We start from the raw sequence: 72,089 nt of genomic DNA, 5'->3' as shown, positions 1-72,089 counted from the left end.
AACTTGAAAATGACCTTTTAAACTTCAACGCTGACTAAAATCAATCTTCAGCCTTAACTTTTATTGCATTTTGACAAATGGCTCAAAGCTAAACCAAAAGCCTTGGGACCCAAACCAATAGTATATCTAGACCAAAAACCACATTTCGAAGCTAATGGAATTGTTGGAATTCCATTTTTGAGCTTGCTATCAACAAATGTTGACTTTGGCAACTATCTTATGCTATCAACTTTCAAAACACAAAAACTCTTCCAAAACTCATCTAAATGCCTCAAGACCTGAGCCAATAGTCCTACTAACCCTGAAGTCAAGTTTCAGAGTTTATAGAACTGATGAAATTCCATTCTGAGACTTGTAGCTCTGGTTGTTATCAAAAACCACTTTTAACAACTCTAAATCTTCCAAAAATCACAAATTTACCATCAAATTTCAAAACCAACTTCGTGAACTGATCAAACAAGACGCAGGGCAACTATCAGGAGGGGTAAAATGATAATTTTTCAAAAATTTCCAAAAATGACCTTTAAGTTTATTACATTATCTACCACTAAAAACCATGTTCAACCTCGAATATAAAGAAAAAGAAAGAAGAATACTCAACGATATCAAAAGGTTGAGGCATGATTTCCAAAATCGGTATTTGCTTCTACAAGTGAACTCATTCTTAGGACCATACCATTAGGATCAACAACCAAGAACTGAACATCTAAACTAAAATTGAAAATCTACAAACCAGGAGGGATTACCTTGTCACGGACTAACCTATGAACCAAAACTAAACTGAAACTCTCTAAACCACAGCCCAACCATCGGGACAAATCTTTTTCCCAATTAACCACGAGATATTCTGAACTAATACCTCCTGAATCCAAGAGCGAAGACAGATCCAACCAACAAACACTCATAATGCACAAAACCATCAACAATCTTAGTAAAATTTTATGCTTTTAACATAAAAGAAGGAGAACCCAACTAATCTGATCCAAAGAAGGAGACGACAAAGTAACCACCCAGTTAACCATATACCCAAGCATACATAATCTTTAATTACACTGTCAAGATGCTGGAAAAATAGCTATGGTTGTAGACAACCCCTGAAAACGGAAACTCTGGGCCCAGTGGCCCTCCAAATCAAACACATATAGATGAAACATGTTCTCAATGATAAGATGAATACCAAGGCTGTCAAGAAACTGCAATTCCCCATGATAAATATCATACAAACACTCTCAACAATGTTCGCACATGTAGTGCTGCTACTATACCCTAACTACCCAAAATTCTGCTTTGTCTTGCTCAAAATACTTCCTCCTTGGCCCCCAAGGCCTAGCTGGAGTGGCAAAAGGTGGAGGATTTGTAGCTTAGGTCACAGGTTCGAGCGCCACACCATGCAAAGCGAAGCCCGATATTTAAATGGATAAGGGTGGAGGGGCGGAACCATTATCCACTGAGTTTAGAAGACTGTGATTGATCCAAAGGGTGGGTCACAGACGGATTTCTAGATTATAAAAAAAATACTCCCTCCTTGGTATCCACAATTAAAACCTCTCCAGTTATCTGATTCCCACCTATTTGACTTCTCTTTGCATACGATGTATGCTTTTGATCACCAACACAGCTCGAAACATACTTGCCTCATCAAAATCCAATATATTCACCATAATTCGACAACTGAAATAGAAAAAATTTGATGCAATATCATGACCTTATTGATCCTCTCCTCATGCTTCCAAAATAACCATTAGTACCAAATTTCTTAAGGAAACACATTGCCACACCCGAAACTCTGAATTATGACTAGAAACCACATTCCAGAGCTAACTGAACTGTCAGAATTCCATCCGAGCTTTCTATCACCAAATGTTGACTTTGGTTAAATATCTGATACTTTTAACTTTCAAAACAAAAAAATTCTTCCAAAACTCATCTAAATACCTCAAGACCCGAGCCAATAGTCTCACTTACCCAAAAGTCACATTTCGGAGCTGATGGAACTGACAAAATTGCATTTTGAGACTCATAGATACCGTTTTTACCAAAAACTACTTTTAACAATTTAAATTCTCCACAACTCTAGAATTTCTGAAAAGCACAATTTTATACGCAAATTTCAAAACCAACTTCGTAAACTGATCAAACAAGACACGGGGTAACTATCGAGAGGGGTAAAATAATAATTTTCCATTTAAAAAAAAAATGACCTTTAGGGTCATTTCATTATCCACTATAACCATGTTTGTCCTCAAACATAAATAAAATAAAGAAGAATACTCGATGTTATCAAGAGGCTGATGCATAATTTCCAAAATTGGTATTTGCTTCTCCAAGTAAACTCATTCTTAGGACCATGCCATCAGAATCAACTACCAAGAACCTAACTTCCAAACAAAAATAGAAAAATTTGCAAACCAGGAGTGATTACCAAGCCACGGCCTAACCCATGAACCAAACCTGAATTGAAACTCTCTAAACCACAGCACAACCATTGGGACGAATCTTTTTTCCTCATAATCACGAGAAATTTTGAACTAATACTTCCTAAAACCAGGATTGAAGACAAATCAAACCACCAAACAATCATAAGTCATAATGCACAAAACCATCACTAATCTTAGTAAAATTTCATGCTCTTAACATAATCCTCCAAAAACCTTTAAGCTACAAAAACCCTATCTTTAGACAACGCATACTCATCAAGGGAGAACCCAAATAATCTGACCCAAAGAAGGAGATGACAAAGTAACCACCCAGTTAACCATACACCCAAGCATACAAAATCTCTCCTTACACTATGGAGATGCTCGAACAATAGCACTGAATATAGAGTCCAACCGTTCTGAATGCGAGGCTAGCCATTCGAGAACGCGGCAGATCGCGTGCGAATGCGAAGCCCAGGTGCCAACCCTTCGCGATTGTCTGGCCAGCGCGCGACCGCGATGCCTCAGCTCTGACAGCAAAGGGCTTGGCCTCCAAAACTTTGACCGGTGCCCTGGACTCGTTCGGAACCCCGTGAACAGAAATGAACTATGTACCCCATCAAAAACAACATTCCAGACTCAACAGAACCATCAAATTCCCCTCCGAGGTCATTTTGATAAAAAGTGCATCCCATACCCAATTTCCATTTTATGCCAAAATCCACGATGGGACTTGAAATTAACCTAGAAGCCTCAAGAACTAAACGAAAGGTCGTACTAAACTAAAATCGACATTATGGAACTAACCACATTGAGTAAATTCTCATCTGAGCTTGTTTACTCAGAATGTTGACTAAAGTCAAACTTAGGCTTTAACCTGAAAGTTAAAATGCCTAATCGCACAGACACACACTGAAAGCCTTGAGAGTCATGTAAACAATGCTACTAGCCTAAAATGACCCTTCTAGAGCTAATGGAATTGTCAGAATTGAATTCCAAGGTCATCTTCCTGAACTTTTGATCAAAACTAACTGTTTAAGGTCCAAAAGCTCCCAAAACACTAACACTCGCATGAATACCAAAAGAACGATCAGGTGATCGAACTGTCAGTCTCAACAAGTTATAAATGACTTGGGATCGCTACATGAAAGCTCTAAACTAAAAATAGGAGGCATGAACACAAATATAAATTGAAGGTCATTACAACGTCCACTACTAAAAAGGACTTCCATCCGCGAAAGTAAGAGTGAAGAAGTACCTTAAGGCTCAAACAAGCCTGGGAACTGCTCCCGCATATCATGCTTGGTTTCCCAGGTAGCCTCCTCAATTGGACGATACCTCCAATGGACCTTAACCATAGGAATGGCTCTCGAACACAATCGTCGGACATCTCTGGCAAGAATGGCAACTGGCTCCTCTATGAAGGTCAAGCGATCATCCAACTCTACTTCATCATATTGAAGCACATGTGACTCATCATGAACATACCGGTGCAACGTCGAAACATGAAAGGTTGGATTTATAACTGAGAACATCAGAGGCAAAGCTAACTCATATGCAACGTCTCCAACTGTCCGGAGGATCTTAAAAGTCCCAATATACCTAGGGCTAAGCTTGCCCCGCCTCCCAAATCTCATCACGCCCTTCATGGGAGACACACAGAGGAAGACTTTACCACTAACTGAAAACCTCAAAGGCCACCGCCTACAATCAACATAACTCTTATGCCTACTTAATCTGTCCGAAGTCTATCCTAAATCACCCTCACCTACTCCAAAGCCTCCTGAATCAAGTCTGTACAACGGGCTTTGCGCTCTGTAGATTCAAACCAACCAATCAGAGAGCAAACACACCTACTATAAAAGACCTCGAACAGGGCCATCTGGATGCTAGAATTGTAGCTATTATTGTACACAAACTCCGCCAAAGGCAAGAATTGATCCCACTGACCTTCGAACTCCACAACATAAGTTCGCAACATATCCTCAATAATTTGAATCGTATGCTCCTACTGACTATCTGTCTGTGGGTGGAAAACTGTGATTAGATCAACGTGGGCGCCCAACTCATCTTGAAAAGTCCTCAAAAATCAATAAGTAAATTAAGCACCCCGATCTGATATAATGAAGACAGGCACACCATGAAGACGAACCACCTCACGAATGTAGATACGGGCTAACCTCTCAGCACTGAATGAAAACTAAACATGGAGGAAATGTGTTGATTTGGTCTGACAGTACCTCTAGAAGTCCAAGGCAACCCTACCACAAAGTTCATGGTGATGCAGTCCCACTTCCACTCCAAAATAGGTAATCTCTGAAACTCACCACCAAGTCTCAAGTGCTCGGCCATCACCTTGACAACTGAAGCAACGAGACACATAGTCTGTAATATCTCTCCTCATGTCGGCCCACAAGTAATGCTACCTCAAGTCACGATACATCTTCGCGGTGCTTAAATGAATAGAATATCTACAATCATGGGCCTCACGGAGTATCAACTGAATCACACCCATAATTCTCGAGACACTAATATGGCCTACAAACATCAAAACCCCATCTGAATCTAAGGTAACCTAATCAGGTGCACCCTCTAACACTCGACCTCAAAGTGCCACCAAGGCCTCATTCACAAACTGGCGGTTGCAGATCTGATCAAGTAGAGACGACTGAACTCCCGCATAGGCTAAGACATGTGTGGAATCTAAAACATCAAATTGTATCATCCAATTAGCTATGGACTGAATGTCTAAAGCTAAAGTTCACTCCACAGTAGATAAGAAGGCTAGACTACCCATACTCACTACTTTCTAACTCAAGGTGTTTGCTACCACATTCGCCTTTCCCGGATGGTAGAGAATAAAGTGGTCATAGTCGCTTTAGAAGCTTAATCCAGCGACGCTGCCTCAAATTAAGATCCCTCTGGCTCATGATGTACAGAAGGCTCTTGTGATCAATGTAGATCTCACAACGAACTCTGTGCTGGTAGTGTCTCTAGATCTTAAGCACAAAAACTATAGTCGCCAACTCCAAGTCATGAGTGGGGTAGTTGCGCTCATGTAGCCTAAGCTTCCCCGATGCGTAAGCATTAACCTGACCATGTTGCATCAATAAACAACCCAAACCAATGTCAAATGTGTCACAATAGACTGTGAAGCCCTCACCCTCAACTAGAAGAGTGAATACATGAGCAGTAGTCAGCAACTCCTTGAGCTTCCGAAATCTCAACTCACACTCCTCAGACCACTCAAATAGAACATCAAGGCGGGTCAACCGAGTCAAAGGTGCTGCAATAGTGGAGAAATCCTCCACAAACCATCTGTAGTAGCCTACCAAACCGATGAAGCTCCGAACATCAGTTATCGAAGTGGACCTAGCCCAACCACGAATAGCCGCAATCTTTGTCGAATCTACCATGATGCTATCCTTGGACACCATGTGCCCTAAGAATGCTACAACTCCAGCCAAAACTCACACTTTGAGAACTTGGCATAACGTCACTGATCTCTCAAAGTCTAGAACATAATCCTCAAATGTTGCTTATGATCACTCCTACTCCGTGAGTATACCAGAATATCATCAATGACGATCATATCCAGATACATCCTGAACACTCGTGTGATCAAGTCCATGAAGGCGGTAGGGGATTTGAGAAGGGGATCAGGTTTTGGTTAATTTATGCAATTCTTCACCATTTTTAATGCTTTAAAGGTGAATTTCTTCCTCTCACTCTTCTCTACTCTTTTATGGCTTTAATTCCGCAATGAAGTCCCTTTTTTGACCTCAAATTCTTGAAAGTATCTTTAAAGTTAGCTTAATTGACCATTTGAGGTCTGAATTGAGCTCCATTTTTGCCCATCTTTCATGCATGTGATCCCCAATCTGAGGGGAATATAATGATAGTGTTTGTTTCATAATTATGTATTGTTGATACGAGGGTCAATATTTTACCCAATTCTAGTCCAAAATTAATTTTAGTGATATGGGTATCATTAGTCCCATATTGACTTGCTCATTCTATTCTTTATAGTTTAGCAGCAATCCGAGGCTCTACATAAGGGAAAAGTGCCCAAGTTCATGTTCAGTTTTGGCCTTGAGGTAGGTTATGGCTTCCTTGTTCTTAGACTTGGCTTAGTTAGATTATCTACATTTGAGTAGTGTTGCATGATTAGGTTGGAACCGTAGGTTGTGTTAGGCTTTATTGATCCTTGTATAGTTATGTCCATAAGTTGGTTGATTAACGTAGTTTTAGTCAAAGGAGCCTTCGTTTAGGTGATCCTTGTGTTTGGTTTGGTAGTATCCTTAGACATTGCGCTTAGGTGGCATGAAACTTAGGATTGTATTGTGTTTGATTGATTTGGTTGATATTGTGGTGCCTTGAGTTGTGATTTTGGTTATTTATTAAATTGTTGGGCCCGAGGCCGTGAGCTTGGACTGGCAGGAATTCAAGGTTAGTACTCTCATGGTGTGATGGGTATTATATCCGGTTATATGTGTGTGATGTGAATTGATTGTGAAGATATTTGATGTATTATTGTCTTGATTGATGACAGTTGGCGAAGGACTTGTTTTGGTAAAACGAATGCTTTAAATGAACAAATTGGTAGTCCTTGGGAACTATCATGAATGGGGGAGGGTGAAAAATTCACATTTGATTCATTGCCCGTGTTTTCGGCCGCTTTTACTCTGATGAGCCTTATAACATTCCGAGCGGCCCATTGGCTTAGGCTCGGGCAACATTCTACTATTTCTATTTACATTGTTGGTAAGCTCGATGTATCATCATGGGCAGCCCATTGATGTGTTTATCTGGGTTATTGGTAAGCTCGACGTGTCATCCCTGGGGCCCGTGGATACATCTATCCGGTTTATTACCATTCGGTTAAGCTTGAAGTATCATTCCACGTGGCTCAATGTTTCTTCTAGGCTTATGGCTTTCCTTACTTGGTGATTTTCATTGGATGACTATGTGCTTTGGCCTTTGAGCGTGTTGGTTGCCTTGTGAGTTATGTGTAGCTTATGACTGAATCTTTATATTATTTTTCTGTTCTCTACCGTATTGTTAGAGTATCTTAGAATTTCCCTTTACTTACTAGTATCATCGTGCTCCTTCTATATATTTGATATTTCTGAGCTCAGTCGGTCTATGATGCCTAATGAGTACCCCATGTTTTGGTACTCATATTGCACTTGTGTATCTTTTTCTAATGAAGCTCCCCATATGAGTCACCCCCAGTGAGCGTTGGATCTCCTGTGGTTGTCACGTACTTAGATTGTAGTGAGCTCCTTGAGTTCACTCACTTGTTGTTGTCCTTTTGTACTGAGTCATATTTTGTATTCTGGATTAGTCAATTCTCTGGATATATGACTTTTCTGTACTTAGTAGCTAATGTATACGTAACACCATGTCTCTGGATTGGTTCTTGTGTTAGTTTGTCTTCTTGGTCACTTTTGGGCCAGTTTTGTACATTTTGTATCATATTACAAACTTATGACATGGCTTATTCTGTATATATATACCCCATTCTACTTCCACTTAACCTTATTAATATTATTTAAATTGTTTCTTTTGCATGTTTTTTGGGTTAGGCTTGTACACTTGGGGGGTTATAGTGGACGCCATCATGGCCTGATTTCGAATCGTGACATCAATATATTGAAACCGAGTGAAACAATATTAATTATAGTTTAAAATTATTCTAAATTCCATGGGAATTCTTTTATCTAGAAGAATGATAATTTCTTTTTAAAAAAACTTAAAACCCAATTGGGTCAAATATTATAAACTACTAAAATGTACACAAATAGCTGGCCCAAAATACCAATGCCCATAAAATCTGGGAAAAAACGAACTAAAACAAAACAAACGAAAAAGGAATGCAATAAACAAATAGAAAGAAAAGGGGAAAGATCTAGAATTGGAAAGTGAACAACCATCTCTGGACACCTGAAGATCTTCAGGCATCCTCAACAATGCCGCTGCGGAGATCACCATTTTCGATCAGAAATCATATGGGTTGAGCTGTGTTTCAAGTAAAACAACGAAGGTACACTCTCCAATCATTAGTATCATTTTTAAATCTATCATTCAATAGATAGAATCTCTCAAGAAGATTGATACCGCCGTTTAAGGAGTAGATCTATGACTGAAACTAATTAAGAATCAGTATTTCTAAGCCTTTCATCAATCTGCTCAATCGATCGGAACCATTCAAGAAAGGTCACTGGTAGCTAAATCGATAAATTTAGCTTCAATCAGGTAATTGCCATCTCCCTTTCGACTAATGCTTAAAACCATGTAATCCATTGATACATCTCATTTTATGATGATCGAGGTAAAAAAGGACCATTCTAATTGTTCAAACTAAGTATTTGTATCATATGCTTTTGTTGGAATCAAATACTTATCTGACACACTCTGAGTAACTTGCAATTTCATTACCTAATCTTATATGGATTGAATCTCATAAGGAATTAATACCTCCAGAAAAGACTAAATATCTAAATTGTTTATTACTTCAAAAATTGTTTTGAGCTAAAGAAAGTTGAGATTGAATTAACCTTTGAACCAATAACAGGTTCGGTGAAAATTTATTTGATCTCTATAGACCCTAATTAGTACCTTTTGAGCACCTCTATGCTCTCACAAGGTGCTAGTACTGTCAATCAGATAAAATTGCTTCAGGCTTAAAAAGAAACTCAAATGGAGTCACCAAAATCCTCTTTTGCATCCTAGAGTCTGAATTTGTGATTTTTTTATTTTTGTACAATCTTATATGTTCTCTTTATTGTGCTTGTCTGTTGAAATCTTAAGATTGGCGTGCTGCTTTTATCTAGTATCATTATTCTCCTTCCTTCTCTTGGAACTTCTTGTTCTGTTATCCCTTCATATGAATCTGCAAAACTAAAAACCAAAGTTAGCAAAATAAAATCAGCAAAAGTGTTTCCCTCCCTTAAGGATTGTTGTACTCTCAATGTGATAAGACTGTTGATTCTGTGAATGGAGTTAACATCCATAGTCACACTCCAAGGGATCTTCCAAACTCCATTAATGATGTTAACCATAGCCAATGAATTTGATTCATGATACTATTAGTAAACCTTTTTTCTAAGCATTATTGCATCCCTTCACTTATAGCCCTAGCCTCAACCACCAAATTAGTAGAACCATAAATCCTTAATCCTTTGGCACCCACACGAGAACCATCTTGATCTCTCAAAAAATAAGCAGTAGCCCTATGACCAGGATTACCTCAAGATGCCCCATCAGTATTGCATTTCAACCAACCATTAGGAGGTGGAACCCACCTTACAATTTTAGTCTGATATACGAGTGAGTAATTTTCCAACATGATCACCATTTGTGGACAAGTAGTAGGACAAGTTGTGTGAAACTTTAACCTATAAACTTGGAAATCTCGCACATTATCTTGTTTGTAGTATATGAGCCTCCATGCAAGGTTGTGTTTCTCCTCCTCCATAAACCATAATATGATATTAGGCATAGCATGGAAAATCACTCTGAATCTAGCATTAGCTTGTGCATTCCACCATTTTTCATAGTGTGTTTAATCTGAATCCATGGGCCTAAAATTCCAGCAGCCCTAGCATAGTAATCCCAAATAAAGGCAACAACTTCCCTATAGAGGAAAAGATGATCAATAGTTTCCCTAACAGGAATCCTGCAGCACTGACAAAACTAAGAAATGTTAGGGTTCTAACTAGACATAATATCAACAATAGCCATGCTATGCCATAGAGCCTCCAACCAAAAAAAGAGATTTAAAAGGTAATCCTTGCACCCAAATCTTCTTGTAATCATGTACATAATCAGCCCTATATCTGAGTGTCTCCTAGGCTGATTTAACAGTAATTTTTTCTATGCTAGATTTAATCCACCATGGTTTATCCATCTGATAGTATGCTTAACAAATCTCATATTTGATATGACATGTTCCAAAATATGATTATGCAAATGCTCCTGCATTATTTCAAAATCCCAACCATCTTCTTTAAGAAAAATATAAATATTAGCCATAGATGACAACCCGACGCTTCTGTAGAAAGAGAAAATAAAGGACCAAGACTGGTCCAATCATCAAACCATATACTAAAAGATCCTCCCTTTCGTTCCCACCACATATTATATTCCATCACTTCTCTGTTTTCTAACATTTACTTCCACACTTGTGAAACCACCTTCCCATTGAACAAGGGCAGGAATGAGGGTGTGCATCGGTCAGTTCGATTCGATTTTATGTATTATCGGTTCGGTTTATCGACTTCTGGTTTTTAAATACGTCAAACCAATAACCAATTCAATAAGAGATTTTTTATCGGTTTTCGGTTTATCAATTTTGGTCCTTAACGGTTCGGTTTTCGGTTTAGCCAATAAGAAAATACTTATAAAATGAATATATGACTTCTCTAATAAATTTGATGCAACAACACAATAATGTAATTAAAAAACTATACAAGTGTAACACAAAGAGAAATTAAGAGGAATATGGTTCTTAATTTAGATCTTGACGTTTTGTATAATGTGAAGTTGTGAAATAAAAGTCACTTTGAAGTGTGAATTGAAGGCTAAAAGATAAAGATAGTAACTTGTAAGGTTTTGAGATTAATATATAATATTTATGTACAAGTAAATGTAGTAAATTACTAGGTTTAATGGGTTATCGGTTTACCCAATAACCCAATATTAAAAACCAATACCGAACCGATAACCCAATAGTTTTTTTTATAAAATCATTAAAAAATTGTTAGTCCAATAACCCAATAGCAATAAACCAACAACACATTTTTTGGTTCGGTTTATCGGTCGGTTCGGTTTTTGCACACCCCTAGGCAGGAATATGCTTTTAACAATACTTATTCCAAATGAAGTTTGCCGATAAAGATCTTTGAGTTCAAAATTTCCACCACAACTTAGAATACATTGCTTTAGACACATCACCCACAGATATAAAATCCAAACCATCTTCAACCTTGGTAAGCAAACTTTTTCCCAGGTAGCCCAGTGTTTGATCCTACCGGTTAGCCTGTTATTTCAAAAGAACTTTGCGAAAATTCTATGGAGATCTTTCAACACATATTAAGGAGGGACAAGAGAAGATATAACATGTATAGGTATGCTTTGTAAACCGCTAAACAATAACACTTCTTTACCACCAAAAGAAAGCATATTACATTTTCATGCATGTCGCTTATCCTTCACCTTCCTTAATGAGATTTGCATAATGTTCCCTTCTTTTTCTAGCATGAATAATTAGAATTGATCCCTAGAAATACATTTCATCTCTGCGGCTGCACTTTGATTAAGATAGAAAAAACTTTTCTCTTTATTTAATTTGTTGACCTGTCTGAGCTTCATAGTATAATATTTCATTAAGATGTGTTGTTTTTTTTTATCTTTTAATAAGTTTTCAAAAGAAATTTTAAAAGAAAAGATAAATATGTCATCAAAATATAAAGAATTAACTACTTACTAGTAAATTAATATTGAAATTTACTCAACCTGATTTTTATTTAATACCATGTCATTTAATAGGTTATGAACACATGATCTTTATTTACCAACAACAACATACCCAGTGAAATCCCACAAAGTGGGGTCTGGGGAGGGTAAAGTGTACGCAGACCTTACCACTACCTCGTGGAGGTAGAGAGGCTGTTTCCGGTGGACCCTCGGCTCAAGCACATCCAAACCAAGCAAGAGAAGAGGAAACATTATATATAACATAACATCCAAAAAGAAAAAAGTACATAATCAACAACGTAGACAATAACATCAAGAAAATACTGTGAGGGGCGAAGCGTAGTATAGGATCACAGACAAGAACTACAAGTGCCAGGCTAGGACTACTACAAACACTACCAACCCATACCCTCACAAGGAAAGACAACCCGCTAACCCTGCTAACCTTCAACCTTAATACACGACCTCCATTCCTTCCTATCTAGAGTCATGTCCTCGGTGATGTGAAGCTGAGCCAAGTCCTGTCTAATCACCTCTCCCCAATACTTCCTAGGCCTACCTCTACCCCTCCGCGTACCCTCTACCACCAGCCCCTCGCACCTCCTCACTGGAGCGTCTGCGCACCGCCTCTTCACATGCCCAAACCATCTCAGTCTCGCTTCCCTCAGCTTGTCCACCACAGGGGCCACTCCCACCTTCTCCCAGATAACCTCATTCCTAATCTTATCGCTCCTAGTGTGCCCACACATCCATCTCAACATCCTCATCTCCGCAACATGCAATTTTTGAACATGTGAGTTCTTGACTGGCCAACACTCCGCTCCATACAACAAGGTCGGTCTAACTACCACTCTGTAGAACTTACCTTTAAGTTTAGGTGGAACTTTCTTATCACACAAGACTCCAGAAGCAAGCCTCCATTTCATCCAAGCAGCCCCTATGCGATGTGTGACATCATTGTCAATGTCACCACTTCATTGGATTACAGCCCCAAGATACTTAAAACTTTCTTTCTTAGGAATGATCTGTGTGTCAAGTCTCACTTCCCCATCTGCCTCATCCAACACATAACTGAATTTGCACCCCAAATATTCCGTTTTGGTCCTACTCAACCTGAAACCTTTGGACTCCAGCGTTCGTCTCCACACCTCCAACCTCGCATTAACTTTGTCCCGCGTCTCATCGATCAGTACTATGTCATCCACAAATAACATACACCATGGGACCTTCTCCTGAATAGACCGCATCAACTCATCCATTACCAAAGCAAATAGAAAAGGGCTAAGGACTGATCCCTGATGCAGCCCCATCTCAACTGGGAAATGCTCCAAGTCTCCTCCAACCGTCCTAACTCAAGTCTTGGCTCCACCGCACATGTCCTTTATCGCCCTAATATAAATCATCGGGACACCTTTAGCCTCCAAGCACCTCCAGAGGACATTCCTCGGTACTTTGTCATAGGCTTTTTCAAGGTCAATGAACACCATATGTAGGTCTCTCTTCCTTTCTCTATATTTTTCTACCATTCTTCGCATAAGATGAATGGCTTCGATAGTCGATCGTCCCGGCATGAATCCAAACTGGTTCTCAGAAATGGACACTCCTCTTCTCACCCTTATCTCCACCACTCTTTCCCAAATCTTCATAGTATGGCTTAGCAGTTTGATACCCCTATAGTTGTTACAGTTTTGGATATCACCCTTGTTCTTATACAACGGAACCATTGTACTCCACCTCCATTCATCAGGCATCTTTGCTGTCTTAAAAATAACATTAAACAGCCCAGTTAACCACTCTATACCTGCCTTGTTCGTACTCTTCCAAAATTCCACCGAAATCTCATCGGGTCCGGTCGCTCTTCCCCTGCTCATCCTACTAATAGCACGTATAACCTCCTCGATCCTAAAACACCTACAGTACCCAAAGTCCCGAAGTCTTTCAGAGTGCGCCAAATCACCCAGCACCATGTCTCCGTCCCCTTCTACATTTAAAAGTTTGTGGAAGTATCTTCGCCATCTCTGTTTGATGGAGGACTCTTCCACCAATACTTTGCCTTCCTCATCCTTGATGCACTTCACTTGGTCCAAGTCGCGAGCCTTCCTCTCTCTTGCTTTTGCAAGCCTATACAATTTCTTATCCCCACCTTTGTCCCCCAGCTCGACATACAAGCGTTTGAAAGCTGCCGTCTTAGCCTTCGTAACAGCTAACTTAGCTTCTGTCTTTGTCGTCTTATAAACCTCCTTAAGTGTCCGCTTCTCTTCCTCATCTACGCACTCCACCCACTTTGTGTATGCCGCCTTCTTTGCTTCCACTAAGCCTTGGACTTCCCCATTCCACCACCAATCTCCTTTATTTACCAAGTGTTATAAAAATCATCATTATATACCATGATGAAAATTAGGCACAAAATTAATTTAATTGCCAAACAATCATTTCCTTCAAAAGAAAATTATCGTTATCAACATTAAATGAATCTATATTAATAGCACAGAAAAAAAGAAAATAAAATAAAGATAAAGACGATACTTTATATGTTGAAAACACAAAATAGATAAAAAGTAAATATTTCCATTAAGGGAATTGAGGGGTTATTCAGTAAAAGATGGAGGGTTGATGAGCCTAATCCTTTAATCTTTGACCTCACCCTCAAATTCTTTTTGCAAAATGTCTAATTTTCATAAGTACAGGAAGAAACTTTTTTTTCTTTCTTGGTATTCAATATTCTTATTGAGACTCAACTAGGTTCGCATAATGGAAAGTCCCAAATTGAGGATAAATATCTGTCTAACAAAGATAACTCATGTCCAAGACTCAAACCTGGCACTTCTAGTTAAGGATGAAGGAATATTAACTCCTACCCCACCACAATCTTTGTTGGTAGAATACATCAATTTAATCAAACATATTGCAGAATATGCACAAGAAAGCAAATTGAGTTATTATTGGTATCAACAATAGTTATGGTGTGATGTATATGATTCATCCATCCTTAACTAGAGGTCTCGGGTTTGAGCCTTAGATATGAAGAAAATATTGATAGAGAGTGTCCGTTGAAATTCTAATTAGTCAAAGATTCAATATGATATATTGAAAACCGAGTGAACACAATATTAATTACAATTTACAATTTATTATGAATTCCATTGGAATTCTCTAATCAAGAAGAATGATAATTCCTATAATAATGAGCTATCACATTATATATTCCATTAACTGACACTCTTTCATGGTTTAGATTTTTGTATTTATCTTGGAAAGGTCTTGATGACACTCTTTAAAATGGGGAATTAACAAAGAAGGAAAACTTTTATGGTTGAGATGCGTGCAACACTCCCAGCCTCTTGTATTTAGGTATTCTGGTCTCACTACTGTATTTTTTTACTTTTGCATACATCAGAGCATGTTAGTTTTAAAAAAAATAAAATTGGAATCTCTATGTACATTGATGTCCAATAAACCACTGAGCTTTGAACCCCAATTTTTACAAACCAATCTTTGGACTTTTTACCTACAAAACTTTTGGAAAGAGGAAGCTAGATCGTGGCTCCAATGGTCATGAGTATTCTAAAACTAACAAGCTAAGGTGGATTATGGACAGTAATTTGGTCTAATAGTCTAACACTGGTGTTGTTTAGTTGTCTGGATTGCATATGGATGGATTTCCATGTCAAATTTTGTCTGCAATTTAGACGTGAAAAATAAAGAGAAATCCTAAAATTAACTTTCTTTTGTGATAAACTTTGAATTAAACGTTGAAAGGACAACAACTTTATAATGATACTATGGTTAGTTTGTCTTTCCCATGGGAGAGTATAAGGGACTTTGCATTTATTAATAGGGAATAGGGAGCAATAGACAAAATATAAGTTGGCTCGACTTTCTCCCGATGAAATCTCCAAACATTTCGCTATTGCTCCTCATAGTTGAAGTAATGACAACGATTCTACTTGTTCTCCCTGCAGAGGTCTCCAACTGTTTTGTCAATACTTTTCTGTCTTATTCAATTTCATTTGATATCATAAAAGTGTGATTCGGGATGTCACCTAAGTGAATTCTATAAATTTCTTTAGCAAGTTCCGCTACATGTGATATGCCCATTTTTTTCATATAGTGAATCAATTCTTTTATAGACGTAGAAAAAGTTGAATAGTTTGTACCTGATCATATAGAGGGACCAGTTTAGTGGGCTTTTATGTTAAGTTTTCATCCCTTTTTGGCATGCAAATGAATATTTGCTACCTTGACCTCTATTTTTGTGTAGTAGGTCTATTAATATGATTGTCTTTCCTGCTTTCTTTTCATGTTTAACTTTTACTGTGAGGTTTTGCTTTTGTTCTGGCTTTTAAAAGTCGTAACAGTCAATGTTTTCCTGGATATCTCAGTAAATTGTCTTCAGATGCTCTGCTCCTGTTCCAATGTATGAAGCTAGCAAATGAAAAGCCAAATTTTGTCACTTTGGTTAACCTGTTTTGTTATCTTCAATCTGATCCGATACATTTGTCGTTATTTTTTCTATATCTTCTTCCTAACTTTGTTCTTCATTTTTACTACTAATAGTTGTTACTTCAATTACTTTGTTTATCTTGTTGATTATGTTTCTTTGATCCTAACAACGGTTAAAAACTGTTGACTCGGGTTGGAAATATGGGAAAAGAACAAGTGAGACCAGTAGGGTCGCAGTTGAGTGTAACTTTTGTAAATAATTTACTAATGGTGGAATCTTTCGTCACAAACAACACTTGATCGGTACTTGCAAGGACGTCACACAGTGTGAACAATGCCCAGATGTTGTAAGGGAAGAAATGAAAAAATATGTTGATGTAAAGAAGGAACAAAAAGGTCAGGCTTTACTTCAATCGGATGTGACTAATAATGGTGATGATAAAGATGAAAATGTGGAAGAAGGTGAAGCTACTGAATAGTCACCTTCAAAATCACGAAAATAGTCATAGAATGCAACAATTATAGAACCATCATCTTCCTCAGCTTCATCAATAGGTATGTAGATACTTTTTTTCCTGTCTTTTGTAAGCTTTTAGTATTCCCCGTTAAACCATAATGGTTCTATGATTGTTGCATTATATGACTGTTTTCGTGATTTTCAAGGAAGTGACTATTCAGTAGCTTCACCTTCGTCCATAACTTCATCTTTATCATCACCAATATTAGTCACATCCGATTGAAGTAAAGCCTGACGTTTTTGTTCCTTCTTTTCATCAACATATTTTTTCATTTCTTCCCTTACAGCATTCGGATATTGTTCACACCGTGCGACGTCCTTGCAAGTACCAATCAGGTGTTGTTTGTGACGAAAGATTCCGCCATTAGTAAGTTTTTTACAAAAGTTACACTCAACTGCTGCCCTATTGGTCTCACTTGTTCTTTTCCCATATTTCCAACCCGGGTCAGCAGTTTTTAATTGTTGTTAAGATCAAAGAAACATAATCAGCAAGATAAACAAAGTAATTGAAGTAACAACTATTAGTAGTAAAAATAAAGAACAAAGTTAGGAAGAATATATAGAAAAAATAATGACAAATGTATCAGATCAGTTGGGATATGACATTTGAGAGGAACTCCACAAATTGGTATACTTCTGGAAGAGGAAAAGTCGTGCTTTGTTAGAGCCACAAATTGGTATTCATCACGACCACTATCATCTCTCCAAGTTCATATCATTATCTTTTTCAATATCCTCAAATTCACCCGTACAATTTTTGATAATTCTCACATAATTCAATCAATCTTCGCATGGAACACAATGATGAGAGCATATTCCCAAGTAGAGCCTCTGCAGCTATTTGAACCGTTTCAAAAAATCAGATTAAAACCAGATAAATTCACATTCCCTGTTGTGCTAAAGGTTTTTGGGCATTGTGTGATGATTAGAACGGGCAGATCATTGCATTTCATGGCTGTCTTGAGTTTTGATTCAGATTTACATGTGAACAATACCATTTTGAGAATGTATGCTGAATTTGGTGTGATCAGGTTTGCAAGACAAGTGTTTGATGAAATGCTTCAGAGGGATATAGTTTCTTGGAGTTCAATGATGCCTGCTTACGTTCATTGGTATGTATATTTGTTTCAGTTATTTGTCAAAAACACACATTAATTATTACTTTTATACGAATTTCACACCCCAATTATCACAATCTATGTATTAGGGACCACATAGCCGATTTTAACTACTTGTGATTCAAGCATGATAGTAGTAATTGTTGTCTTATTATTTACAGTTTCTTTTCTTTCTCCTTCTAAAAGATATTTCATGTATCTACTGATTACTCTGGAATCAGTACATTATTTATGATTTGTGAACCCGAGAAGTGTCCGAAGGCTGAGAGATTCTATAGCATTACGTGGAAGTTGTTTAAGATGATTATTATAATGGGAATGAATAGAATTACCAAACTGTAAGTAGATTTTGAATGACAAGTTAACTACTTTGTGGAAATGAGTTCAAGTATTGTTCTGTGAGGAATTATTAAGGGCTAGTCGTATTTTGATAGGTCTGACACATAATAGGTCACAATTTTTATGAACAATGCTAGCTTGTAACCTTGTTCGTTATCCTTCAGGAATTTGATGCCATGGTATTTGTGGTTCTCTTGAACCGATATCTGTGATCAATTACACTTGGTGAACTTTTTAAAATTCATCCCAGATGTAGATTGTGAATGCTTGTTTTGTACCATAAGAAAAAACCAGTATTACTATTACTTGGATATATTAGCTTGAATAAGGAGTACCAAACTTGTTCACTAGTATAACTTTTTCTCTTTTTCCTTCTTGCTGCAATACTACAATAGATTGTTAAACGAAGCCTAGGGTTCATATCTAAAAGGATCAGTAAGTAGTTGAGCCTATAAGATTTCAAACAGTGCATACTCTCCTAAAAGATCAGGGATTAACAATGGTGGAAATTTTCTTTTAAATTGGAAAGGAGCATGTACTTCGGAAAAATAAGGGAATAAAAATGAAGAAATATTTCATGGTTTAGATTTGGGTATTTATCTTGGAAATGTCCCGGTGATACTCTTTAAAATGGGGAATTAACAAACAAGGAAAATAGTCTAATAGCTAAGGTGGATTATGGAAAGTAATTTGGTCTAACAATGAAATGCTTCAAAGGGATATAGTTTCTTGGAGTTCAATGATGGCTGCTTACGGTCATTAGTATGTATATTTGTTTCATTTATTGGTCAAAAACATATATGAATTATTACTTTTATGCGAATTTCACACCCCAATTATCACAATCTATGTATTAGGGATCATATAGATGACTTTAACTACTTGTGATTCTAGCATGATAGTAGTAATTGTTGTCTTATTATTTACAGTTTCTTCTTCTTCTTTCTCCTTCTGAAAGATATTTCATGTATCAACTGATTACTCTGGAATCAGTACATTATTTATGATTTGTGAACCCGACAAGTGTGTGAAGGATGGGAGATTCTATAGCATTATGTGGAAGTTGTTTAAGATGATTATTATAATGGGAGTGAATAGAATTACCAAAATCTAAGTAGATTTTGAGCATGAAAAGCTTACTACTTTGTGGAAACGAGTTCAAGTATCGTTCTGTGAGGAATTTGTAAGGGTTAATCGTCTTTTGATAGGTCTGACACATAAGGTCACAGTTTTTATGAACAATGCAAGCTTGTAATCTTGTTCGTTATCCTTTAGGAATTTGGTGCCATGGTATTTGTGGTTCTCTTGAACCGATATCGGTGCTCTAATACTCTTGGTGAACGTTTTAAAATTCTTCCCAGATGTCGATTGTGAACACTTTTTTTGTACCATACGAAGAAATCAGTATTACTATTACTTGAATATATTAGCTTGAATAAGGAGTTCCAAACTTGTTCACTAGTATAACTTTTTCTCTTTTCCCTTCTTGCTGCAATACTGCAATAGATTGTTAAACGATGCCTAGGGTTCATATATGAAAGGATCAGTAAGGTGTTGAGCCTTTAAAATTGTGAAAGGTGCATAAACTCCTAAATGATCAGGGATTAACAATGATGGAGATTTTTGGGGTTGGATTTTTTCTTTTAAATTGGAAAGGAGCATGTACTCCTGAAAAATAAGGGAGTAAAAGTGAAGAAGAATTTCATGGTTTAGATTGCGTTATTTATATTGGAAAAGTCCCGATGACGCTCTTTAAAATGGGGAATTAACAAAGAAGGAAAATAGTCTAATAGCTAAGGTGGATTATCGACAATAAATTAGTATAATAGTCTAACACTGTTGTTGTTTAGTTGTCTGGATTACATATGGATGGATTCCCATGTCAAATTCTGTCTGCAATTTAGACCTGAAAAATAAAGAGAAATCCTAAAATTAACTTTCTTTTGAGATAAACTTTGAAATAAACGTTGAAATGACCAACTTTATAATGATACTATGGTTAGTTTGTCTTTCCCATGGGAGAGTATAAGGGGTTTTTCATTTATAAATAGGGAATAGGGAACAATAGACAAACAATAAGCAAGATCATGGCTCCAAACATTTCGCTATTGCTCCTCATAGTTGAAGTAATGAAAACGATTCTACTTGCTCTTCCTGCAGGGATCTCCAACAGTTTTTGTCAATACTTTCCCGTCTTATTCAATTTCATTTGATTTTATAAAAGTGTGATTCAGAATGTCCCCTAAGTGAATTCTATAAATTTCTTAAGTCAAGTTTGGCTACATGTGATATGCTCATTTTTTCATATAGTGAATCAATTCTTTTATAGATGTAGAACAACATGAATAGTTTGTACCTGATCATATAGAGGGACCAGTTTAATGGGCTTTTATGTTTGCTTTTCATCCCTTTTTGGTGTGCAAATGAATATTTGCTAACTTGACCTCTCTTTTTGTGTAGGAGGTCTATTAATATGATTGTCTTTCCTACTTTCTTTTCCTGTTTAACTTTTACTGTGAGGTTTTTGCTTTCTGTCTGGCTTTTCAAAGTCATAGTAGTCAATGTTTTCCTAGATATCTCAGTAACTTGCCTTCAGATGCTCTGCTCACGTTCCAATGTACGAAGCTAGCAAATGTAAAGCCAAATTCTGTCACTTTGGTTAGCTTGCTGGAGGAATGTACTCGTATCCTAAATATCAGATTAGGTAAATGTATTCACTCGCACATTGTTACCAGTGGTATTGAACTACATGTTAAGCTGGAAACAGCCCTCCTGGGCATGTATGCAAAATGTGGTCATATACAGCAGGCTTTCCGCATATTCAATTTGATGGATGATAAAATTCTGCAAACCTGGACCGTCATAATTTCTGGTCTTGTTGATCATGGACATGGAGATGAAGTTGTGTCCTCGTTTTCCAGAATGGAAGAATCTGGCTTTAGGCCGGATAACTTATCATTTTCTGCAATCATATATTCTTGTAGTCATATTGTCTTTGTTGATGTGGGTCATGAATATTTTGAAAAAATGGCAAGTATTTATAACATCAGGCCAACTATGGAACATTACAGATGCATGGTGGATATGTTTGGACATGCAGGAGAATTAGAAGAAGCTTGTGATATTATAAGGAGCATGCCTATAGAGCCTAATTCTGTGATATTGAGGAGTTTCATTAGTGCTTATAGGCATCATGGTTATATTCCTTGGACAGAAGAAAATATAAGGGAGATTCTCCTCAAATAGAGCTTGATCTCGGATCAAACTATGTACTTGCATCTAGTTTGTCTTATCTTTTGGGTTATTGCAGCGATGCAAACAACCTAAGATCGGCCGTGAAAACAAAAGGGATAAAGGAATATCCTAGCAGCAGTTGGGTGCAGTAACTTGATAGTCCTTCCGAAGGAAGCAGTTGAAGGATCTGGTAGTAATGTTTATGTTTATGCCAATAGAAGAGGCAATTCAGATCACAGGAATGAAGGCACTCTTACATTCCAAAGACGAGAGAACACTATCAATGGTGGAGGAAAATGAATTGCTTCTTTTTGGGTAACACCACTAGGCTGAGGTACAAGTTTAGGGGAGCTGTTGTTTTGACCATTGGAAGAGGGTCACACTAAAGTTCCTAACATTCTTGCATAATTTTGAATAACTTGAAAAGTGAAGATTATATTGTGAAGTGATTTTGATTTGTATCTCATGGGATATGACATTTGAGAGGAACTCCACAAATTGGTATACTTTTGGAAGAAGAAAAGCCGTGCTTTGTCAGAGCCACAACTCTGTTATCCTTCTCAAATTATTTCTAGCAATCAATCATGCCTAGATATTGGACTAGTTGGGATCAACTTTATGAGTCTCCTATATCCATCCTAACTTATTTGGGGCCATTCTTTTCGATACTGGTAAATGATTTGTTTTCTCCATAAACTACTCTTTCTTCTCAAAATATATGGTTAAGGTTAATCTTGGAATTCCATTCAGATGTTGGGATCCCCTTAAAGTGGCACCTCAGCATGGCCTGAAACTTTGGTTAAAAACTATGAGGTATTCCCATGGCCAAATTCAAAATCTTTTATGAATGTCAAGACTCAAGTCCTTTGCCTTGAGCTCTGGAAATTTAAATTAAACCAAATGGTATCTTCATTTATCTGGTAGTTTAACTGTAATTTCTGAAATGAAGGAGAAGAAAGCAGTGAACATATCATGCTGGAGTAGTTTTTGTTGTAAGCAAAATATGGAAAACGAAGCTTTGGTAGTTGTACTACTCAAAGTAGCAAGTACATTTGGGTTGATATAATCTATGAAAAGAGAGCATGAAAAATCATCTGCCATCCCTTGCACCTGCATCAGCATGTGTCTGCTTTTAAGGTATTCACTCACACATCCATTTGCATGTTACTTTTTGGAGCTTGATTTGAAGCCATCAGGAAAGGGTCGTGCTCTGTGTACTCTGTATCTATCGATCCTCCATGTCCTTCACATTCCATGATTTTGGTATGACTAAGCTTTTCTTAGAATACACAACTGCCATGGGTTAGTGAGGTAAACTTTGGATATTTATCACAACAGAAAAGAACCACCTGACTGAAATCCATATTCAATATTCAATTAACGTTCTTCTGGTCTCATCTACTTAAACTTAAGGATCCATTCATTTGTGTAATGTTGTTAATGCCAATATCAAATGAACCTAGCTTGGTGGAAACCTCTTCGTTGTGTATTAGATAACTTGCATATGAAAAAGTTTCGAGCTTCCTATTAGTTCATGAACAATATACCGTACTGGATTGCTAATGTATTTCATGTGAGATCATCCAGCACTCTAAATTATTGGAAGCAGTTGGCCTGCGATCTCAAGTTGATCATGTCTTGTTGTCAATCATTTTTGAAGCCTTTTTCTCTTTTGAATGGTGACGATCCATATATGAGATGAGACATGAAAATTTATTCATGCATGTTAGAAAGGTTGAGTTAGTTGGGACGTCGAGAAGGTGATCTATCAACATGGAGAACCTGACATCTAGTGGAGCCGCGTGAAGAAATTGGAGAATCACTAGAAGGTATGTCTATATGTTAGAATGGGGTTCTATCCACAAGGAAAACCAATCAGCAAATGTTTAACATGGCATAAATTCAATTGTTTTACCATTGATATGCTGGTGTATCGATTCATTTGTCTCGAATATGCATTAGGTTTTTGATGTATAAGATACATTACATCTTTTTTTCTTCCAAAAAAGGCATTCTAATCAATTATTAATCAAAGGAATGTTTAGTAGATCATGAATTAAAGATGGGGGATCTATTTTCCTCTTCATAGCATTAGACATAGAACCTAAATCCCGAGCTAGCTAATGGGAACATTGGTTCGCTTGTCTTTTAACAAAAACGAATAATTAGAAGTAAAGCCACACATGAGTGCTATACAATCTTGAATAATATTATAAAAAAAACTAGGAATTGTTGTAAGATTTTTCTGATCAATCTCCACAATACTTGTTATTGATGAAAAATGTTCCTTTAGCGAGCTTAGTGCTTCTCGAACACTCAAAGCCTCAACCACAAGGGAGTCATGAGGCGTATCTAATCAACTAGATTGACCTATCATGAAGTTTCCATGAGAATCACGGACTAGCATGTCTGACTCTGCTCCTATCAAAGTAAGGTCAAAAGAAGCATCAAGGTTTTACTTGAGGATATTCTCAGTAGGAGGAAACCATCTAATTGGACCAAACTCTAACCCGGGACTCCGACTCGAGTCTCAACCCTGAACTAAGACTCTTAACCTGACTCGAAATCTAAACCTAACTCAAGATTCGAGCCTTGAGACCTAGGATCTAAGCCCCAATCCTCCGTCTACCTAGTTACTAGGACACGACACCCAAAACTTGATCCTGACCTAAGCCTCGAGGTCAAAACCACGAGACCCTTCGACACTAACTCAAGATTCAACTAGGAACTCGAGCACTTATCCTCTAGAACTATTTGATATCTAACTTTGACCTTAACCCGAGACCCAATCCTTGATATTTGAAACCTAAAATCTAACCTTTAGTCGTGACTAGATCTCGAAACTTGATCCTGATCCATATTAAAAATCGAAGTGAATTTTTAGCAGTAAACCCAAATTAAAGTAAATCTTTAAACTGTGCTAGAGTTTGACAATATTTAGAGATCAAGATACAAATGAGTTATTTTGGTTAGATTAAGAGGGTCAAGTTGATATGAAGTTATCTTGTGCTCAAGATTTTGGGTGAATTAGGCGGACCACCAATTTTCAGGCCATATTTGACACCAGTACGTAAGTGTGTGGACCGTAAAAATGGGCCAAATTATATGATTATTCCTCAGAATCTCTATTTATTTCAAGGAATACTTTATTATTTCAACTAGTTATAAGAGGTTAGGAAGCAGGTCATGGACGACATGCCTGCTTCTAGATGAGGGCAAGGCAATTATTTTATACTTGGTTGTGTGTTTTTGTCATGACCGAAAATCGGATGTGATGGAACCTGGCTTATTCCACCAAAACAGGTCAGCCTAAGCTGAAATACGATAAGGTGAATGTGGAAGTTTAAACAAAATAAGAAACTTAGTATAACACAAACATGCAAAAACATAATATAACTCAAAATACCCTCAAAACCTTGTGTCACGTGTACAAGCCTCTAAGTATTACAATAGATTTAAAGAAGTACAAGTCTAAATGTCTTTGTTGCTAGAGCAGAACAAGAACATAATAAAACAGTAAGAGGTTTCCGCCGATCTGATAAACAACTATCTCAGAACTCTCCATATAAGCCTCGAATGTAAAAGAGAAGAAGGAATTATCACGATGATCCGGGCTCGTACCCTACACAAGTGTACAAGGAAGAGAGTGATTACCAAACAACACGGTACTCAACAAATAAACGACTAACTCAAGGTAAAGCAATACAAAATATAAGTATTCCCAACCCTCCAACCGAACCACCACAACTACAACCTGCACATAATCAGTCCAACCTAACAATTCACATTTATATAACACATAAACATGTATAGAAAACTTTAAACGTATATAGGTCACCAATACAGAAGTTCATGTTCATCAACCACAAGTTCCATAACAGGCACTCAAAAGTCACAAGGTCAACAAATGGTAATGATGTGCAATGTAATGAAATGAAATGTCAAATATAGTAATGCATGTGTGTCAAAACGATACACACCCACTGAATATCAGGCTGGGACCTATGGGGGACTCACAAGGTCATATATCCGCTAGAATCATTTTCCCTCAACATAGTCATCAATCAGCGAAACCATTTCCCCTCGACATAATTATCAAAATAAGTCTCGACACAGTGTTTTAGAACAACGCAAATAGGTATGTTCACACAAAAATGAGAAAAGATGGCAATTTCCATTTCAATACACTATCCATATCAACACAATCATGATACATCATCAATAATGAATCAAGATAATCTTTCATATCACCCATAACACATCACACATCATTATACCATCACGTTGCCTTTTATTTCCCCTTATTCATCATTAGAATCATGCAATATGAATATGTCACCACAAATATCAAACCCTTCACCACTTCCGATTACAACCCAACATATACAATAAGGGATACAAGATTCTATATACTAAACAAAGGGTCAAGAAGTCCACCTGTCTCGAACAAACAATCAATCACCCCTGCACTTGAGCTTTTCCTTTTACGTAGAGCCACATCCACACCAACTAATGAAATATAGAATACCATAAGAAAATATGAAAAACAACATATATAATGCTGATTTTGAAAATCTGGTCCGTAATGACCCAAAAAGTCAATCTCGAGGGCTAGGGTCAAATACAGAATTTTGTAAGAAATCATGATACCCAAAGATTTTAGAACTCATTAGTGAAAACCACATTGAAATTTGAGTTGAAATCATGCTCAAAATTCTAATTACTTAGAACACAAGTTCATGAGAAAAAACCCCAAAACTCGGATCTGAAACTCCGACTTAAATCTGAAATATTTTTTAAAACATATCTTACCCATGCTTAGGAAAGTTCTACTATGAATTTTCATCGAAAACAGAGTTAAAATCGACCTTGAAATCCTCAATTTATAAAACTTTAACTTTATCAGGAAAAACCCAAATTCTCAAGCTTATACGCAATTAATATGATGAAAATAATTGGTGAATTAATGCAAAACTATTTTACACATAACATAATGATCCTAAATATACATTTTTCATCAAAAATTGAGTCGAAATAACCTAATTTCACCCAAGAAATACACGGATAAGGAAAGAAAACCAGATGAAGAATTCATGAGAAAAGTCAGAATAAGGGTTGGATACTAACCATCATATTAAATTGAGAAGAATGCTCCAAGAATCACTCCATTCCGAGCTTTAGAACTCCCAATATGCTCAAATTACCAAATGAACAAAGTCTGAAATTAAAATACTTGTACAACAGTATTTATACCAGCGCACAAGTAACTTAAATTTTCAATAAAGAGTCGTAACTTCTGCATACGATAGCAAAATGACCTGATTTTTTCCCTAAAAGTCTTAAATATTGATACAGACCTTTTCGTTCAAATCAAAACTCAATTCCGTGCTCGTTTTTCCAGTAAAATATCATTTTTGCTCGGCAAGCATTTATTTTATATATCGCGATAAAATTTCAATCTCGACTTAGCGATAATGCACCAATCTTTGCAGATCATTCCCATAATTCATGCTCAAAATTTCAGAAGGTTCACAATATTTTTTTTATTTTAAATACTAATAGATGAAGACTAAGGAAATCCGAGTGAGGGTATGGCTTTCCGCCCATTCGCCTATCGTCTTATTGTGTAAGATGTAATGGTTTTCTCGGATGAAAGGGCTTTAGCCTCTTTACAGCCAGGAGCCACAACGGTCTCATTCCAATCACAGAGTGAGTGTGAACCACTTCCTTGTCTTCGGTCGTAGGTTGCAAGCGAAGTAAGACGGGAGGAATGAGACAGGGAGTTCTATTTCATTTATGACTTTCGCCTTGCACCTTACACTAAACAGAATATCTTGCACGCGCGTATAATAAGGAAGAAGACCTTGCTGGCTATTCCTTATTCTTGATAGCACAGGAAAGAGAGATTCCGGAATCTCTTGACTTCACCGCTACGCACCTTTCAAACATATTTTTCTTACTCCAAGAGCGAAAAGAACATCATATAATCGGTTATACTATCCGAAAACATAGGAGTAGTAGTACTTGCTAAAGCTAAAGGTTTTATCCCTCTCGACCTTTTAGTTGATACAAATTGCTGAAACAACGCCAAAACACCCAAAAAGCTTAGAAACTCACCCAAAACCCATTCGGAACCTCCAGAACACAAACCAAATATGCTTCTATCCTGGAAAAGATATTTCAGACTCAATGAAATCATTAAAACACCCCAACAAGGTCACCTTAACCCAATGTTGACCAAATTCAACCTTAACTTAAGAATATTCAAATTTCCAAATAATGATATGAAACTTATCCAAAAGTTTTGGGAACTAAACCAAACCTCATCTAGACCAAATATCACCATTTAGACCTAGTGGAATCATTAAGACTCGAAAATGACCTTTCTAACCACAAATGTTAACTAAAGTCAAGCTTTAGCCTTAACTTTCTCCGTATCTCGTCTAATGGCTCAAAATAAAACCAAAAGACTTGAGACTCAAACCAACAATACATCTAGACCAAAAGCCACATTTCGGAGCTAATGAAGCTGTCGAAATTCCATTCAGAGCTTGTTATCACCAAATGTTGACTTTGGTTAACTAATTCAACTTTGAAAACACAAACTCTTCCAAAACTCATCTAAATACCTCAACACTTGAGCCAATAGTCCTACTAACCCAAAATTTACGTTTTAGAGCTGATGGAACTGACAAAATTCCATTTTGAGGCTCGCAACTCTGGTTGTTACCAAAAACCACTTCTAACAACTTTAACTCTCCCAAACTCTAAAAGTTCGAAATATCATAACTTTACAATCAAATTTTAAAATCAACTTTGTAAACTGATCAAACAAGGGTTGGGATAACTATCGGGAGGGGTAAAACAATAATTTTCTAAAAATTTCCAAAAATGACCTTCAGGGTCATTACTTTATCCACCACTAAAAACCATATTTGTCATCAAACATAAGACAAAAGAAAGAAGAATACTCGATGTTACCAAGAACCTGAGGCATAATTCCCAAATTTGGTATTTGCTTCTCCAAGTGAACTCATTCTTAGGACCATACCATCATGACAACAACAAGAATTGAACTTCAAAAAAAAAATTAAAAAATCTGTAGACCAGGAGTGATACTCCTTAACCGAAACTCCCTAAGCCACAACACAACTATCGAAACGAATCATTTTGCCCCATAACCATGAGAAATTCTGAACTATACCTCCTAAAACTAGGAGTGAAGGCAGATCTAACCACCAAACACTCATAAAGCACAATACTATCATAGATTTGGTAAAATTTTATGCTCTTAACATAATATTCTAGTGAGCTTTAAGCTGCAAAAACCTGATTTTAGACAACGCATACTCATCAAAGGAGAACCCAACTAATCAGACCCAAAGAAGGAGATGACCAAGTAACCACCCAGTTAACCATGCACCAAAGCATATGCAACCTCTAATTACGATGTAGAGATGCTGGAACAATAGCTATGATTGTAGACAACCCCTGAAAATGGCAACACTAGGCCCAATGGCCCTCCAAATCAAACACACATAGCTGAAACATGTCCTCAACGACAAGAAGAATACCAAGACTGTCGAGAAATTGCAATTCCCCATGATAGATCTCATACAAGCACTCTCAACAATGTTAGTGCTATTAGTATACCCTAACTGCCCAAAATTATCCTTTATCTTACTTAGAATACTCCCTCTCTAGTATCCACAATTAAAACCTATCCAGTTCTCCGATTCCCACGTATTTAGCTTCTCTCTACATGCGTACAATATATAATTTGATCACCAGCACAACTTGAAACCTACTTGAATCACGAAACTAACATATTCTCCATAATTCGACTGCTAAAATAAAATAAAATCTGATGCCAACGAAATATCATGACCTTTTTTATCCTCTGCTCATGCTTCCAAAATCATCATTAGTACCAAAATTCCTTGGAAAACACATTGCCACACCCCGTAACTCTGAATTGTGATTCCTCTTTTTCAAAGAAAAATATCTATATCCGTCCAAAGCCTACTATAAGCATTCCATGTCTAAAACTGGTCCTACCCAAGGCTAATAGTACTAATTCCAAATCTAATAGTACTTTTCCATCAAGCTAAATCCATTGAATCAGAAACCAATATCGACTACATGTAACCCTACACATGCCATGCCTCAACCACCAGTCAAACAACTGCATACTCATGCCAAATTGTAGATAAACCCTTGATCAACCTAAGAATTTTGTATACAATAAGCACCTAACCTTTATTCGCCACTAAGTGTTTGTAACTCATCATAATAATTTATGTAGTTCCCATCAACCAGGTAGTATCATTCCAACTCAAATTCCTCAATAACCATATAGAACTATAAGTTCTTCCTATAATGCACCCATAAATCACCTACCATAATTTGAACAATCCAATCCAACATGAAAACGCTGGATCTCCCATACATCACTGTTTGTCAGCCAAACCAAAACTAAATCTTCAAAAAAGTCGTTGATAAACCCTTCATAAGTTTGTGCTGAACCAGTCCACCTTGCATAGTTATATCTATACTCCACGGCGAAAATTTATACAACCTTCAACTTTGAACCAAGTTTCTATATGTGATGTTTTATTTCTTCACATTTCTTAAATTGTACGTGTGACACAATTCCAAATACTTTGAACTCTTCAATAAACAAGGTTGTTGTTCCTTTTCTAACTTATTTACCAATCCTATCCTTTGACCAAAAACTCATAACATTTTACCTCATACTCTAAACCATAAACTTCAAGAGAAACACTTTTTTCGGCCCTTTAGCAATCAAAAGTAATACTCAAGCCATGCACAAGTCCTTACAAATGCTCACTAATCGACACGATCAATCATTTCTCACATTACCAATCCATACCTTGACAAAACCTACTACCACGAATGTAGGCTTACAATGAAAAAATTGAATTCTGATTCAAACCACGTAAACCAATCCCCTTATCAATTAACATTAGCCTATACCTTGAAGATTTTATAAAATCGCATATCTTAGCTTATCATTGATCGCCTCTCCATCGGCCTTACCATATCCTTCGTTAGAAATCTAAATGTACCCGTTACCAAACTCGAAACCACAAAAGAACCTATCACCAAACTTGAGCCGAACATCTGTAGACTTCTTTCTCAAATCTTACCCAATAGTTTTTAACCTATATGATGAACACGTGACCTTATTCCCATAATCTGAACAGGTAAAACAAAGCCACATCATCCCACATAGTCGATCTTCCCATTGATATGATACTTCAAACCCAAGATATACCAACCAAATCATATGAATTAACCAATTCTACATGCACTTTCTTACTAACATCCTCAATTGCCTTCACACAAGTATACTAACTGGAACTTTCTTTACCCATAATCTTATTATCTCAATATCAATATCAATCCACTCTTTTTGTCTCATAAATGAAATCACCCATCTCCAATTAGATCCTCGAAATACACTTCACAACCTAAACGCATAAATACCTTACCATAGATCCACTACTATAATTTTCCTTATCAACAATACCTAACTCAAGCGTCCATAGTAACAACCAATTGGTTCCTCAAATCTGAATGCAACATCAAACCTCCTCTTTCCCAAATAGGTGAAATAATTGATAGTTCCTTATGTAGTTAGGCATCACACTCAATAACCGATGTGTCTATTTCCGTTTATCACTAGTACTAGATCGTGAAAGTGTGCTAGATCCACCACTAAAATACATTATACCCACCGATATGATCGTACCCAGATAGCCCATACAATTCTACTCCTTAAGTAATTGCAATACATTACCAAATTTGTTCAACCTCTAGCCCAAAGTGATATGCACCCTTTTGTAGACTAGGTTGATAGCAAAATTAACACACTTAAAACAAGGGAATAGAGGTAATGCTGAAGCAGTCGGATTTTAACACTCAAACCATTCGAATTCTCTTCCTTGCTAAATAACCAACCATAAAAGATAAGATGTTCATGCATTCCTCATTGTTCACCCTTACCATTCAAATATCCTCAAAATGCATCGTTGAACTATAACCTCACTCAATCTCTTTGAATTGCAGAACATTTCAAGTCTGACCACACATCCTTTTCATAAGTTTATCACTTTCGTGTTTGTAATGACCCGAAAAGTAGTAAGTGAAACTAGAGCCTAACGAGTTGTGTTTGAGTTTGTAATGGGGTTTCATGTGGTAGTATGTTGTCCCGAGCTTAGGTTGAGGGGTTTAGGGGTTAAGCGTCAAGGTACGACTTCCCAAGGACCACCGAAGGGGTCCTTGAGAAGGACCCTAAAGCTTAACCCCCAAGACCCCAAGAAACCAAAAAGCTGCCAAATTGAGGAGGAGTTATGGATGGGACCTATCCCGTAGGTCCATCCACGCCCCGTGGATGGCCTCTGTGGGTCAAGGTCCCAAAATCCAAGTTGCAGCCACGAACGACGAAGTGCCAGTATGGCTCGTGGACCCACCCATGGTCCGTGGGTAGGGTTTCGTGAGTGGCCACTATGTTGTTGTCCAATTCGGCCAAGTGGAAGGTGTTTTGGTAAATTGCTTTTAAGGTTAGTTTAGTTAATGGACGGTTATTATTGATTAATTAAAGTATTTTAAGGTTTTTTAAAGTATTAAAACTCCTTTTAAAATTCATTATTCCTAAACACTCAAAATAGAAACCTCCTCCCCTCAAATATTCTCTCTCTAGAAACCATCATTGGAGGTGAAGGATTCAAACTTTCAAGCTCAAGATCTCACCATTTTAACTCAACTTTTGTGGAGTTTCTTCCCTAAAGGTATGCTAGTATTCATCCTTGATTAAGTTTCATTCAAGGAGCCCTATCAAAAGATGATTTCAAGTTTCCAAAATCCTCCAAAAACCTAGGGTTTTCAATCTATGCATGGGTTCAATTCCAAAATGTTTTTAAAGGTTTATACATGATAAATTATGAATTTATTGTTGAATTATTGATGAATTATGGTGAATTCTCCTATGAACCCATGTTTTCCCCCAAAATCCTAAGTTGTGAATTGTGATTGGGAATTAATTGATCATGAAAGTATGTTGAATTGTTTATGTTTTTATTGAATTAGTTATTGAATCATATTAATTCCCTTATCTAATGTAGTATTCTAGATGTTTGGGTTGAGATTGATTCATAGCCTTGGAAGGCAATTTCATGAAGGATTTATGTATAATTATGATATGAAGTATATGTGTGATCTCAACGAAAGGATTACGATCATGTTTAGAATGAAATTGTGTTAGTATTGAAAGCTTATTCTCAATTTAACACTTATGAATGATAATGATATATGTGAAAGGTTATTCTCACATACACACACTCATGACTGAATAATGAATGAAGTTTTATGATTATGTTAATGATGATGTGTTGATTGAAAGACTATTCTCAATTGTACACTAATGAATGATAATGACATGTTGTGAAAGGACTTTCTCACAATATGGGGATACTTATTTGAAAGGTTATTCTCATCTTTGAATCTATGAGCTATCTAATGAATGAATGTTGGGTTTGAGATGGATGCCCAACCGTGAGTTGTGGTGGGGTATCTAGTAACAATCTCTTATCCCAAAATAATGAACTAAAGTAATGAATGTTAAGTACTCCGTGGGGAATAATACTAAGAACTGAGTGGATGGTGATATGAGATGGAAGCTCTCACGTGAGTTGAGGTGGAGTTTCTAGTAGCAATCTCTTGAGATGGATGCCCTCATATGAGTTGAGGCGGGGGTATCTAGTAGCAATCTCCCTATCCCATACCTATGTGCCCACATAGGTTATTAGCTAGTGGATCCACCTAAGCTAAAAATATTGGTCCTACCTTAGGCAAGTAGGAATCCCTTATCCGGTGAGGGTGACACCGGGATTCCATGAATTATTCACATGGTCTATGTCAGTTAAGGCTTACCCCCACAAAGAATGTTAATGAACTATGGGTTCTCAAGAATGTGCTACTTAGTGTGGGTGGTAGTTCCCGCCATCCATGCATTGCACAAGTAGGCATTGAGAGTAGTTATGGTGTGTTTCTCAATGTCATAATGCTAAAAGAAATGAATGTGCTCTTAATGAAGCTAATGAGAATGTTGGTTTAATGTCTAATGAAAGGAAGATGTTTATAATGATACTAGTAAGAATGTTGACTTATATGCTTAATGAGATGATGTATGCCTTACTTGGATTGTAGTATGAGTTATTTCCTTGTTATGACTTATGAAATGTCTATGTTCCTTATGTATGAGTATTATCTAATGATGAAAAGGAAGAATGGTAAGTTCACTTTTGGTGGCCTTAATGTGGTACTTGGTGTGGATGGTGGTATGGCACATTATTCATACATTGCACAAAGTATGGCTTGGGGTTACTTAAGGTGAGGACTTAATATGATGAAATGGCTTATATGTTGATTATGTTCTAATGTATTCGAGGACAAGTACTTTTGATGTTTCATATCTTTTATTGTAATAGACTATTTTAGACTTTTGATTGTAAAGGGTCGTGACCCTACTTTTGATCCGGATATTGTTTTTAGATTGCCATGTGAGACTAGTAAACTTCCTTTGTTTTAAATGTTGTTCTATTGTATAGATATAAAGAAAAGTTTTAATTCTATACCATTTTTCTTATATCGAATGTTATGAATGCTTTGAGTCTTATATGAGACTTTTTGGGGTCTTATACGTCGTGTTACATCTAGGGGGTGCCCCTGGGTTATGACAAAGTACTGATCCATCACCAAAACTATATGATGACATCCTAATTACACGCACGAAGACTAAGTGGGAGTCATCAGTGTAGTGAGAGAATGGAATGAAACAATAGGAATCAGATCGGACCAAGGACATACGATAGAGAGTCACGAAGTGAATGTTTTTCTGAAAAGTCACCACAGCCTCTCTAAGATAAGTTACTGACGTTTTTGCATCGATCCTTGAGGTTCTACTAGACTTGGCTTGTGCACACATGAGACCATTTTTTATCTGCATAATCATCAATTGCTGGAACCATTTCCATCGGCATAATCATCACAAAAGATCTCATCAAAGTATTTTAGAACCAATGCAAATAGGCATGTTCACACAATAATGAGAAGATGACAATGTTCATATCAATACACAATCCATATCAACACAATCATGATACATCATCAATAATGAATCAATATAATCTTTCAAATCAACCATAACACATCACACTTCATTATACCATCAAATTGCCTTTTTATTTTCTCCTTCTTCATCATTAGAATCATTCAATATGAATATGTGACCTCAAATATCAAACCTTTCACCACTTCCCATTACTCCCCAGTGCATACGATAAGGAATACAAGATTCTATATACTTAACAAAGGGTAAATAAAGTCCATTTGCCTCAAACATACAATGAATCACCCTTGTACTTGAGTTTTCCCTTCACATCGAGCCACAAAATCCACACCAACTAATCAAATATAGAATACCCATTAGAAAATATGAACAACAACACTCATAATGTTGATTTTGAAAATCAGGTCAAATGATCCAAAAAGTCAATCACAGGGGCTAAGGTAATCAAAAACGGAGTTAAAATCGACCTAGAAATCCTCAATTTATCAAAATTTAACTTTTTTAGGAAAAACCCAAATTCTCAAAGCTTATACATGTTAATATGATAAAATTAATTGTTGAATCAACAAGTTTAAGCCAAAATCAGTTTATCCATAACATAAGGATCCTAAATATACATTGTTCATCAAAACCTAGGTCCAAATTGATAAAACCCAACTTCACCCTAGAAATACACGGATAAGGAAAGAAAACCACATGAATAAATCATGAGAGAAAGTTGAAAATAGGATTGGATATAAACCCCCTTATTAAATCGAAAAGAATGTCGCAAGAATCACTCCATTCTGAGCTTTAGAACTCCCAATATGCTCAAGATACCAAATGAACACAGTCAGAAATTTGAATACCGGTACAACAATAATTATACCAGTGCACCAACAACTTAAATTTTCACTAAATGAGTCGTAACTTCCTCGTACGATAGCGAAATGACCCGATTCTTTTTCCTAAATGTCCTATATAATGATATGGACCTGCTTGTTCAATCGAAACTCAATTATGAGCTCATTTGCTCAGTCAAGTATCATTTCTACTCGGTGAACAATTATTTTATATATCGTGATAAAAGTCCAATCTCGACTTACCAAAAAATGCACCAAACTTTGTAGATCATTCCTACAATTCATGTTCAAAATTTCTGAAGTTTTGGAATAATTTTTTGATCTTTAAAACTAATAACGAACCTTTTAGTAGACACAAATTGTTGAAACAAAGCAAAGCACCCAAAAAGCTTAAAACCTCACCCAACACTCGTCCAGAACTTCCCGAACACAAACCAAATGTGCTTCTAGCTTGGAAATGATATTTTTAACTCAATGAAATTATCAAAACATTCAAACAAGATCACCTTAAGCCGATGTTGACCAAATTCAACTTTAACTTAAGAATATCCAAATTTTCAAATAATGACATGAAACTCATCCAAAAGTCTTGGGAATTGAACCAAACCTTCAACTAGACCAAATATCACCATTTAGATCTAGTGGAATCATCAAACTAGAAATGTACTTTTTAACTTCAAACGTTAACTAGAATCAAACTTTCGCCTTAACTTTCTCCACATTTTGTCTAATGGCTCAAAATCAAACCAAAATCCTTGGGACCCAAACCAATAATACATCTAGACATAACCACATTCTGAAGCTAATGGAACTGTCAGAATTCCATTTTGAGCTTGCTATCAACAAATTTGACTTTGGTCAACTATCTTATGCTATCAACTTTCAAAACACAAAAACTCTTTCAAGACTCATCTAAATACCTAAAGACCTAAGACAATAGTCCTAATAACCAAAAAGTCACATTTTGAAGCTGATAGAACTGGCAGAATTACATTCTGAAACTCGTAGCTCTGGTTGTTACCAAAAACCACTTTTAACAACTTTAACTCTCCAAAATTCTAAAACTTCCAAAAATCACTACTTTAACATCAAATTTCAAAACCAACTTCGTAAACTGATCAAATAAGACGCGGGGCAACTATCGGGAGGGATAAAATAGTCATTTTCTTAAAATTTTCTAAAATTGCCCTTCAGGGTCATTACATTAACTACCACTAAAACCATGTTCATCCTCAAACATAAAGGAAAAGAAAGAAGAATGCTCGACAAAATCAAAAGGCTGAGGCATGATTTCAAAAGTCGGTATTTGCTTCTACAAGTGAACTCATTCTTAGGACCTTGCCATTATGATCAACTACCAAGAACTGAACATCTAAACAAAAAATTAATATCTACAAACCAGGAGGGATTATCAAGTCATGGACTAACCTATGAACCAAACCTAAACTAAAACTCTCTAAACTACAACACAACCATTGGGACAAATCTTTTTCCCAAATAACCACGAGATATTCTGAATTAATACCTCCTAAATCAAGTAGTAAAGGCAGATCCAACCAACAATCACTCATAATGCACAAAACCATCAACGATCTTAGTAAAATTTAATGCTTTTAACATAATCCTCCTATGAGCTTTAAGCTGCAAAACCTAATCTTTAGACAACAAGTACTCATCAAGGGAGAAACCAACTAATTTGACCCAAAGAAGGAGATGACAAAGTAACCACCCAGTTAACCATACACCCAATCATACAGAATCTCTCAATACATTGTCAAGATGCTGGAACCATCACTATGAGCCTCAGGATGATACAATGTCTTACCCACATTACAGAGCCACCCTATACCTTGCCAGAGTAAAGGACGCAACTAAACTACTGGATTCACTAAAAATCCTTCTTGAGGCAGGTGAGAAGTAGCCCGTCTTGTAGTTCGATCCTATCTATAATGGCAGCGTAGGTTATGGAGTTTGAGTTAAGTCACGCCCCGAGCTACCCGCAAGATTCAGACACGGGACCTAGGATCACAAGTGACCCCAAGCTGATCCGGCTGGCATGACATGAGCATACTAAGATTAATAATAACTGATGCGAAAGCTAAATCATGAAAATGAAAGTAATGGGGAATACCCATCTACTAAAACTGAATATATCAAATCTTAGAGTTTAATACAAAAGAAATATCAACCTCAAATACTAAGTTGAATCTAACTATGTCTGAAAATAGCCTCTAACTGACTAAAAGTGCTTGGAAATTCCCCAGCTAAGTCTAGCAAAACTGGAACTAAAAGACTAAAATACTAAAATATCAACATAAGTATTGTCCTCAAAGAATGAGGACTCACCACTGATACTGCTGAACTGGAGATCTAGAACCGATCTAAGTGTGATTTGGATGTTGATAACTTGGACCAACATCACGAGAGGATGTAGCGCATAGTATGCGCCAGTACTTGAAAGGTGATGAGCATGCAGGACAGAATAAAGCTGAAATAAATATATAACTGAACAAGAAATAAAGCAAGAGCATAATCTTAACATGATGTAGATACTAAATACTGAGCTAACTAAATGCAATGACCACTTTCTAACATGATGATACTGAATACTGACTATACTGAAATATGGTCAATGCAATGAAGTCTGACTGAACTATAAGAGCTACTAATAACCGATAATAAAACCACATGAGCTAAATGTGGAGTCCGATGTATACGCCTCATCAAGAGGACCAAATATACCCGGCCAAAGGTATAGAGGCATGCTGGCGTGATCACTAAAATGATGCCCACAGAGGGGACTTACAACCTATGTGGCTCGTAGTTCTGGGACTATATGGGTGACTGACCCTAGTCCAACTTGGTATTAAGCTACTTCCAATAGATTAAGTGTTTAACACATTATGACTGAATTTTTGTGATATACTGGATAACTCAAAATGACATGCAAACTGAGAATGCACATTAATAAACTGATAATGACACATTCAAAATGGAGGCATGTATATCTGAAATAACTGAAGTATTTGGCCTAGCATGTGTAATTCAAGAACTAAAGAACTACATTGCTAGGGTTTTGAAATTATGCAATAAATTGAGTAATAACATAATAATCTGATTTGGATCATTCTAACAGCTAAAAACCCAATAATTCTAACATTCAAGAAACCCTAGGTCTAGATAATATGGAGAGAATCAAGGATCTGACTAAAATCTAGGGACCCAATGGGAGAAAGGAACCCACTAGTGAAATCCCACATACCTGGTGACGAATTCCACGGAGAAATCTTTCGATTTCGGGGGGGGACTAATGGAATCTTGTTGCGTTCTTGAACTAGGGCTGGTTGACCTCTTGCCTCTTTACGCGTTCTAATTTCTATGTTTTTGATGAAAGATCTGACTTGGGTAAGTTCTAGTTATGCTTCTAGGCTAAAACCAATCAAAACCACGTAGTTTAGGGGTCCAATGAAATAGGAAAAGACCAAAAGACCCCTGACTTAAAGTTGTAGACGGGCAGACCACGGCCCCTTTCACGGATCGTAAAAGGGACCACAGACCATGAAGGCCCTCATGGTCTGCACTAGGTCTTGTGGTTCTGAAGGCTAGGTCCACGAGCCACTACCACGGCCCGTGTGGAGGACCACAGACCATGTAGGTCCCCGTAGTCCTCACTTGGGCTGAGGTTTGGAGGCTTAGGGCTAGGGGTTTAATGGCTGGCCTTTACGGACCCTTTCTCAGGCCGTGTGGAGGACCACAGACCGTAAAGGTCCTCGTGGTCCTCACTTAGGCTTGAGGGTCTGAGGGCTAGTCTAGGGAGGCTACTACCTAACTATTCATGGACGCCACCATGGTCCATTGTCAAGACCACGGCCCGTGAAGGTCCCCGTGGTCTGATGTCTAGACCAGGCGAAGTCCAAGTTAGGATCACGGGTAGTTCAATGGATTGTGGACTCTATCACGATCCGTGAACCCTGTCGTGGTTTACTGGTTCAGGTAAGTTCTGTAATTTTTTTCTGGGTTTGATTTTTAAGGTGTTACAATATCTCCCCCTTGAGATCATTCATCCTCGAATGAAGACTAAACTAGCTTAAATGGAGAGTATGAGCTGCAACCCTACCAATAAACACTAAAGACTGATTTCTGACTGAGCTAAGTTTCAAAAACATGCAAATACGGCTGAAAATGCAAGAACAAACAGAGGGAACATGATACTAAGACTGATTTCACGCATGAATGACTGAAAAAACTGAAGAGGAACTATTACCTCAAGCTGGAGTGGAATCGAAAGGAAAGAGGTGAGGATACTTGGCTTTCATGGTTGCTTCTACTTCCCAAGTAGCTCCCTCTACGGACTGACTCCTCCACCAAACCTTGACTGAAGTGACTTCTTTATTTCTCAACCTTCTAACCTAACGATCAAGAATCTCAACTGGTATATCCTCATAAGAAAGTCAATCTTTCACAGCCACACTCTTTAATGGAACTACGGATGCTGGATCACCCACACACTTCTTCAATAGTGAAATGTGAAAGACTGGATACACTACTGCTAAATCTCCTTGCAACTCTAACTCATAAGTTGTTTTACCAATCTTTTTTAAGATTCGGTACGGGCCTACATAGCTGGCACTAAACTTCCCTTTCTTGCCAAATCTTATCACCTCTTTCATAGGTGACACTTTCAGGAAAACTCAATCATCAACTTGGAACTCTAGTTCCCTTCTCCTTACATCTGCATAAGACTTCTGGCGACTCTGGGTTGTCTTAAGTCTATCTCTAATGAGTTGCACTTTATCCATAGCATAATGGACTAAATATGTCCCTATCAAGGCTACTTCACCTACTTTAAACCAACCAACAGGAGATCTGCATCTACGCCTATACAATGCCTCATAAGGGGCCATCTGAATACTGGAATAGTAACTATTGTTGTAGGCGAACTCAATAAGAGGAAAGTGATCATCTCAACTACCCTTGAAATCGATCACACAAGCTCTCAACATGTCCTCTAAGGTCTGAATGGTACGCTCTTCTTGACCATCTGTTTGTGGATGAAATGTTGTGCTAAGGTTAACCTGAGTACCAAGACCTTTCTGAAATGACTTCCAGAAATGAGAGGTAAACTGAGGACCTCTATCCGATATGATAGACAAAGGAACCCCATGCAACCTAACTATCTCATTAATGTAAAGCTTGGCATAGTCCTTCGTCGAATCTGTAGTCTTGACCACCAAAAAGCGAGAAAACTTAGTAACTTTGTCAACTATCACCCAAATTGAGTCATGTTGTCTGCGAGTACGAGGTAAACCCATGATGAAGTCCATGTTGATAACTTTCCACTTCCAAGTAGGAATGTCAATCTCTTGAGTCATACCTCCTGATCTCTGATGTTCTACCTTGACTGGCTGGCAATTGGGGCACTTAGCCACAAAATCCGTTATATCTCTTTTCATACCATTCCACCAATAGACTTCCCACAAATCGCGGTACATCTTAGTGGCGCCTGGATGAATAGAATATCTGGAGTTATGGGCTTCTGCAGGAATATGTTGTCTAAACTCGCCCACATTAGGAACACATAATCGACCCTGGTAGCGAAGCACACCATCTCCCCCTTGGGAGAAAACCTCAACTCTCTGTTGGTGGACTGCACCCTTGAGTTCAAGTAATATCGGATCGGTGTCTTACTTTTCTTTAACCTCCGCTACCAATGAAGATTTTGATCTATTCTGAACCGTTATACCACTATCTGATATGCTCATAAGATGAACTCCTAGGTGAGCAAGTATTTGAACATCCTTTGCTAACTCATTTCTCTCTTCCTCAACATGTGCTACACTACCCATGGATAATCTGCTAAGAGCATCTGCTACTATATTTTCCTTACCCGAATGGTAATGCATGCTCATATCATAATCTTTTAGGAACTCAAGCCACCTTCTATAGCAAAGATTCAACTCTTTTTGGGTGAATACATACTAGAGGCTCCTATGGTCTGTGACAACATCTACATGAACACGATACAAGTAGTGTCTCCAAATCTTGAGTGCAAACACCACCGCCGCAAGCTCGAGGTCATGAGTCAGATAATTCTTCTCATGCACCCTAAGTTGTGTAGAAGCATAAGCTATAACCTTACCTCGCTTCATTAACACACAACCTAGGCCGACTCTGGATGCATCACAATAAATCACATAACCGTCTGCACCCTCTGGTAGAGTCAAAACAGGAGTTGTAGTCAACCTAGTTTTCAATTATGTGAAGTTTTTCTCACAATCATTTGACCATTGAAACTTGACCATCTTCTGAGTCAACCTAGTCAATGGTGAGGCTATGGATGAAAATCCTTCCACGAACCTTTTGTAATAACCAGTTAGACCCAAGAAACTTCTAATATCTGTAGGAGAGGTAGGTCTGGGCCATTGTTTCACTGCCTCTATTTTCTGGTAATCTACTCGAATTCCCTCACTAGACACTATATTCCCAAGAAAAGCAACTGCAACCAAAACTCGCACTTGTTAAATTTGGCGAATAACTGGCGATCTTTGAGAGTTTGCAGAACAACTCTCAAATGAATTGCATGTTCTTCTTCATTCCTAGAGTAAATGAGGATATCATCAATAAAGACGATAACGAACAAGTCCAAGTACTGCTTGAACACTCTGTTCATCAAATCCATGAAAGCTACAGGAGCATTGGTTAGTCCAAATGACATAACTACAAATTCATACTGACCATACCGAGTCTTGAAGGTTGTCTTCGGAATGTCATGATCTCTGACTTTGAGTTGATTATAACCCGATATGAGGTCTATCTTTGAGAAATGACTAGCACCCTGAAGTTGGTCAAACAAGTCATCGATCCTGGGGATGGGATACTTATTCTTAATTGTGACCTTGTTCAACTTCCTATAGTCAATTCACATTCTGAGAGACCCATCTTTCTTCTTTACGAACAACACTGGTGCACCTCATGGCAAAATACTAAGTCTGATAAATCCCTTATCTAGAAGGTCTCTCAACTGCTCGTTCAATTCCTTAAGCTCAGTTGGAGCCATCCTATATGGAGGAATAGAAATAGGCTGGGTATCTGGAAGGAGATCAATTCCAAAGTCGATTTCCCTATCGGGAGGAACTCCGGGAAGATCTTCTGGAAACACTTATGGAAACTCATTAAACACTGGAACTGACTCAAGAGTTGGGGTTTCAGAGCTTTAATCCTTAACCCAAACTACATGATAGAGATAACCCTTAGATATCATATTTTTGTCTTTAAGGTAAGAAATGAATCGACCCATTGGCGCCAAGCTACTACCCTTCCATTGTAAGATTGGTTCGTCTAGAAATTGAATACGAACAATCCTAGTTCTACAATCGACTGAGGCATAACAGGAATGTAACCAATCCATGCCTAGAATGACATCAAAGTCTACCAATTTTAACTCTACAAGATCTATTGAGGTGACTTTCTGAGAGACTGTGACTAGGCAATTTTTGTATACCCGTCTAGCTATAACTGCGTCATCGACTGGAGTAGAGACTGAGAAAGGTTCTGAGAGAATTTCTGGACTAACATCAAACTTAACTGCTATGTAAGGAGTAACAAAAGGAAAGAGTAGCCCCTGGATCTAACAAAGCATAAACATCGAGATCAAAGACTCGTAATGCACTAGTGACTAAATCAGGAGAATCTTCCTAATCCTAGAAAGCTTGAAGAGAATAGAGCTTGTTTTGGCGTTGTCTGCCACCTGTACCAGAAGTGTTACCCTGCTGAGTCGGGCGACCTGTTGGTGCTACTAAAGTTGTAGACTGGGCTCGATTAGCATTGCCTCTTTGACCCTGTTTAGAAGAACAATCCCTCAGCATGTGACCAGACTAACCACGCCCAGAACATCCTTCCTTTCCTGCAAGGCACTCGCCCGGATGATTCTTACCACACTTAGGGCAAGTTGGGTAGGTTTTGGTGCCTATAACACTTCCTTAAGACTTAGAGCCTGATGTCTTACCTTTTTGATCATTACAGAACTTGGAGGACAGAACACTAGCTGATGAAGGTGCTGGAGTTGAAAATTTTTGTTGACCCTGTGGGCGATTTCCACCACCCGTTTTCTGGTGAGAATAGTCATAAATCCCAGTTCTAGACTTCTTTTTCTCCTTGGCATGTTCCTTAAGCTTATCACCCTCAACCTGCTGAGCATGAGTCATAAGCCTAGAGAGGCTCATATCTCCCAGCAACATAGCATTCCTACATTCTATTTTAACCAAGTTTGACACTCTATAAAGAAACTTGTTCATTTGGGCCTTGGAATCAGCCACCATGTGAGGATCATACCTGGAGAGTTGGGTAAACTTGAGCCCATACTCTTGGACTGTCATACTACATTGCCTTAAGTTCATAAATTCTTGAGCTTTGGCCTCCTTTAGCTCTATTGGGAAAAACTTGTCTAGAAAGGTCTCACTAAAGTAATCCCAATAGATAGGAGCTGCATTTGTACCCTTGTTCTCCTTTCACTGAGTATACCTGATATGAGCTACATCCTTAAGTTGGTAAGATGCTAACTCAACCCGATCGTTCCAGTTACCTATATCACTTTAAAGAATTTCTTGACCTCATCAATGAAGTTTTGGGGATCTTCTCCAACCTGCGATCCTAAGAACTCTGGCAGATCCATCCTAACAAAGTCTCGTACTCTAACTGCAGCTGACCCAACATTAGCGGGTTTTTTTTTGGAAATGGAGTCTGTTGGTTATTCTGGTTGGCCACACTCTAAGCCAACATCTAAATGGCGTTCCTGAACTCTGCATTCGAGACTTCTTGATCTGGGACTGGAGGGGTTGCGTTTGCGTTCATGGCGTTACCTCTACGAGGAGGCATGATTACTGAAATGTAGAACGTCGAGTTAGAATGGAAATAGATCATACCTTAAGCACAATAAGAGTAACAAGAAAATGAAGATTTTTCGTAAAACACCTTGTTGCCTCCCTCTCATTAGATGTGGTGCACTTCACACCCATAAAAAGGACTCTACTTAATGCGGCTTTTCAAACATCCTAAGACTCTTAAACCTAGTGCTCTGATACCAAGTTTGTCACGCCTCGAGCTACCCCAAGATGCGGACAATGGACTTAGGATCACAAGTGACCCCAAGCTAACCTTGCTAGCATGACATGAGCATACTAAGATTAATAATAATTGATGTGGAAGTTGAATCATGAAAATGAAAGTAATGGGGAATACCCATATACTAAAACTGAATATATCAAATTTGAGAGTTTAATACAAAAGAAACATCAAACTCAGATACTAAGCTAAATCTAACTATGTCTGAAAATAGCCTCAAACAGACTAAAAGTGTTGGGACATGCCCCAGCTAAGTCTAGCAAAACTAGAACTAAAAGACTAAAATACTAAAATAGCAACATGACTATTGACCTCGAAGAATCAAGACTCACCACTGATACTGATGAACTAGAGTTCGGGAATCGATCTAAGCGTGATCTGGATACTGAGAACCTGGACTTATATCACGAGAAGATGTAGCGCAGAGTATGCATCAGTACTTGGAAGGAATTGAGCATGCAGGATAGAGTAAAGCTGAAATAAATATATAACTGAACAAGCAATAAAGCAAGAGCATAATTTGAACATAATATTGATACTGTATACTGAGCTAACTAAATGCAATGACCACTTTCTAACATGTTGATATTGAATACTAACAATAATGAAATGTGGTCAATGCAATGGAGACTAACTGAAATGTCGGAGCTACTAATAACCGATAATAAAACTAGATGAGCTAAATGTGGAGTCTGATGTATACACCCTATCGAAAGGACCAAATATACCCGGCCAAAGGTATAGAGGCATGCTGGAGTAATCACTAAAATGATGCCCACAGAGGGGACTTACAACCAACGTGACTCGTAGTTTTGGGACTATATGGGTGACTGACCCTAGTCTAACTCGGTATTAAGCTACTCCCAATAGATTAACTGCTTAACACATTATGACTGAATTTCTATGATATACTGGATAGCTCAAAATGACATGCAAACTAAGAATGCACATTAATAAACTGAATGACACATTCAAAACTGGGCATGTATATCTGAAATAACTGAAATATCTGGCCTAGCATGTGTAATTCAAGAACTAAAGAACTACATAGCTAGGGTTCTGAAATTATGCAATAAACTGAGTAATAACATAATAATCTGATTTGGATCATTCTAACAGCTAAAAACCCAACAATTCTAACATTCAAGAAACCCTAGGTCTAGATAATATGGAGAGAATCAAGGATCTGACTGAAATCTAGGGACCCAATGGGCGAAAGGAACCCACTAGTGAAATCCCACATACCTAGTGACGAATTCCATGGAAAAATATTTCGATTTCAGGGATGGAACTGATGGAATCTTGTTGCATTCTTGAACTAAGGATGGTCGACCTCTTGCCTCTTTTCACGTTCTAATTTCTAAGTTTTTGATGAAAGATCTGACTTGGGTATGTTCTAGTTATGTTTCTAGGCTAAAACTAATCCAAACAACGTAGTTTAGGGTTAAAATGATGTAGTTTAGGAGTCCAACAAAATAGGAAAAGACCAAAAGTCCCTTGACTTAACGCTGCAGGAAAGCTGACCACGACCCCTTTCATGGATCATGAAAAGGACCACGAACCGTGAAGCCCTTCGTGATCTTCACTTCGTCCTGTGGTTCTAAAGGCTAGGTCAATAAGCCACTACCATAGCCCGTGTGGAGGACCAAGGACAGTGAAGGTCCCCGTGGTCCTTACTTGGGCTGAGGTTTGGAGGCTTAGGGCTAAGGGTTTACTGGCTGGCCTTCACGGACCCTTCCACGGGCAGTGTGGAGGACCACAGTCGTGGTCCTCACTTAGGCTTGAGGGTCTGAGGGCTAGTCTAGGGAGGCTACTGCATAACTCTTCACAGACGCCACCACGGTTTGTTGTCAAGGCCACAGCCCGTGAAGGTTCTTGTGGTCTAATGTCTGGACCAGGTGAAGTCTATGTCAGGATCACGGGGATTTCAATGGACCGTGGACCTTATCACGGTCCGTGAACCCTGCCGAGGTTCACTGGTTCAGGTAAGCTCTGCAAATTTTTTATGGGTCTGGTTTTCGAGGTGTTACAAGTTCTCTGAACACTTACCCCTAATCAGTGCTCTCTACTACTCCCAAAATATAACTGAATGTTCATGTAAAAGTACTCTATGGGTTGAGATAATTTATCAAAAGACCTTTTTCAGAAGCAACTAAAGTTGTACTGAATCTGTCTGAAATACTCTGAATTTTTTTTATACTTTTCTAAAAATAGTACTCTCTTTTCAAAATAATACTTTTTAAGGGGTAACTGAAATGCTTTTGAAAACTGTTTATGCTCTTTTCAAAATAGTAGTTTTGGAACCATTTGTGTTCCCTTAAACTCTTCTCAGAAGATACTTTGAAATACTCTTGAACTCACTTTAAAATTCCAAAATCAATGCATGAAAATAAATGTACAAAGTGTTATGTCCCACCACTTTGCTTCTCAAATTCGGCACCGGAATAGGGGAGAAGAATCTAGAGTTATGGAGAACTCTAGAACCCCCTAGATATTTTCAAAAAGGCTTTAGATTCCCTAGAAAATGTAGAGAATTCTAGGATATGGACTAAAGTGTAAACATTGTAGGGACTTGTAAATTAATTATTATTTACACTTATGCCCTAAGGGAGTAGTATAAATAAAGGACCTCCCATTTGAAAAATCATCACTCAAGTTGTAAAGCATTTCAGTAGCAATACAAAATCCTTCTTCCAAAGCTCTCTAAATCTTTCTAAGTGTTTCTTTACATTCTCTTAGCGATCTAGTTTCAAAGGGCTTACTTGAGCTTACAAGATTGTGAAAGATTTGTGAGTAAGTTATCGAGTGCCGCATGGAACATTAGTGAGACTCTAAGTTTGTGACAATGTGGTATAAGATCAAAGGTTTGTTTCTAAAGGAATGGCCAACGAAGGAGACTTCAACGCTGCTAGCACCACAACGTCCGTCTGGATGGTGAAAAGAAGAGTCGCAAGGGAAAGTAGCACCACAAGAGTAGCGACGAAATGCGGCTAGAGCCCATCCCAAGCGAGGTGCTAACATCTCACCTACCTTCACCCACCAAAGCAAGTGCCTATGACCGTGGAGAGAATCCCATTGACGTCACAATCGGAGAGAAATGGATTGCAAGGGATGAGACGGCAAAGCAGGTTGTGGAGATATTAGGCCGATGTTTGAACGAGGTCTATGGCAAGTTCAAACCTCTAGAGGACTTCACCCTTGAAAAGAACGACAACATCCTCAAGGAGTTTGAGGGCCGCTAGCGTGCCGAGTTCGAGATAAATGAGGCCATCACTTCATTGGAGTGCAGGCTCATGGATTCACTAAGTACAATTGAAACCATGAGTGCCGAGATGAAGGTACTCAAGGAGGGCATGGAAGCTGGAGGATCTACGTCATTTGACCGAGATAGGGAGGCCAAGGTCAAGGCTCCAAGCCATATGTGGTCAAAGGCGTCCATGACCCCCAAGAGGTAGAGAACTTCTTATGGCACTTGGAGAATTACTTCAAGTGTAGTCGGGTGAGGAGCGATGAGAACAAGGTCAACATTGTCGTGTTGTATCTTTCGGAGATGGCCATGCTAGGATGGAGATGCACGAAGTCCGAGATAGGGAAGGGGTTATGCAACAGCAACACTTGGGAGCAATTCTAAGAAGAGTTCAAGATGGCCTTCTTCCTTAACAACGTCATATATGAGGTCAAGCGCAAATTTAGGGAATTGAAGCAAACAGGAAGCATTCAGGCGTACGTGAAGGAGTTCACCACTCTCACGCTTCAGATTCCCAACCTCACGAATGAAGACATGTTGTTCCACTTCATGGACGGACTGCAAAATTGGGCCAAGACGGAGTTGGAGCGGTGACAAGTCAAGACCATCGACGAGGCCATCACACAAGCTGAAGCTTTGGCCGACTTCAAGCATGAAAGGCATGACAAGGCAAAGGCAAAGGCAAAGGATGCAAGGACTAGTCATGCTAAAGGTGGGGCAGATTGTGGCCGAGACAAGGAGAAGCAAGAACACCCTATGAAGCATGACTCCTACAAGTTGGACGACAAGCGGTTCGGGCGCCAGAACTACACGGAGAGAAAGGCGCAAATCACAAAAGGAGATGGTTGCTACATATGCAGTGGACCGCATGGCTATGCCAAGTGCCTCGAGTTGAAAAACCTTGGTGCCATCCTACGTGAGCGAAAGGAGAAAGACGCACAAGAGCAAGGTCAAGATGCAGGCGCGACGCAACTAGTCATGGTTAGACTATGCGTGGCTATAGCCAAGCAGACGGAGCAGCCAGGAGATTTCAACACACAGTATGTAGACATCTCCATCAATGGACGACTAGCTCATGCCATGGTAGACTCCGGGGCCGAAGCCAACATCACGACCAAGATGGTGGAGCGAGGTTAGGGCTAAGTTACAAACCAAGCAACACCTACCTCAAGACGGTCAATGCACTACCGACTCCCGTGTGCGGAATTGCCAAAAGAGTGAGCATCGCGTTGGGAAAGTGGAAACGTAAGACCAATTTCACTGTTGCTCCCTTAGATATATTTGGCATTATTCTTAGGCAAGAGTTCTTCCAAAGGTGCCATACGATGATCGATCCGTACCTCCAACGACTCATGGTCATGGAGCATGAGGGTTCATGCATGGTACCTCTAGTCAAGATGCCAAAGAAGGAAGGACATGCCAAATTGTAGGCCATGCAGATCGTGAAGGGCCTTAAGAAAGGGGAGACAACATTCATAGCCACCATTGCCAGTTCGGGAGAAGAAAATGATGTTAAGGATCCTTTTCCACTGATCGTAGAAAAGGTCCTTGAAAAGAACAAGGATATGATACCAGACGAGCTGCCAAAGACTCTACCTCATAGGCGCGAGGTAGATCATAAAATCGAGTTGGAGGTTGGAGCCAAGCCACTTGCACATGCACCCTATCGCATGGCTATACCCAAGTTAGAAGAGCTAAGGAAGCAGCTGAAGGAACTCGTCGAGGCCGGTCATATTCCCCGTCCAAAGCACCATATGGCACGCCAGTCCCATTCCAAAAGGAGAAATATGGATCATTGCGCTTATGCATCGAATATCGGGCGCTCTATAAGGTGACAATCAAGAATAAGTATCGTATCCCGCTTATTGCCGACTTGTTTGATAGACTTGGACATGCCAAGTATTTTACCAAGGTGGACATTCGGAAATGGTACTACCATGTTCGCATCACGGAGGGGGATGAGCCAAAGACAACGTGCGTGACAAGATACAGAGCTTACGAGTGGTTGGTGATTCCCTTCGGCCTAACCAATGCACCCACCACCATTTGTACATTGATAAAAAAACAATTGTCATCCCTAGTTAGACCAGTTCGTGGTAGTGTACTTGGATGACATTGTCATCTATAGTAACACTTTGGAGGAGCACGTGGAACATTTAAAGAAGGTTTTCCAAGTCTTAAGGGAGAATAAACTCTTTGTCAAGCGGGAGAAATGTGAGTTCACCCAGCACGAGGTACACTTCTTGGGGCATATTATTAGCCAAGGCGAACTACGCATGGACGAGGCCAAGATTCAGGCGATCCAAAAGTGGGAGGTGCCCACAAAGGTGACAGAGTTGAGATCATTCCTTGGACTCAGAACTACTATCAAAGGTTCATCAGTGGCTACTCCACTAAAGTCGATCTGCTGACCGAGCTATTAAGATGAATAAGCCGTGGGTTTGGAGCGAGGAGTGCAAAAAAGCATTTGAAAGTCTCAAGGCTGCGATGACAGAAGAGTTAGTCTTCACGTTGCCCGATTTCACAAAGACCTTTAAGGTGAATATGGATGCTTCAGATTTCTCCATTGGGGGAGTCCTAATGCAAGACAGGCACCCAATAACGTTTGAGAGCAATAAACTCAATGAGAACGAACGACGTTACACGGTGCAAGAGAAGGAGATGACGGCCATTGTGCATTGCCTATGCACGTGGAGGCACTACTTACTAGGCTCCAAGTTCGTGGTCAAGACACACAACGTGGCCACTAGCTACGTTCAGTCTCAAAAAAATATCACCCCGAAGCAAGCTAGGTGGCAAGATTTTCTAGCTGAATTTGACTATGTCTTGGCGTACAAGCCGAAAAGGAGCAATGTAGTGGCCGATGCACTGTGTAGGAAGGCCAAACATGCTGCCATCACTACAACTCATTGTGGCATTTAAGATGCTATCAAGGATGGCATGCAACACGATCTAGAGGCCAAGAAGCTTATGGAGTTGGCCGCCCAGGCAAGACAAGGTGCATGTGGGTGGAAGATGGCTTTTTACTCACTACCGGTCAGAGGGTTTATGTACCCAAGTTCGGGTCCATAAGGCGTCAAATCATCAAAGAGAGCCACGACACGTTATGGGCTAGGAATCTAGGGCAGGGATGTACGAGGGCATTGATTGAGGCAATCTATTATTGGCCACGCATGCGGGGATGACATAGATTGCTATGTGCAAACATGTCTGGTGTGCCAGCAAGACAAGGTGGAGCAGAAGCAACCGGGAGGGCTACTTGATCCACTACCCGTAGTAGAACGGCCATGCGAGAGCGTAATCCTGAACTTTATCACTTCCTTACCCAAGTCTGGCGGGTATGGAACGATAATGGTCGTGGTGGAAAAATTTCAAAGTATACTATTTGCATGTCCGCCACTGCCTAGACATATCATCAGCAATCGAGACCCCCGCTTCATCGGGAACTTTTGGAGGGAACTATTTGAGATAATTGGCACGGAGCTTCACTTCTCCACAAGTTTCCACCCGTAGACCGAGGGCCAAACCAAATGTGTCAATGCCCTACTAGAGTGCTATCTTAGGCACTATGTTAGTGCGCACCAGAAGGATTGGACAAGGCTCCTCGACATGGAACAATTCTCGTATAACTTGCAATGGAGCGAGTCCTCTGGGCGCACACCATTCGAGTTGACGATTGGCCAACACCCTCAAACTTTACATTTTTTGCCGGTTGCTTTCAAGGGGAAGAGTTTGGGAGCCTACCATCTTGCCAAAGAATAGGAGGAACAACTCGACACTACCAAGTCCTATTTGGACAAGGTAACCAAAAAGATGAAGAAATTTGCCAGCCGCAAGCGGTGTCCCGTAGAATACCAAGTTAGGGACACGGTCTTGGTGAAGTTCAACCCAAGACAGTTTAAAGCACTAAGGGGCATTCATCAGAACTTAGCGTGAAAGTACGAGGGCCATTTAAGATCATTGCCAAAGTAGGAAAGATCTCGTACAAGGTGGAGTTGCCTCCACATTTCAAGATCCATCCAGTTTTTTATGCAAGCGTCCTCAAGCCATATCATGAGGACAGGGATGATCCTAGGCGAAACCAATCAAGATGGGCACCTATAACTGTCACTGCCTCGCATGATCGAGAAATCGAGTTAATCATAAACTACCAAGCAAAGAGGAAGTGAGGCCAGCAAGCCAGTGCCATGTTCCTTGTTCATTGGAAGGGACAAACTCTAGAGGAGGCCATATGGGAGAGATATGAAGACATGTGGCAGTTTAAGAACCAAATTCGGGAGTTCTTGCAACAGTGTGTCGCGGTCGTCGCATCAACAAGTGGGGGAGAGTATCATATCTCGCCACTTTGCTTCTCAAATTTGGCACCAGAATAGGGGAGAAGAATCTAGAGTTATGAGGAGGCTTATGGAGAACTCTAGAACCCCCTAATATTTTCAAGAATGTTTTAGAATTCCCTAGAAAATGTAGAGAATTCAAGAATGTGGACTAAAGTTTAAATATTGTAGGTACTTGTACAGTAATTATTATTTACACTTAGGCCCTTAGGGAGTAGTATAAATAGAGGGCCTCCCATTTGCAAAATCATCTCTCAAGTTGTAAAGCATTCCACAAGTAATACAAAAGCCTTCTTCCAAAGCTCAGTAAATCTTTCTAAGTCTTTCTTTACATTCTCTTAGCGATCTAGTTTCAAAGGGCTTACTTGAGCTTACAAGACCGTGAAAGATTTGTGAGTAAGTTGTTAAGTGCCACACGAAACATTAGTCAGACTCTAAGTCCGTGATAAAAGACTTTCAATAAAAATCTCATCAACTAGGGTTCATGTGAAATATAAGCATTAACAATAACTCAAGGGTATCAATGTATATAATATTGCAATCTCATAATATAAGAATTTAGCATTCGGAACAAGAATACAACTCATATCAAGAGTTTCATAAAACTTAGAGCAGAACACTAGATTGAACTTTTAACTGACTAAATTTAGATGTAGGGCTTGAAGATGAACTAGTCCAACACTATGAAAAGCCTTACATACCTAAAAGAACAAAGTTTTTGAAGAAGTTTGAAGAAAAACTTTATCGGAAGACTTGAAACCCTAGCTTTTGTCTTTCTTGCAGTTTTCTTGGAGATGAAGAGTGGAGAAGAATCTTGGATTGAAAGTCTTAGGATTCTTGAAGCGAATCTTAAACTTGGAGCCTTCAGATCTTCAGAAATAGGAGAAATCCTTTCTTAGAGTTCTTGATTTTCAGAAGAATGAAAATTGGAGATTTTTAGAGTTGATATACGTATAATAATGTTATTAGGTTGTCAGATGAACTTAGGGAAGTTGATTTAGGGTAAAAGGTCAATTATACCTTTTTAGAAACGTAAGAAAACCATAAAAATAAAAGAAAATGACCTTTTCATGAATCTCGTCGACCAAATTGGCGATTTGGAGGTCTCCTCGCCAAAAATACTCATCGGGTCGCCCAACGGGACTTTACATCACCCAAATAGACAGCAACATAAGGTTTCAGGACATTTTTTCGATTCGCCAACCCATTCGACGGAATGCCAATTGAGCAGGTGACCTTGCTGAATTTCCCGCTCGGGAATGTTTCAGTAAAACAACCATAAATTTTTACTTCAAACTCGAAATAAGGCAAACTTGGTGGAGTTTTAAAGAAGACTCATATACCTTTAATTATATAGGTGATACACCACCTAATCAATTATATGTTGAGAGATATGAGTGTTTGAAGTTGACCTTGAATGAACTCATGCGAGAACTTAGCGAACAATAATGCATTGAACTTGGCTTGGTGTTTGAGGTCTTTTATGACCCTAGATCACTTTAGATACTCTTGATACACTTGATAAAGGAATTATAACACATGAACAAGTAGGATATCACTCGGTTCAAGCTCATATACTTAGGACGAACGATTCAGATTTTAAGGGTAGAGTTGCGAGGTGTTCCAAAATGATACGATTATTAGCTTAGAAATTTTTGGGGTGTTACACCTGCACTCTTGAAAATAAAGGGAGTAAAAGTGAAGAAATATGGATGGCTGAGATTTTGGTATTAAGCTAGGAAAGGTCTCGATCACACTGTTTAAAATGGGGAATTAACAAAGAAAGAAAACTTTCATGGTTGAGAGGTGTGGAACACTCCCAACCTCTTGTATTTAGTGTTGGGTATAGTAAGTATAAATGGGAAATGAAGGGAATATGAAAGGATGGAATATGAATTGTTCCCCTATACTTTAGTGAAAAAAACATTCCTCCCTCATTGGTGATGGAAAGGAAAGTTCAAGTGTTTAAATAAGGAAATACTTCTACCTGTTGTTAAAAGGGTTGGAAAGAGGGACCCCCTTGCACCATTGTCATATTCGCTCGCTCGGCTCATCTTTGTCTACGACTACGACTTCGGCTTTGGCTTTCGGAAATTATCGATCGAGGGATTATTTTTTGGATAAAGTTTATTTAATTATTTATTTAATCATTAAATTTAGCCAACCTAAACGACCTAGTTTATGAATCATATTCATGACCCAATTTCGATTCGTATCTCCAATCTAGTTTCTGAACTGGATCCGTGTAGTTTATTTCTCAGATTTGTTTAAATTTCCTGTTGTTTATCAAATGGTTGTTCTGAAAGGTTGCGAACTTTCAGAAATAATTATTTCTTAAGTGACTGTTCTAGAAGGTTGTAAACTTTAAAAACAAATTTTTCATTGCTATAAATACCTGTAATTCCTCGGATTTTGCACTACAAAAATTTTAAACTACTTCTTTTTCTTCTGCACAACTAAATCTAGTATTCAATGTACTTTGCTTCTGTTGGGTGGTCTGCTGACATCATTGTTTTTTGTACTGATATACTAGTGAGTAAAAACGTTCTATCCTGTGAGAATATATTCCTTTAAGGAGACACTTCTTCTTGTCAATATTGTTTTTGTTACAGATTTTGTGTCTCTAGTTTTAATTTTTGGTTTTATAACATGCTTCAAACTTTCCTTTTTATTATTTCTATAAAGTTATTGTTCTAAGTATTTTACTAATACAGACTATCTAACAATCTTAAAGAAGTTATTATTTTAATTATTAATCTGTATTATTGTTTGGAGATTAAACCTTTGCGGTTTTCTACTCCATTGAAATTTAACAGTGTCCAATTTTTTGGAGACTAAAATCTTTTGATTTTCTACTCCTTTGATTTGAATAATATCAAAGCTTTGTCGAATAAATTAGACAATGTATTTGGTTCGAAGAATATAAAATCTTCACCAAATTGTTAAATAGAAAAGTTTGAATTAAGATTTCAACTTGAAGAATATTATGACTTTGGAATAATAAAGGTTATATTTGTACAACAATTTGAAGAATATAAAAACTTTGTTGTTTCTATGATAAGTTTGCAATTTTATTTATTGCATATTGAATCAACTTTTGTCAATTTTGATAGTGAAAAATAGCAATTGAAAGTGCTATTACTTCTTTGACCATTGTTGCAAAGTCAAACTGTTGTACCACTGACAAAGAAATCGGGAAAATTCTTTAGAATGAAATTCAAAGGATGACAATAAAGGGTATTTTTCTGGCTTACCACTCTTGGTATGCAGAAGTTCACCAATGGAGAAACTCCAGTGCCACCGTTGATATGCCAGAAATGGAGAAATTCATGACTGTTAAGGCATGGAAACAAACAAACTTCCTATGCAAGGCCTATATCCTAAGTGGTCGTTTGGTTTGAATACAAGTTATGTTGGGATTAGTTATGCTGGAATAAGATATGATATGATTAGTTATGTTGGGATTAATTTTTATTGCTTGCTTTGGTTTGTCATATTCAAACTTATATTCATTGCATCATTTCTAAGAAGGAAAAAATGACAATTATACCCCCGAACTATCGTTAATGGTATACAAATATCCTCCGTCATACTTTTCGTTCATTAGTGCCCTTGACGTCCAAAAATCAGTGCACATTTTCCTCTCACACTAATGGAAGACTTATTTGGTACACGTGGCACAATCCTATGTCTAAACCCGATTTGACCAACTATTTAACCCAAAATTTAAATACCCCGCCCATTACCCGTTTAACCCATCCAATTTACCCATTACCCACATAGATACCCCTGCACATCGGAGTTGTGGTAGAATTGAAGCGATCGGAGAAAATCCAGTTTGGGAAATGGAAGATATTCCCTTTGCGAGAAGTGATATGGTAATGTTACCAATTAGAGAAATTATTATCATTAATGGAGCTCAAAAAGGAACTCAAGGTTTCCAAGTGGCATCAAATCCATGTTTAAACCCAGTTTTATACTGACCAAATGAACCTTAAGGACTCTGATTCATGACTTTGAACCCCAGTACAGTTCCAAGAATGTATCACTCCACAACCAATTTACTACCGGACGGTCGGATCTTTCTCGCCAGAAGTAACCCACATTTTTTCTACAAGTCTGTCGTGGACTTTCTGACGGAATTACGAATCAAAGTATTTTCTCTAGAGTATTTATCAACAGATAGAGCAAATCTTCGACCAGTAATAGTGGAATAACTGGAAAAACTCAAATAAAATGAGAATTTTGGGGTGGCAATGACAACGGAGTTGTCGGTAGTTGGGATTATTGAGGTGAATTTAGCGAGTGCTCCATTTTCAACCCATTCATTTTCACAAGGGAAAAGGCTTGTGAAATTTAAAGTAACGAGCGCAATTCCAGATGATGCCGAAAAATATATAATCGGATGTACAACACCGCCGGAAGAGAAAGTGGTGCCGCCGGGATAATAGTTTATTTGTGTGGGTAATGGATAAATCGGGTGGGCTACACAGTAATGGGCGGGCATTTGAATTTTGGGTTAAATAATTGGTCAAATCAGGTTGAGCCGTAGGATTGTGCCACGTGTACCAAATAAGTCTTCCGTTAGTGTGAGGGGAAAATGTGCATTGGTTTTTGCACAACAAGGACACTAAAGAATGAAAAGTATGAGGGAGGATATTTGTATACCATTAACGACAGTTCAGGGGTATATTTGTCCTTTTTCCCAAAATAAGTTGTTTATTTACCCACCACCTTTTTTTTTTGTTTTTTACATTTTCTTTGCAAGTTTTAATTATTCATTCTTAGAAATAAAATTTTCCATCTTATTTAGCTTAAATATTTTTGGGTGTGCATTTCCATGATTGTGTCGTGTGTTTTTAAAATAAAACTTTCATCTTATTTAATTTAAAAATAAAACTTCCATCTTGTTTAACTTAAAAATAAAATTTCCATCTTATTTAGCTCAAAAATAAAACTTTCATCTTATTTAGTTTTAAAATAAAACCTTCATCTTATTTAGCTTAAATATAAAACTTTCATTCTAAGTTTATTAAAAGTAAAATAAATTTGATTATTAAAGTTATGTACATGGATTGGTTACATTCCTGTTATGCCTCAGTCGATTGTAGAATTAGGATCGTTCGATTTCAGTTTCCAAGTGAGTAAATCTTAAAATGGAAGGGTAGTAGCTCAATGTTATCTCTTACCTTAAAGCCAAAAAAATGATCCCTAAAAGGTATATCTATCATCTTGTTTGGGTCAGGATTCAAATTACGAAACCCCAACTTTTGAGTCAGTACCAGTGGTGAATAAGTTTCCAGAAGATCTTTTCGGAGGTCCTCCCGAAAGGGAAATCGACTTCGGAATAGATCTCCTGCTTTTACTTTGATGAACTCGATGTACCATTTTGGGCGGCCTGTTGGATTAGGCTTTGGATACCTTCTACTTTTTATATTTACATTTTTGGTAAGCTCGATGTATCATCCCAAGAGGCCCAATGATGCGTTTATCCGGGTTATTAGTTAGATAGATGTGTCATCCCAAAGAGCCTGTGTATACATCTATTTGGGTTAATTGCATTCAATTAAGCTTGAAGTATTATTACAGGTGGCTCAATGTTTCTTCCAGGCTTATGGATTTCCTCACTTGGTAGTTTACATTGGATGACTGTGTGTTATGGCCTTTAAGTGTGTTGGTTGCCTTGTGAGTTGTGTGTAGCTTGTGGCTGAATCTTGATATTATCATTCTATTCTCTACCGTGTTGTTAGAGTATCTTATAATTTCCCTTTAATTTCTAGTATCATCATGCTCCTTTTATATATTTGATATTTCTGAGCTCGGTCATCTTATGATGTCTACTGAATACTTGTATTTTGGTACTCATACTGTACTTCTGCATTTTTTCCTGATGTAGATGCCAGTACGAGCCAACCCCAATGAGCATTGGAATCCCCGTGGCTGTCATAAACTTAGATTGTGGTGAGCCCTTAGTGTTTAGTGACTTGCTGATGTCCTTTTTTGTATTGACACATTTTATATTTTGGATTAGTTGGTTCTCTGTATATATGACTTTTCTGTACTTAGTAGCCTTTTTATAGGTGACACTAGGTCCGTGGATTTGTTCTCGTGTTAGCTTGTCTTCTCGATCACTTTTGGGCCATTTTTGTACATTTTGTATCGTATTACAAACTTATGACATGTCTCAATTTGTATATATATACACACCTCATTCTACTTCTGCTTATCCTTATTGTTATTCTTTAAATTGTTTCTTCCGCATCTTGTTTGGGTTAGACTTGTCCACTCGAGGGGTTATAGTGGACATCATCATGGCTAGATTTTGGGTCGTGACAGTGATAAATTGAAACCGAGTGAAACAATATTAATTACAATTTAGAATATATTCTAAATTTCATTGGAACTCTTTTATCTAGAAGAATGATAATTTCTTTTTTTTAAAAAAAGTAAAAGACCCATTGGGTCAGATATTATAAACTACTAAAATGTACACAAAGAGCTTCCCCAAAGTGCCAAAGCCCATAAAATTCGAAAAAAATGAACTAAAACAAAACAAACAAAAAAGGAACGCAATAAAGATAGAAAAAAGGGGAAAGATCTAGAATTCAAAAGTGAACACCTATATTTGGACATCTGAAGATCTTCAAGCTTCCTCAACAATGTTGCCACATAGATCACCATTTTCGATCAGAAATCATATGGGTTGAGTTGTGTTTCAAGACAAACAACAGAGGTACACTCTCCTATCATCAGTATCATTTTTAGATCTATCCTTCAATTGATTGAATCTCTCAAGACGATTGAGTAGATCTATGAGTGAAACTAATTCAAAATTGGTATTTCTAGGCCCTCCATCAAACTGCTCAGTCGATCGAAACCATTTCAGAAAGGTCACTGGTAGCTAAATCGATAAATTTGGCTTTAATGAGGTAAATGTCATCTCCCTTTCGACTAATCCTTAAAACCAGGTAATACATTGATACATCTCCTTTTCTGATGATCGAGGTCAAGAAGGACCATTCTAACTATTCAAACTAAGTATTGTATCACCTACTTTTATTGGAATCAAATACTTATCTGACACACTCAAAGTAACTTGCAATTTCATTAACTTATCTTCAAGGGATTGAATCCGATACAAAATTAATACCACCAAAAAAGACTCGATATTTCAATTGTTTATTACTTCAGAAACTGTTTTGAGCTAAACAAAGGTGAAACTGAATTAACCTTTGAACCAATATCAATTTCGGTGAAAATTTATTTGACATATTTAGGCCCTGATTTAGTACTTTTTGAACACCTCTATGTTGTCATTAGGGGAAAGTAGTGTCAACAAGATGAAATTTCTTAAGTCCTAAAAAGAAAGTCAAATAGAATCACCAAAATCCTCTTTTTCATCCTAGAGTCTTTATTTGTGATTTTTTTTTTGTTCTTGTACAATCTTGTTTGATTCTTTTTATTGTGATTGTCTGTTGAAATCTTAAGATTGGTGTGCTTCTTTTATCTAGTATCATTATTATTCTTCATTCACTTGGAACTTCTTGTTCTGTTATAGATTCAATATGTACTTGCAAAACTAAAAATCAAGTTAGCAAAAAAAAAAATCAACAAGAGTCTTTCCCTCCCTTGAGGAGTGTTGTACTCTCAATGTGATAATGTGATAAGATTGTTGATTCAGTGGATAGAATTGACCTCCGTAGTCACACTCCAAGGGAACTTTCAGACTCCATTAATGATGTTAAACATAGCCAATGAATCTGATTCAATAATAATATTGGTAAACTGTTTTTCTAGGCAATATTGCAGCCCTTCGGTTATAGACCTAGCCTCAACCACCAAATTAGTAGAATTAGAAATCCTTAATCCTTTGGAACCCACAAGAGATCCTTCATGATCTTTCAAACAGAAAGTTGTAGCACTAGGACCAGGATTACCTCTATATGCCCCATCAGTAATGCAATTCAACCAACCACTCGAAGGTGGAACCCACCTTACAATTTTAGTTTGATATACATGTGAGTAATTTTTTAACATGATCACCATTTGTGGCCAAGTGGTAGGACAAGTTGTGGGAAACTTTAACCTTATTAAATTGGAAATGATAAAGTTAATCTCCCACATAACCTTGTTTGTAGTTATGACCCTCCATGCAAGATTTTCTTTCCCTTTTCCATAATTTATGATATTAGACATAGCATGGAAAATCACTCTCAGCCTAACTTTACCTTGTCTATCCCACCATATTTTCATAGTGTGTCTAATCTGAATCCATGGGCCTAAAATTCCAACAGTCCTAGCATTATAATCTGAAATAAAGGGAGCCACTTATCCAAAGAGGAAAAGATGATCAATAGTTTCTCTAATAGGAATCTCATATTATTGGCACAAGTGAGATATGTTAAGGTTCCAACTAGACATAATATCAACAACATGTATGATATGCCTCCGGACCCTCCAACCAAAATAGAGAGATTTCGAAAGGTAATCCTTGCACCCAAATCTTCTTGTAATCATCGGAATAATCATCCCTATATCTTAGCGTCTCCCATGTTGATTTAACAGTAAATTGTCCTATTCTAGATTATCCACCATGGTTTATCCATCTGACCAGTATGCCTAACAATTCTCATATTTGATCTGACGTGTTCCATATTATGTTTAGGCAAATGGTCCTACATTATTTCAAAATCCCAACCATACTCTTTAAGAAAAAATCAATATCAACCATAGATGACAATCCTCTGCTTCGGTTGGAAGAGAAAATAAAGGACCAAGACTAGTCTAATCATCAAACCATATACTAGAAGATCCTCCCTTTCGTTCCCACCATACATTTTGTTCTTGCACTTCTCTGTTTTCTCACATTAAGTTCAACACTTGTGAAGCTCATTTACATTGAACAAGGATAGGAATATGTTTTTTTACAATACTTATTCAACATGAAGTTTGCCCATAAAGAGCTTTGAGTTCTAAATTTTTACCACAACTTAACATACATTGCTTTAGACACAACTCCGATAGATCTAAAACCCAGTCATTGGTGAGCAATTTTTTTCCCAGGTAGCCCAATGCTTGCTCCTACCAGTTAGCCTATTACTTTAAAAGAAATTTGTAAAAATTCTATGGAACTCTTTCAGCACATATTTAGGAGGGACAAGAGAAGATATAGCATGTATTGGTATACTTTGTTAAACACTGAACAATAACACTTGTTTACCACCAAAATAAAGTATATTACCTTTTCATTCTTGTAGTTTATTCTTTACCTTCCTAATGATATTTGCATAATGTTCCTTCTTTTTCTAGCATGAGTAATGGGACATCCTAGATATTTTAAGGGGAATTAACCCCTAGAAATACATGTACATTCCTCTACCAAGGTTTTCATCTCTGCAGTTGCACTTGAATGAAGATAGAAAAAAAAAATTATCTTTATTAATCTGCTAACCTGCTTAAGCTTCATAGTATAATATTCCATTAAGATGTGCGTTTTTTTATCTTTCAATAAGCTTTTAATAGAAATTTTAAAAGAAAATATAAATATTGTGCTCCTCTGGATTTTGATTTAATATCATGTCACTTAATAGGTTATGAACACAAGATTTTTTTTTATATAGTGCTATAAAAATCATCATCATATTCCATGATGAAAACTAAGAACAAAATTAATTTAATTGACAAACAATCATTTCCTTCGAAAGAAAATTATCGTTATCATCATTAAGTGAATCTATATTAATAATACAGAGAAAAAATAAAGACGACACTTTATATGCTGAGAATGCAAAATAGATTTTAAAAAAAGTATATATTTTTATTAAGGAAATTGAAGGATTTTTCACTAAACGACCGAGGATTGATGAGCCTAATCCTATAATCTCTGAGCTCACCCTCAAATTTGTTTTGCAAAATGCCTAATTTCGTAAGTTTAAGAAGAAAATGTTTTTTCTTTCTTGGTATACAATATCTCATTGAGACTTAATTAGGTTCGCATAACGAAAAATCCCAAATTGAGGCTAAATCTCTTTATAACAAAGTTAACTCAAGCCCGAGACTCCTGACACTTCTAGTTAAGGATAAAAGAATATTAACTTCTACTCCACCACAATTCTTGTTGGTAGAACACATTAACTTAATCCAACATATTGGAGAATATGCAAGTGAAAACAAATTAAGTTATTATTAGTATCAAAAATAGTTGTGGTGTGATGTATATGGTCCATTCATCATTAACCAGAGGTCTCGGGTTTGAGCCTAGAATATGAAGAAAGTATTGTTAGAGAGTGTCCCTCGGAATCCAAATTTGTCAAAGATTCAATACGATACATTGAAAACCAAGTGAGCACAATTTTAATTACAATTAATAATTTATTCTGAATTCTTTTTGAACTCTTTTATCAAGAAGAATGATAACTTCTGTAATAATGACTTATCATGTTTAGTATTCCATTGGGATATGTTATTTTTTAACTTTCAATATGTGTTTAAAGAAAATATAAATATGGCATCAGAATAATTAGAATATACTTCTTAGTAGTGAATTTTTTTTTTACTATTTACTCCTCCTAATTTTGATTCTATCCATCCTTAATCAGAGGTCTCGGGTTTCAGCCTTGTCTATGAAAAAAAATTATTAGAGAGTGTCCCTCAAAATCTGAATTAGTCAGGATACAATATTCTATATTGAAAACCAAGTGAAAATAATATTAATTACAATTTAAAATTTATTCTAAATTCCTTTTGAACTATTTTATCTAGAAGAATGATTATTTTTGTAAGAGAAAAGACAAAAAGTCACCATTAAAGTTGTCCCGAATTTTCAAAAAGACACCTTAACTTTGCAACCGTCCTATTACCCCACTAAAAAATTATGAACTGATATTATTATATCATTTTTCGATCAACCCCAGATTTTAAGAAGCAAGTGTGTTCACACACTAATCATTACATGACACGTGTTAATTTAATAAAAAATATATTTAAAAAATCATTTTAAGTTTTTTTCTTTAGTACTCTCTTAATTTTTACTTATTCTCTTAATTTTTTATCTGTTTTAATTTTGATTTCATCTTCCACCCCCACTTTCAAGTTGATTCATCCCTCCATTTTTTTCACCTCCCACCTTCACCCCACCCGCCACGTCAAGTTGAACCTCTCTTCCTTTTTAGCTCTTTTCTCTTTCTTCTTCTCCAATCAAATTCTTTATTTGAGTGATTTTTTATATTAAAAAAAATCATACTATTTTCTAGACTTTATTATATTATTGATATTTAAATTAATTATTTTTCAAAGAAAATTTAAAATTTTAAAGATATCATCAATTACTCCTTTTCATACAACTTCTTAATTAGAAATGATAATTTTAAAAGAATTAATGAATTCCCCAAAAGTTGAAAAAACTTGATTGAAATCGAATTAAAAAAAACTATATGATATCTCCTAATCATCTTAAAATCTAGTGGGTTTATCAAATTGTTCGAAATGTAATAAAATATTTAGATAAAGTTTAAAAATTAAAGAGAGAAACTAATAGTAGTAAAAAAAGGAAGGTGGAGTTATGGTAAAAATGGTGACATTGAAAGTGAGGAGCTTCAATGGAGATGACAATGAATTTTGAAGAAGAAAGAAAGAGAAAAATAATAAGGAAAAAATGTTAAAATAATAAGAAAATATATTTTATAATAAAATACTTGTAAAAATAAAATTATATTAGTTATTTTAGGTTGTTCACTCTCTTTGAGAGAGTGCACACAATCTCTATGTAAGGTGGACAAAAAATGATGTAATAATATCAGTTCAAGATTATTTAGTGGGGTAATAGGATGTCCGTATAGTTAAGGTGTCTTTTTGAAAATTCGGGACAAGTTCAGGTATCACTTTATGTCTTTTCTCTTTTTGTAATAATGAGTTGTCACATATAATATTCCACTGAGATGTGTTGTTTTTACCTTTCAATGTGTGATTAAGATAATTTTAAAAGAACATGTAAATATGACATCAAAATAAATAGAATTTACAGCTAAGTAGTGAACTTATATGGATACTAGCATACGTACCCGCGCGTTATGCGAATATATTAACTTATAATTATTTTAAATTCGTACATCAAATAGATAAAATAATTTTACATGTTTTTCCTCTATTCATATTCATAATTGATCAATACATATATGTTGAACGTTTCAATTTTTTATCCTTTATTTTTAAAAGAGAAGCATTCATTTTTAAGAGAAAATGGCCAAAAGCCCCCCTAATCTATATTCGAATTTTCAACTACACACTTTAATTTTACTGGAGTCCTATCACCTCCCCCTGAAGTGGTTAAAACTGAAATTAATACCTCCCTGATGCTTAGGTGGCAAAGAGAGTGTATTTCACTCTCTTTGAGAGAGTGAGCACAAAAACAAATATTAAAACTTTATTTTTAATATCTCTTTTAAAAATATATGTATTCTTATTTTATTTTTTCTTATTTATTGTCTTTCTTCTCCCTAGCAACCAATTCCTTCACCGAATTCACCATTGTTGATTTCACACAAACTTTTAAACTCTCATGTAAAAAACTTTTAAGAACCAATCAATTCAATTGAAGATAAAATGACGTGTATTTATATTATCCAAAAAAGAGATCTGGATCGGATTTGTAAAAAAAAATCAAATTGGATTTACATCAATACAATTGAACTCCCAAATGAGAATGTTTTTTCTTTTTTATTTATAGATCCTGTAATTATCAATCTCAAATTTCAATCAATAAGAGGATTGTACTCATCTTAGTTGACCTCCATTAATGGCATTGCTACTACCTTCATTCGCCCTCCATCTTTTCTTGCTCACTTTTTTTAGTTTGTATTTATGTTCCCATCTCTTTGCTGCTCGACCAGCAGTCACCATTGTCGCCTCCTCCGGCAAAACCCAAACCACCAACAAAAACCCTTTCTCACCTCCCCCTCTCCTCTTATCTCTCTCGTTCCAAGACATCCACCATGAAAACCTACCTTTGTTCTCACATCGAGGTCGACTACAACAACAACAACAAAACCTTGCGGCTGCACTACTCTGACCAACGAGCTCCGGCGAAGCAAGCAAAACCTCAACGAAGCAACGTATGCACGGATCCTTTTAGTTTGTTTTTCAAGGTTCTCCGACAAGCAAAACTCGAATATTGCTTGACAAGCTCTTGCTATCAATATTTGTCTTTGTTCCTCACAATTCAATAGGAATTTGAAAGAATTGGGGGGAGAATTTACTTTACAAATTTGAAGAAATTGGGAGAGTATAGGAGAAAGTGGAAAAGAATTAAAAAATAATAATAAATTAATCAATTTCCACCTGTCAAGCGTGTGAAGTTCACATGCCAAGATAGATGTGGTTGTGGTTTTTCAAGGGTGTAATTATTACAGCTTTAAATAGTTCAAGTGAGTGATAGGACCCCATAAAGTTAAAGTGTGTAGTTGAAAATTTGGATATAAATTAGGAGTTTTTTTACCATTTTCTCTTATAATAATTATTTAAGATTAAAAATTGCCTTACTAATTGAGAAGAGATTCTTTACTATTAGGAGTATTTTTAAAATAAATATAGTTCTTAATCGATTACTCAATTTAAAGAATTCACATAAAAATACTCCACACAAATTTAAAACAAACCTCAATAATTTAAAAAATTAACTCCAGTAACAATTAGAGATAAATTAACAAATTTAATCGTCATATGAGACAAAAACTAACCTTATAGTTGCTATTAAAAAGGGGTAAAAATGTGATTTACTCTTTTATAGTAACCATATTTAATGAGTTTGCAAATAAATATTAATTCACTTTTATTTTTATTTCTATGCAATCTACCTTTGTATATTTTATTATTTTTTTGTTAATAAGTTTCTAGAGTTGGTGCGTGAGAATGCAATGGAAAGTTTTAAAACTACTTATTTAAATTTTAATTGTGATTTAAAAAAATAATTGTATGGAAAAAACACGGTAATATTTAGTTTGTTGCTTAAATTTTTTAATTTAAAATAGATCATTCAATTTTTTTAATTTATAAATATAGATTTCAAAATTTTAAAATGGTTATATCACATTAATTTTAATTAAAATTTAATTTCAAATTTTGTATCATTACAAATAAACATTTTTTCCTAATAAGAATTATTGCTTTTTGTGGTGCTGCAACGTGTCGTTAGAAAAATAGATTAACCATATTAATATTTCTAGCCAAAAGAAAATCCTTACAGAATATCCTAGAGAATTGGCAATGTAGCTTATGAGTTAGAGCTACTGTCAGAATTAGCAGCAGTCCATTCGGTATTCCACATTTCTATGTTGAAGAACTGTTCCCGTGATCCTTCACTTATTATACCTACTGAAAATATTGATAGTAAGGACATCCTATCTTATGAGGAGATACCTATTGAGATACCTGATTGTCAGGTTCGCAAGTTGAGTGCCAAGGAGGTTGCATCAGTCAAGGTCTTATGGAGGAATTAGTTTGTTGAGGAAGCTTGATGAGTCCACGATTTGGACTCATTTAGGGCTTTAATTTAATGGATTTAGTGCCCTCATATGCATATTTTGTCTCAATAACTAATGTACATACTTGAATTTTAGGTATTTGAACTTAGGGACAAAGCATGGACACTATGGAGCAAAAAGGAACAAGGCAGCCGAAAGAACGAAGAAAAGAAGGCTTGAGGATCGCCTAAACCATTGGGCGAGTCGCCGAATGGCCTTAGTCTCGCCCAATGTTCCAGTGTGCCAAGCCCTGAAGGACAAAATCAAATAGGCGATAGAAAGGAGCAGTCGGCGAGTCACCGAACGGTTCCGCGAGGTAGTGCTATATCGCTTAAAGTTACAGAGCTTGAAGTTATTGAAGGACAATGCAGACAGACGATGAACCAGACCAAACGGCAGATCACCGAGTGGATCGGCGATCCCAACTAACTGCGCCGAGTAAATCAGTTAAATTGACTAATATAACTAAATATGCAACATAGACTATGTAAATCAAATAAATTTCATTGGCAATGTGAATAATGTCAGTAAAGAAACACATTTAAAACGACGTCAAGTTTGGCATTACAGCATTTTACAAAGGCATGCTTCTGCTTGCATTTCATAGGTGTGCACTCAAACTTCACACGAGATATAGTCAAAAACTAACACCCCTAAGAAACTTACAAGCAATTGCAACATACTGGATCAACTGATTAGAAAATGCATCGTACTTTTTGGAGTAGCATCGGAATATAGATTTCTATGTTTTGTCTTACAAAGTAGTTCCACAACATTTGTTCTTTAAGTTCAATCCAAAAGTCAACATTGTAATATCACTTTATGCATTGAGGGTGTTACCGAAGACTAAATTGTAATTCATAGTCAAATTTCAAACATTGTGACTAGGAGTATTAGTACTCGTACCTCGGTATGTCATATGCATATGGCTGCCATCTCCACTTGATATACTCATCATCTGGCCTCTTAATAAGGTGACAATCAAAATCTCTATCAATAATAGGGCAAGAACCCGGAGGATATACGGCTTTGTGTCATCTCTAACCCATTCACCATCATATACATCACAATCCCCATAAAAATCCTTATCGAGTCTAATCAATGATTCTCCATCACTTTTAAACAACACACCGTTCTTCTCCACAGATAGACCCCCTTTACCCTCACCCACTGCAACTTTTTTTCTATCACCACCACTTGATCCCACAACATCCTCAATATAAGTTGAGGTCACATTATACTTGGTGGAATCTTGGATACCCAAAACAGTCTCTGTAGTCTTGATTTTAGAGGAAAGTGCCTTAGTACCTTGGCTGGACAAGAGTTGTTCTCGAGTGCCTCGGAAGCATATGATTCATTCTAGATTTTCTGCCTCAAAATGCAAAATGATGGGAACCTTGTTCAGTACCCTGTCGATTTGGAGAAAGACATACCTGACATAATTCAGTATAACGAGGAAATAGATTTGGAGAAAGACATACCTGACAGAATCCCAATGTTCTTCCTCCCAGAAACATGGCCTATAACAGATGCAAAAAGGAGGGAGATTTTCAGTATATCTGTGATAGTGGAAAAAAAGAGAGGTTTCCACTTCAAAATTTAAAATAACGCATTAAAACAATCACAAAAATAAATAGCATAAGCTTGAGACAAGTAACAAAACCTTGGCTGGAAAAATAAATAAATTGCAGTAGCTTCAAACTCCTCGACCTTGAGTTACATCAACCCAATCACATTTAAATAAGACGACTTTAAATTAAGAAATATATCCACAAGGCAGTTTGCTTTCCATCTTCTTTTAACTCAATGGCCCATGTTTGATTATTGGTCATTAATTGATTTTCTTACAGTAACATGAAGCTTTCTATCTTCTTTTAACTCTGCTTCAGTCTCTAAAACTTGTCTACCATCTAATGACATGACATCAGAATCAGAATCAACATGTATAGAGACTATTGAGACAACAGTATCAAGAAATTACTCAGAAATTAGCAATCTTGCACCTCTAAACTCAAACATAAAAAGCTGAAAACTACTTGCCTAAGTGTATCAAATGATACGCTGTAATACAACAATTTGCACCATTAAACTCCCAGAGAAATCAGTTAATATGCTGAAACATTGAGAATTAAGGATCTGTAGACTAATATTAGGGGAAAACAGAACACGCGTACTAGAAATACTACATTTCTACAGCTACTATTTTTTTTTTAATAGATTGATATGTTTGGAAGAAAAAAATCATGAACAAATCAGTCGATAACAATCCAAATAATCAATATTGCAGTAGAGTTCATTACATCAAAATGAATAGCTAAACATATGCCATTCCTAAATACTCCAAGCATCTTGGCACTAAATCCAGCTGCTGAATGGTGTTGAATCGCCTAAAGACAAGTACCAAACAATCTTATAGGATGTGTGATTTATGGGCATGACCATAGTTACAGATTTCACCAAATCAGGGCTAAGGCTAACACTAAGAAAGTCTACAAACATGGTCTTGTCTCTTGTGTGCAGAGGAAAGGCATGAATACACACAAATGTAAGATTTAATCAACACACAAATGTAAATAAACATTGCAAAATACTAATTTAAAATTTGAATATAACAATGAGATAGCCATACACATTAGTAACAATCAGCAGTTAGTTCACCTCAAGTCCTCAATTATTAAGCTTCACCCCAAAATATTTACAAATAGTTGCCAATTAAGCTAAAAAATCGACCAATGCACACAATTGTAAAACAAACATTTCGAATTACTAATTTATGATTGAATACAGATATGAGATAAACATGATTTGTGAATTGCAAGTTTGATTACTTACTTGCTGAACAGACCCAGCGTAATCGGCATCGTCGGAGAGATCGGGAACTTCACCTGTGAAAACCAAAAAATAAAGCAAAACCAAACCTAGGGCTCGAGTATGAAAGTGGGCGATATCGGAATCTGAAGTGAGGTGAGGTTGAGAGTTAAGATAGAAAGAGAGTAGATAGAGTGACGACGGCCGGTGACAACATCGCCGATGAATGGATATTCACTCGTTCTGAACTTTTGTTGCAGGTTTACAAGGGAAATGAGAAGCGGTGGAGGAATTGGAAATTGAAAATTGGAAAGATAAAAGAAATGGTTTAATTGGAGTACTTATTCCTGGTTAATGTCTAATTGCCGCTAATACTTGAGTTCAAGAAATGTATTACTGGCATTTAATTAATTGTCACTAAAGGTGTTTTTTCTAGTAGTGGCAGACTAAAAAAGCAAAAAACTTCAGTTAGATATCAAGAAATCTTGTTAATAAAGTTGGAACTGTATTATATCCCCCAACAAGAAAACATGTGGAAGAAATTTGATGTTACCTTTAACCATAATCAACAATATATATTTTGATAAAAAGCTGTTTGAGGTTTTGGTTCCTCTGTGATGAAAACATAAACCCGAACATAGCAAAGACTCAGTGACTTGAGTGTCAAAAGGAGAGAAAAGGTTCACATTTTTCAACTAAGAGAAAGTAATAAAGAATCTAACAACCTTATCGTCGAGTAGAACTTGAGAAAATCGTTCAGTACCAACCTATCATGGAACCACAAACCATGGAAATGCAAAAGGACAGAAAGGAGGCAGATAATAGATAGCTATCACTTACTAAAGTCAATCTTATTGAACCCAGTTTCCATCACTCTCCATCGACTCCTCAAAGGCGCAAAGAAGTTAGGAAGACAAAATACAGCAACTTAATCACAGTACATTCTAACAAAAATTTGTCTCCACGCATTTCTTTTTATTTTAGGTAATGTAAAATTAATTCATTAACAAAGTGCCAAGGAGGTGCTGCAAAAAATACATACAGTAGATTACAAAGATCAATCTATTTCTCAACTGTAGAAAATCGTTTAACTCTTAAAACAAGAATTAGACCACTATGCTAGCTTAAAGCTCAAAAGTCATTCGCCGTAAAACTTCACAGATGGAGACATTAACTATGCAGAAACAACTTTCACATAGAAGAATGTCCCATAATTTTTGGTAATAAACATAATCACATGCTAAAAGAAGTATCATTTGAACGTGCCCATTTACTTGAAACTAATACATTAGTAAGCTCGTATTATTTGTGGTAGAGTCATGCTAAAGAATCGAACAAATAGGTCTGACTTCAAAGCTGATTGATTCATCATTTGGTATCTCATTCTATACAATAGCATACAACATGGGGTATGGGAGGGTAAAGTGTATACAAACCTATCCCTACCTCAAAGGTAGAGGCAGTTTCCGATACACCATCGGCTCAAGAAAAAACAGTGTAAAGCAGTCCAGAAAAAAAAAATACAAGAAAAATCAGATAATAACAAAAACAATAGATATTAACAAAACAATATGATAATCGAGGTACAAGAATCAACAAAAGTCGGAAAATTGAATGACAAGAAACTACCAGAGCAATATTTGAGACTGTTTCCAATAGAAGCTCAAAGAAACAAATTGCAAACAGCCCAAAAAAAAGTAACACAAGTATAAGAAAAATCAGATAATAACAAAACAATTCTATAACCAAGGTACAAAGAATCAACAAATAGTCAGAGAAATCAAAGGACAAGAAGCTACCGCGGCGCAACTACTAATATTTTGTGCAGAGAATATATGGTTGGGTAAAAAGGGCATCCAAAAGGGTTTATAAAAGGTTTTGCAGAACACTCAAATTACACAGAAACACAATTTTTGCCCAAATAAATTGGGTTCATATCAGATACAAAATTAATAAAAAGATAAAAAATATAAAAAAAAACAAATCACTGGGTTTGAGATTTGGGTTTAGAAATAGGAAAAGGAGGCAAGTGGAGGAGAGCTTCCTCAGTCTCAATTGGGTCTGATCTGAGTATCTACACACAGAAATAAACAAGGAAAAGATAATTAATTGAGAAGAAAGTTACCAGAGTAGTTGTTGAATGAAATGGAGAAGGGAATGCTTACTGGGTCTTGAAGAAGTGGCTTTGTGTCATCTTTGGCCGGCCTGAAAGGGGGTTTCGTCATCTTCTTCACTTCGCTTTTGCCATTGTTGTTAGTATTACTATTACTGCTCATGCTTGATTCCTCCCCGCCCTTCATATCCTTTTTTACTCTTTTCCAAATTACAAACAAACAGCTCCTTAATTATTTTTAGCTTCTTTGAAGCAACCACCCTGGATTTATGATTTTGATGAGTTAGATTTTCTAAACGGCAAACGAACAAAAATACCACTCGAAATGTTACAAAAATCCAACATTTATTTTTGGGTTAAATAATCTTATATTTTTTTAAAAAAAAAATACATAGTGAATATTTATTG

At 37.1% G+C, this 72,089-nt stretch overlaps 2 protein-coding genes and 1 pseudogene across 2 annotated transcripts; 1 reads left to right on the top strand and 2 right to left on the bottom strand.

Moving 5' to 3' along the window:
• Positions 1 to 12,871: 12,871 nt before the first annotated feature.
• On the bottom strand, positions 12,872 to 17,130 carry LOC125834308 (uncharacterized). Its single transcript, XM_049513463.1, has 3 exons — positions 17,028 to 17,130; positions 13,421 to 14,244; positions 12,872 to 13,192 (listed from the first exon to the last, which is right to left on the bottom strand). Exons 1-3 carry the CDS (start codon positions 17,128 to 17,130, stop codon positions 12,872 to 12,874), a joined length of 1,248 nt encoding a protein of 415 aa, XP_049369420.1.
• Positions 17,131 to 17,428: 298 nt separating this feature from the next.
• Positions 17,429 to 21,888, top strand: LOC125834307 (pentatricopeptide repeat-containing protein At5g56310-like; annotated as a pseudogene).
• Positions 21,889 to 43,243: 21,355 nt separating this feature from the next.
• Positions 43,244 to 43,861, bottom strand: LOC125834306 (uncharacterized). The gene is made up of 2 exons (XM_049513462.1): positions 43,583 to 43,861; positions 43,244 to 43,381 (listed from the first exon to the last, which is right to left on the bottom strand). Exons 1-2 carry the CDS (start codon positions 43,859 to 43,861, stop codon positions 43,244 to 43,246), a joined length of 417 nt encoding a protein of 138 aa, XP_049369419.1.
• Positions 43,862 to 72,089: the final 28,228 nt, after the last annotated feature.

This window comes from Solanum verrucosum, unplaced genomic scaffold (assembly GCF_900185275.1).
Source record: "Solanum verrucosum unplaced genomic scaffold, falcon-dt-bn FXZP01000178.1, whole genome shotgun sequence".
NCBI lineage: Eukaryota > Viridiplantae > Streptophyta > Magnoliopsida > Solanales > Solanaceae > Solanum > Solanum verrucosum.
The sequence above is the reverse complement of the archived record's forward strand: the minus strand, read 5'-3'. Positions and strand labels throughout refer to the sequence as shown.

Coding starts and splice junctions, on each gene's coding strand:
- LOC125834308 (XM_049513463.1), bottom strand. CDS start 17,130: ATGAAAAAATATGTTGATGAAAAGAAGGAACAAAAACGTCAGGCTTTA. Junction 14,245..17,027: donor AGATGAAGTTATGGACGAAG/GTGAAGCTACTG, acceptor TGGTAAATAAAG/GAGATTGGTGGTGGAATGGG. Junction 13,193..13,420: donor TTCATCTTATGCGAAGAATG/GTAGAAAAATAT, acceptor GGGCTGCATCAG/GGATCAGTCCTTAGCCCTTT.
- LOC125834306 (XM_049513462.1), bottom strand. CDS start 43,861: ATGGTGGCTGATTCCAAGGCCCAAATGAACAAGTTTCTTTATAGAGTG. Junction 43,382..43,582: donor CAGCACCTTCATCAGCTAGT/GTTCTGTCCTCC, acceptor TCTTCTAAACAG/GGTCAAAGAGGCAATGCTAA.